At 36.6% G+C, this 72,089-nt stretch overlaps 1 protein-coding gene and 1 long non-coding RNA gene across 3 annotated transcripts; both read left to right on the forward strand.

Annotated features, from left to right (window-relative positions):
* Nucleotides 1–7,845: 7,845 nt before the first annotated feature.
* On the forward strand, nt 7,846–10,477 carry LOC140343373 (brain-specific homeobox/POU domain protein 3). Its single transcript, XM_072430027.1, has 2 exons — nt 7,846–8,034; nt 8,469–10,477. Exons 1-2 carry the CDS (start codon nt 7,915–7,917, stop codon nt 9,381–9,383), a joined length of 1,035 nt encoding a protein of 344 aa, XP_072286128.1. The 5' UTR covers nt 7,846–7,914; the 3' UTR covers nt 9,384–10,477.
* A 5,236-nt stretch (nt 10,478–15,713) lies between these two features.
* On the forward strand, nt 15,714–44,877 carry LOC140343422 (uncharacterized). Of its 2 annotated transcripts, XR_011923327.1 has the most exons (4): nt 15,714–16,065; nt 38,968–39,117; nt 40,176–40,271; nt 42,187–44,877. It is a non-coding gene; the product is annotated as an uncharacterized lncRNA (long non-coding RNA). The 2 variants fall into 2 exon arrangements; XR_011923328.1 differs by lacking the exon at nt 38,968–39,117 and having other exon boundaries at nt 15,741–16,065.
* The last annotated feature ends 27,212 nt before the right edge of the window (nt 44,878–72,089 follow it).

Consider the following 72,089-nt stretch of genomic DNA (forward strand, 5'->3'; position numbering starts at 1 on the left):
CTATTGTAAAGCCAAATTATATCTTATAACATTAGAAGTGGTATCATTACTATGCTATGCATAGTCCATGCAATGATCAGAGCTGTGGATGGGACCCTAGTAGGTCCATGTATTACAGGCAATCTACAAGGGAGGCTGATACAAGACTGGTCAAATTGTAAAAGGCAAGAGAGGAGTAGCGATTGAAAAACAGCAAACATATCAAGTATAGTAAGCAATTTTTCCATATCTCTATATTTATTTAGTTCATAACCCTCATTTAATAATGCAGAAAAACCAAAAAAATATATATTCTCCAATATTTCCAATGCCAAGTTGTTTTTTAAAGTCAACCAGCACTTAGCCCATGTAAGGCACAGCAACAAGTTCATTTGGCTCCAATAGCATCCTATACTTACGGTCCACTGTGAAGGAAGCAGAATACATGGTGCCTCCAGGTATGGGAAAGCGTGTGATTCTCTCCTTTCCTCTTATGTGACAATACTGGTTTTTGGTAATAGGACTAATCAGAGACTCAGCAATAACACACAATATTTGGGAAATAAGTCCTAGTACTTTCAGAAAACAGTGGGCCATGTGAGTCAGTATAAGGTATAGTAATGGGCCAATCAGCACTCTCATATTAGTAGAATATGGGCCGTTGCAACAAATACAGGCTTATACATGACTTTCCTTATAGATGAGCAAAGTAGAAATTAAGTAAAATGAAAATAAGTATATGATACTTGGTAGGGCTTTGTTAAAGTAAATCTGTTGCTTTGCCATGTGTCGTCTGCTTCTATATGTCCAATATGTACATCCCCAATGGCACACAGGGGCAATATATTCATATTGTTTGGGGCAGTTAATTTATCACAGATGTTCAATATTCTTTGTGCCGGAGAAATTCATTGAACAGTCTGGGGAGGCAGAAATAGTTAACATTACATAAGGATAGGATTCTTTTATCTGAATATGTAGTACTCAAAGGTAATGACATGATCCTAGAACAGCAATTCAGCAATAATACAGCAACCCACATAAGGGTGAATGAGTATTTCAATCAGATCTCTCCTTTAATATAAGTATTTGTTACTATATTGTAACATTAAATAGCATGTGGCCACACAGCATTACAATTTCATGAAGTTAGGAAAATTTACAGTAGAAGGTATTGGAAAACTCCCTTGTTAAAGAATAGGTTCTAGACTCAGTACAACACCAAATACTGTCAGAAACATTGTCTTTAGTAAATGATTTAATACCCAGGCTCCTTGTTTTACCCAACATCAAATAAGTAATAACTGAATCATTGTTCCCTGTCATCTTATTGAGCTGGTGTGCAGACCAGAAAATCAAGAATACAAGGCAAAGATCTCTAGCCCCACAATGGCCCTATGAAAGGCTTTGAACTACAAAATGTATTTTTGAAAAGTGTATTATTTATTGACAACTACCAGAAAAGATTAGGGATGCAGGAACCCCAAGTGTAATTAAATGAAGAGGTGTTCCATCTTTATAACATTTGGTTACACATCTCAATTTCATGGATTGATCTGCGGAGAATTAAAAAAATATAAAATTGCACTAAATAAAAAGTATCTTATTTGCAAAAATTTTTAAAGCTGAACCGTCTGTGTAAGACATTCCCTGATCAGATTCAAACTAAAGGTTCCAGCTGTCATTTTAATGCCAATTTGTTATATAGGACAGATTAACAATTGTTTTCTGATGTAAACACAGTTTATGTTAAAGGAAATATGTCTCCCACCTATTCAGAAGAAAGCGACAGGTCCTCTTGCAAGAAGAACACCTCTACCGAATACTTACCTTTCCTACACTCCTCTATTGCCCATTGCTCTTAGATTGTAAGCTCTTCTGGACAGGGACCACTCTTTCTTCTGTCATTGGGTCTGTCATTTGCACCCCTTTTTAATATACAGCGCTGTGTAATATTTTGGCCTTTTTTAAATACAGTTTAATAATAATAACCAATGCTTTATTGTTTCATCAGAACACTAAGTAAATCCCCAGTTGTTCCAGGTATGGCAATCAAAAACCCAGCCCGAACTCTCAAATTAGATGAAAGGAGTTACCCTTCATGAGCTCAGGCACTTTATGGCACAGAGCTTACACAGGGCTAGGAAAAAGAGTTCCAACAGTGTGGAGCAGCAACAGAGGAAAGTATCGATAGCTGTAGGTGGAGGAAAAGAGAACCTGTCATCGTGCCTTAAATGGACAAATCTCATTCAGGTAACAATAGCAATGAATAATAGTAATAAAAGTACTCTGTGTTCTGCAAATTTTATTTTTTTTTAAATCAAAGGATTCAAATAAATGCGACACTGCAGTCATTCTCAAATGTATTCTGAAAGCTGTGCGAGAACCTTAATTTGACATAGTATGCCCTGCAGTTCTTGTATACGGGGCTCAGAGAGGAGAAGGAGAAGCAACACAAGGAGCCAAATAATTGTGCTGGAATGATACTGATAGATGGAAAAAGTGGCAGCTCGGGGAGCTTATCAATGTGCAGCTTCTCCTTTTACTGTCCATTCACAGTGTAGAAATAAGGAAAAGGCATGAAAGGGAATTCCAGCAGACAAAGATAATGCCACTTTCTATGCCAGACAGGATTGTTTAAATCTCAGGACTGGCTGTATTTCACAATAAACAGAACTCTAGACTAAGGAGGACAGGGTTACATACTTTTACATTTTTTTGCTGTCTGTAGGTTTTCAACGTTGTCACTGTGAAAGGAAATGAGGTTCAAACGCCAATACATTTTAAGGCACAATATTAAATATAGAACGTTCCGTATGTATTATAGAGGTCTTACCAAATGAGTAACCTGGCCAAGATGGAAATGGCACTTCTCTCTATCATGTCAGGTGATGGTGGCACCCTGTTCTCTGGGTAAGGATTATTCTATACATATGTTCTAATAGAGGGTGGTGGGCTGAGACTCATATTTTAGGACTGTAAAAACCTGCATTGTGGATTTGCTGATCTCCCACTGCACATTTCGGAGCATTTAAGATCATTTAAGATGAAAATCCAATGTCAGAAGGGAGGTCCCACTATATCATTTAGCCACCCATCAGGCCAAATCACTTAAAGATCAGCCACAAGCATTTTTTACTGCTGGAAAAGATGCAGAAAGATGACTCCTGATCTTAACCTTTCCCCCCACCCCTCCACAAAACAAAATAGGATGCTCAGCAATATTGGAACAGCATTTACAACGCTTGTCCATTCCTACTGTCACCTGAAATAATGACTAACAATGATTTTGGTTGACAAATATTGAGCAACTATAACAGGTTTTAGTATATAGTGAATTGCTATTTATTTTTAATCAGTACCCTGCCTTTATTGTTTTACTTTAGATTGATAAAAGAGAAGATGAGAAGAAAAGTGGCTCTTTAGGGCATTAGTTTTAAAATTACTTAAAATCTTTTATTAAATTCTATAAAAATAAAATTAGTGTAATAACATACACACAAATATGAATCTAGATAGATTACATGGGGTTGGTTATATTGTACACGAATCCCATGAAAATGGGGGCCAATATAAATTATTTTCCTACTAACGGTCCCCCCCCGGATGCGTTTCGCCCTCGTGGGCTTCTTCAGGGGATTTGAGACCTTGGTATATTGATCAGGTAACGAGATCAAGTAATAGGATAGAAGACCAGTAAATAAACTTGTACTCTAATGCCAGAAAAGTAAAAAAGGGGGATAACGGTCTGAAATCACTTTGGACTAAATTCTAATTGAATGGATTAATTGTTGGAGTCATTGAAGGTGTTGCATGCACAGAAAAGCTACCTACCCTGTCAAAGAGGTTCTAATATAGGGACGTTCAATAGGGATATTTTGTGCTGATAATTAGAGCGTTTCCTTCCAACAATATAATAAAAGTATGACTGAGGGAAATTGATGTTTAATCCTTGTTTGAATTGTTAGCAGAAAAACAATCAAGGAGCGGGAGCTAGCGGCGGCTGTCCATTATACCCTGCCTATAATGTTTTACTTTATAAAGATATAAATCATAGTGAAGGAGGATAAGAAGCTGATAGCCTTTTGCAGGATAGATAACTACATGCGTAGGAGCACAGTGTCTGAATTTTATGTTCTCCATGAGGCTCTATGGAAAACGCCTTTTGACACCCTCTCCTGCTGTTGCTAAATTATCTCAGCCACAAGAATCCGATTACACAGTGTGGACAGCGGAGTGATGCTCAGTGCACAATGGAAGACAATCCCTTACTATGAATAGGAACTTTCTAACAAAACCTCAACTCATCAAGGACTTTATTATTTTATTATTTCTGCCAATTAGTTCACCACTTTGCTTACTGATGTGAGCTGCTTATTTCATGCCATAAAAACCAAAAGAACAATGGGCAAGGGTAACTTTTTGTAGATTTATGGAAATAGACCTAAATATAAGGGTATTGTTATTTGTCAAGACAACTACAAAATACTTCATATGTCTGTATTATATTAACAGTTATATAACATGGGCTTGATTAACTACAGGGTTTTAGGTTGTTTATGTAGCAAACTGAATTATCGCTCTGAATGAGATATTTCACTTAGCTTAGTGAATTAGATGAAATTTGCTTACTCCAGCCATCTAATTCAAGCAGAACTATCGTTCCACATTCCAAAACTGCAAGCAGACAGAATTTTTATTGCAGAAGGGACATGCTATGTCCCTCCTGCAATAAAACATGCATACCTGTCGGTTTGCAATCTTCTAGTAGTATGCTGGGATATGACCGAATTATAATGCATACATATGCAGGGGAATTTTCTTCATTCGGGCCTAGCCCATCAAGATGAGCAAAGATCCAACACCTGATGGAGGAATGGCTGAAGATGGAGGCACAAATATTGCAGTAAGGACCAGTAAGTGTAAATAAAAATTGTAATCATGCAGGTATGTTTATTTTAATGCATATGGGGCATTGCCGGTAACTTCTGCAATAAGGGACCTGCTCAATTTATCATTTAGCTTCACTTTTAGTTCAAGCAGGAACATGCCTTTTTAAACATTCATTCACGTGTATTCCTTTTCATTGTCAGTGTAGCTAATACTAGCCATACACAAGTGACACTAATTACAGTATTGAATTTTTGGATTCTCCTTTATGTCTGATAGGCAGGACAATATAATATTGAGGTTGTCTGATCACTTGCAATACCTTGCCCGGCTTCAGTGGTTCACAAACAAGATTGTTTGCATGCTATACACAGGGAGAGTGTTACATATACCTGATGCGGATTAGTTTAATGCAGCAATCCTGTATTATGTATGTGCAGTTTTACAGCTGCATTTTTGAAACTTTAAGGTCAGTAACATTGTACTGCAAGCAGAACTGATTTTTATTTTTTATTTTAACTAATAATTAACTAATAATTATTACCTTTATTTGTAAAGCACCAACATATTATGCAGTGATGCAGATTAAATAGGGGTCGCAGATGACAAACACTCAAATTAGGCAAGTACAAACTATCATACAGGAGAAGAGGAAGACCCTGCTCAACAGAGTTTGCAATCTAATAGCTAGTCCCAGATAAAGTTATTAAGGTAAATTATGTCATGTGTATACATCATGTGTGCCTGTGTTAATCCTAGGAACCTCTATACGTGTCCTTGTAAACAAGGAGGATTAGGAGAACCCAAGATTACAGCATGGGTTACTTGAAATCTCCTATGGGTAACAAGACCTTATGAATGATTTAGTAAAGAAGTGGAGAACTATAGTGAAAAGGTCAAAGAAAATTAACAAAACAGGATTTTGCTTGCATGTCATTGGGAGATAGAAGTCAAAACAGTTTCCTTTGATTCACTAAGCTAGATGAATCAAAGTAAATATTCCTTTTGTAAGAGGCAAGCAATGATTGCAGATTTGGATATAATTTGCCTTGTGTCATGTGTAAATACCAATCGAGGAGCACCCAACTTGCATAATAGTTTTTAGTAACAGATGAATGAAAGCGCATTCTACACACGCTTCCATTCTGTTCAGTGCAGAGGGGAAGGATAAGTGGAAGGCACCCTGCTGTATTCCCCTCCATGGGAAATTACAGCAGGTGACCCTGGTTGGTTGATTTGTGATTTGTGATGTCAGGATGCTGCTGTTTACACAATGGATTTTCTCCCAAGATGAACAGGATTGTATATATATATTTATTTGCCACTGGAATACATATACCCACAGGATAGATTACCCCCGCCATGACAGATAAAGAGGTTGCATACATGCACTTTAACATCAATGACACTTCAAAGTGAAATCTTCACCATTCTTCACCATAGTTCCTAATGAATATTTACTGCTTCTTTAGTAATGTAGCCATAATCAATGAATAATATAAACGTTACAATAACAGAATTATTTACAAAAGGTATAATGACGCATTATATAGAGATGATATAGTGATCACTTTGGCATAGGTTTCAGGATATATTTATCCTTGTGTTTAGGCATTTTCCATAGCAATGCCTAATAATACAACAGCAAAGAGAAAAGTCATTTCAAAGGGCAAATAAAAGAAGTTTTAAACACTTTTTTAGCAGATTATTTGTCTCTATGGCTGTTGTTGGGTGGCTGTTCTTACCCCCTCCTAATCCAAATCACAGACTGGTCTTGGTGCCACAATAGTGGACACTAATGATGCCATGGATGTCAATGCCATTACCATCTACCCTAATCAAATCTGTCCGTAAACCTCAGCAAAATTTAACACATGCAGTACTTAAAGTGCACCAAGCAAACCAGTGCTGCCAACATCTACCAACAGTCAGGATAGAAAATCAGTGCTGTGTACCTGAGATAAGATACATAGTTTGACCAGTGATTTTTTTTTTTTTATAAATATTGCAATAATAATAGCAATACATAAAATACATAAATTGTAATAAAGAAAACAAATACAAAAAATAAACTGGGATCATTCATTGCAATATGCAATCCATAAATCCTTGTAGTGCAAAAGCTTACTAAAAGTTGGGAGGGTTAGAGGGTTACTTCTATATATAAATATATATATATGTACACATATTTTATAGACTGTAATCTAATATAAATATTATATATTGTTTGAACATTCTCAACTCCTTTATAAAAATAGCACTGTTATCTGAGCATTGATATTTGTGTAATATATATATATATATATATATATATATATATAAATATATATACACACATAATAATAATTATTAAATTATAATAATATGGGGGAATATACACTTCAATTGCAAGTGCAAATTGAGTGCAGATATTTTTTATTATTTTTTTAACATGGATAATAAAACCATTTTTTTTTTTATCTTTAAATTTAACTGCTGCATTTTATTTTAAATTACAATGAATATATATATATATATATAATCGCGCCATAGAATAAAATAGTAAAATAGAATAAAAGTTAGCTCTGCATCTGCAAACAGGCTACTTTGTATCACTGAATAGAGTCACGCTTTGCCAGCTGTAATTCTTGTAGCTAGTAATTTCCTCTCTTTGATGCCTTCTCTTTCATTGTCTCACAAGCAGAGGCTTAGAAGATCCTCTTACTGTGAGCTGCATGCTGTGCAATGTAACAGTTCATGCACACAATGGTATCAGAATACATCCTTAGCCACCTGACTGCCTGCTGTTCATTAGGGCTCTAGGGAAGGCTAAAGGAGTGGTTGATGATGCTTGGAGTGATCTCACTGCCTCCAGCTCATCTTTCATTCGGGAGGAGTTCTTTGCTCTCAAGCTGCTCCAATCAAAAAATCAGGAGGAGGGGTCACTGCCACTGATACTGTGATAAGAACTCAGACAATAACAACACACCAAAAAGAGAGAAGCTAAACCAAATTCCAATCTGCTCATGCACTAGCTACAAGGCTTTCCCCAGGACCTTTTTCACAATGATGTCCATGAACAGCAAGCAGCCGTTCAGCATGCATCCCATGCTACATGAGCCTAAATATGCTCCACTCCATAGTAGCTCGGAAGCCATCCGCAGAGCTTGTCTTCCAGCCCCACAGGTAAGTGTTAATTTATTCAGATTTTTTTGGCTTGATAAATTGGAAAGACTGCATAAAAAGTCAGATCAATGTAGAGTTGTGTCAAGTGAAAAAGTTGTAATGTAGAATGCGTTTTGCATTGTATTAGATTATTTGCAGCTTCAATTTGTAATAACCAGATTTAAAAAAAAAAGAAATTATTGTGTATATTATTTGTAATATTATATTATTGTGTATATTATTTTACTTTTTAGTTTCTCATTCTAATTTTGCAAATTTTCACCGAGAGTGTGCTGTTGTAAATGCTTTTTTAGCTGCATGAATGTAATGGATGATGGGTTGGTGATGTACAGAATCTGCAGCAGCCAGCATGACACATGTCTGCATTAGGTTTGTTAAACACTGAGCCGAAAGGAAGTATTACTATTTTTACACCTCTTCTGTTTTGCTTTCAGCTTCAAAGCAATATCTTTGCTGGTTTTGATGAAACTTTACTTAGAGGAGCTGAAGCTTTGGCAGCCGTGGATATTGTTTCACAGAAAACACATCCGTTTAAACCAGATGCCACGTACCACACCATGAGCAGTGTCTCCTGCACTCCAACCTCCTCCACAGTGCATTTGCATCACCCTTCCGTCCTAACAACTCACCATTCACAGCATCATCATCATCATCATCACCAGCCCTCACAGGGTTTAGAAGGGGACCTTCTAGATCACCTAAATCCTGCCCTTGCTTTAGGAGGTGTCCCGGGACCAGATGTTGGAACGACACCCTCCCATCCACACACCCATATGTCTGCCATAAACCACATGGCCCACCACACTCAGCCTATGAACATCTCCCATAACCATGCACTGGCAGCTCACACAGCAATCTCCTGCTCTGAGAGTGAAACAGACCCAAGAGAACTCGAATCCTTTGCTGAAAGGTTCAAACAAAGGAGAATAAAACTTGGTGTGACACAGGCTGATGTTGGATCTGCTTTGGCCAACCTGAAGATCCCAGGTGTCGGTTGCCTCAGCCAAAGCACCATTTGCAGGTTTGAGTCCCTTACGTTATCCCATAACAATATGGTGGCCTTAAAGCCCATCTTGGAAGCTTGGCTAGAAGAGGCCGAAAGAGCACAGAGGGAGAAAATGACCAAACCTGAAATCTTTACTGGGGGAGACAAAAAACGTAAACGTACTTCCATTGCTGCTCCAGAAAAACGATCATTAGAAGCCTATTTTGCTGTCCAGCCAAGACCTTCTTCAGAAAAGATAGCAGCAATAGCTGAAAAACTAGACTTAAAAAAGAATGTAGTCCGTGTTTGGTTTTGTAATCAAAGGCAGAAACAGAAAAGAATGAAATTTTCTGCAACATACTGAAACATCAACGCACTGTTTAAAACTGACACACTAACTTATTCCAGTCTAAGGAAATGTAGATACACTCCAATCTGCAATTGTCTTCATACCTGGGCAAACAAATGAAAAGAATTTGGACATGCAGTATAAATAACCACCTGTAAAGTTGTAAGGGTGAGTGGAAAGCTTGGGATAGTATCTTTGGTTTGACTGTTTGAAAAAAAAAATTTCACGCAACTATGTCAAACTACAAAAAAAAACAAATTAAACAAAAATCAAAACACAAAAATCTAAAATGGAATGACAAACAAAGCTTACAAAACTTGAATTATCAATCTGCTTCTCTCAGTTTGAACTACCCTTTTATATATTTATTATTGTAAATATTAATCTGTGATGAAATTGCACCAATGGTTAAAGTTTTAAGTTATTACTTATTTAATTTGCTGTATAGCACATACACACCTTGAATATAATATAATTTAATTTAATAAACTTGACACCAATTGATGAAAAAAAGGCAGTCTGATCCATTGCATGGTTTGCTTTACCCTCCTCTCCTAAATGAAATCCCATTGCATCTGCAATAACTTTCTTTTTCTACCTCATCATCTGCTAGAAAGCACATGTTCAGATCCATAAACTCTGAGTTCAAATAGTCATGACCCTGCTATCTCACTACAAAGATGCTTTGACAATCAAATGAGTTTGTTCACATTTACCCCTAGGTTTCTCTCCCCCCCCCCCCCCCTCCTGAAATGGATATGACAGTGTATGTGAAAGTACATATCTTCTCTAGCATTTTAGCACAATCTCACCAGTTATGTGCGTTATTTTAATTTAATGCAAATTACTGATTACACAGGCGAGAGTTTTATTTTTAAAATTTACAAAAATTTTAACTTATATGTAATCAATTTCTCATCGGATTGGTAAAAGTTCATTATTTTGAAAATGTCTAATGTTGCACTTTTTTGGCAAGGCACACATTGCTTGGCGTATAAGAAATTTTCCACTTGTTTCATTTTTTTTTAATGGAGTATTTAATTTTCTATGTGTGTACCAAATGAATTTTTGTGTGTGTGTATGCTACAGAATTTCAAATAAACCATGCACGATTTACCTCATTCTTCCTTGTATTGTTATTTTGATGCTTTTTATTTCCTACCACAGAAAATCACATCATTTTGGGCTTTGTATTATAGCTATATTATTAAAACTGCTTTGCAAACTTTATATTTCATATGTTAAAAAGTAGTAAAAGAAATATGATACATTGGTTTGTTAACTAAGAAGGGGCACACTGCAAAAAACAAATTCAATTTTCAGGTTTAGGCTTCTCTTGGTAATAAGATAAACAAGAAACTTTTATATGGTTACTTTATAGTTAATAGGAATTTTTTATGCAAGACTTACCGATATGTCTAACAGTTTTTAATATGCTAATAATATGAAATAATATGGTAAGATATTGCTAAACATAAAGGGGCATACCAAATATCAAGACATAACTGGTGAAGAATTTGAAATGTTTCTATAGTATTGTTGCTATTTGTATTTGGGGTAATTTTCTCTTTATTGTTAATCTGTGAATTATAAAGTACCTATATATGACAAATATTCTGTTATATATGATATACCTACTATGTAGATCATTGACAATGCTACACAGTTTTCTTCTTTATCTATACAGAACTGTCGTTTTACTATATTTCTGAAACAGCTAAAGAAAATTATTTGGGAGCAATACTTCGGTTTAGCCTGGGAGCTTCCTTATTAAAAAATGTCTAAATGGCATAAATATAACTGTAGGGATATAAAGAAAAAAAAGTATGTTTTTATATAAAGCTTAAGTGTATAAAATGTCACTCTTTAATACTTTGTAAATTGAAACATGTATAGTTGAAGTTAATGTTAAAATTTGCCTTAGGCAAAAAGAGTATTTTGTACTGGAGTAGTGACAGCTTACATGCATACAGTATTTCTGTATTTATCAATAATTGATATATTACAATCAGTTTTCTGTGATAGGAAATTATTAGAATGTGTGCCTGTATGTAAATAATCATTTATTTTATAATAATTCTAAAGACTGTTTGTGTGTATGAGTGTATGTGTGTGCTTATACAGTGGTTGATGTACATACTAGCAAATCTGTAATATAGCTATGGTAGAATTTTTACACTTATTACGACTGCTTGGTATGTTTCATTAAAAAAAAAAATTCAGTTTCCTTCCACGTAAATAATACATAATACGTTAGCACTAATGATTTTTTTACAACGTGTAAAGAAAAAACATTTATTTGTACCTCGTAACCTTAATTGAGAAAAAAAGGAAACAATTAAATATGAGCGCTTGAAGTTCAGCCTAATATGTAATAAGTCTTTTTAATAAAAGTATAGTAATATATAAAATTTTAGTTATCAACGCAAACAAGACAATGTGACACAATAAAAGCCAGCTTTTTAGTATAATTCTAAACATATGGTAAATGTACAAAAGTTAAAAAAAAAAAAGCTGTCATCTGGCAAGACACCTGTCTACAGTTAAACTTTAAAAAAAATTATTAAAAAGAACACTTTTACCAAAAAGACAACATAAGCCTTAAAAAGCATGCAAGGAATAATAATTTTATGTACTCATTAGAATTGTGGAAATATAAATTTGCATCATGGTAAATTTTAAATGTACACATTTTGGAGATTCTGTATAATTTTTTTGAATAATATTTAAAGGCTGGCCGGTATATTTATTTGTCGGATGGTCGAACTCTCAGAGGCTATGTTAGTTTGTCTGTTTATATTAGACAAAAAATATACACCAATTCTTTGTAACTGTATCCTAGTTTGCCATTTTATGGATATCATCAGTCATATCCTGAATTAGTTTAGACAGCCTGTTGAGTTAGCTTTTACAATTGCAGTGATATCTTCATGAAGAGAAAGCAAGAAATGAACATATATATATATTTTTTGTTTTCTCAAATACATCTGTTAGGGTAAAAAAACTAAAAGTGTACCACAGATGTTCCCCTTTTAAATAATACTTTTGATCAATATTCCATTAGAAGTATTACATTAATCAAGAAAAACACATTTATTGCAAATAATACACCTATAATTCACTAAAGCAGTCATTTATATACTTCAATAGTAATTTCATGGTGTTGCATTGAACTTTTTCTGTTTTTAGATTGTTTGATAAATGTGGTTCAGTGCAATATTGTTTTAATTTCTTATTAAGCGGATAGATTGGCTTGACCATTGTTACTTTTTACTGTACATATCCCTCTTTTTTTTAATTTGTTTTTTTTTTTACCAGTCTTAATTTATTCGTTTAGATATTTATTGAAAGTAAGTTTACAAAACAAATACTATTTATTGTTCGCAGGATTGTTTGTAAAAGTAATAATTAATTATGGTTATCAGTATATTATATTATACTATCTATGTAGTAAGAATCTGGAAGACTGTTTTTCTTTTCTTCTGTATTTTAAACCGATATGAATTGCAGTAAGTAAAAGGAGCCTTATAAAATCAAAGAAATATTTCATTAACAGAAGAAATGTCAATAAAGACTAAAGCTAAGTGCACAACAAAGATGCTTTAGTAAAGGATCAAAACATAGATCAGAAGGTTATCCCTCATGTATTCTCATAGCCAAAATTGATTCAAAACACTTTGTAATTTAAATGTGAAGAGAAGACACAGCAAATACAAATGCACAAGAACACAATATTAATAGGATTGTGTTTAATTCTTCATTTCATAACTCAAGCTTGTACAGGTTCCCATAGCATGAGATGGTGATAAGAAGATCTGACAGCTGAATGATCACCTAACACATAAAAGGCATTGTAAGACTACAACTGTCTGGTTCTAAATTGTTCATAATCTCTAAAAAAAACATAATGAATATAAGCCCCATAAAAATGCAAATTAAAACAAAGGTGTTATATATAATTGAAGTCTAAATCACAATAATCTAATATTGTAAAGTCTATTTTTGTATATTTTCATATCTATTAAAAGATACTTCTAGCATTGTAACTTCTTTTTAAAATATTTTAGGCTGTAACAAAAGACCGAAAATATAAAAAGACAGAGAACCAGAGAGAGAAAAACAAAGATAGATAAATAGAAAAAGACTAATATTAGAAAAAGAAACCTTTATTAATGATCTAAAAATGGTTTATGTATGCACTCATAACTTATATGTTTATCAAATGTAAAATAATGGCTATATAAAATAGTTAAATACACATCAGTAACTGAATTAGTTAATATTAAGTATATTTTTTCAAATGTAGAGTTATTATTCTGTAATATTGCTTGAATAGAAATCATAGCATTTCATATCAAAGCAGAAATAAAATAAAGTATTTGATGTATAAAATAAACCACAAATATAAAATTAAATACCTAATAATTAAATGATTCTCCGCTTCTATATTCTATTTGTGGATTTCTAAAGTTACTGTGGCAATTTTCCAGCATAAGATCCCAAATATAATAAATAATAAATGCCAGATACAAACATATTGATTGCTTTATATACTGGGGAACAGAAGAAATTATCGGATATGCAATTTATTACACATATCACAGGTTTTGCTTCAGAAATGGGAACAATATAAAAACATTTACATACAGAATTGTAGCTAGTCCTTGAAGACATGCATTTTAACCTATAAAATAAATATTAATTTGCTAAAAGTCAATATCTTGGTAAAACACAATAAAAAAATGCATTTACTTCCATAGTGTGATTATTTGAAAGACACTTCTATGCCAACAGTCGGATTTTAAATTTTAACAATCCCATATTTTAGATGTAAAGCATTAAATAAATTATAAAGATTTGAATTCATTATTTCGAATTATTATTTGTTTTATTATCAGAAAACATTTTGTGGATATTTTACATATATTCTAAATCATTATTACTATTGAAATATTATTAGTTTTAGGTTTAGAAATATATTAAGTTCATTTTTTATTTCTGGTCTTCTCAAAGCAACAAGTGTGCGGACAATCTAGGCCATGAAGCATGTAGGTGGGCAACAATTTAAGATATCATTTGGTGGTATTGTAGAATTAAGTGAAAATAGTAAATAAAAACATATTGATTGAAGGTTTATATTTCAGTGTTAAATCTTTATTAACAGTTTCAGATACATAAGGACTACAATATTAGTTTGCCACTGAAACAATTAGTTGAGTTTTGTCAAGTGAAAGAGACACTCAGAGATCAATGAAGTACTGTGAGAATGGTTTAAGTTTGCAGTAAACTTTGTAGAAATATATCCATCTCTCATTAATATGTCCATCTTTCAATCCACCAGAACCATCACTTAGTATGGTTTTAGACTCCCTCAAATTCACAATTTGGCATTTCGCCTGGGACCACATTAATCCTTTTCTGAGGGCATTAGTCAGGGAATATATTTTATTGTGTACACTTTTCCAATGAATGAGGGACTTGTTTTTAATCACGTTAGCATCTCTGAGGTCCTTGTGCTGGCTGCCCTTTTAAATTATGTAGTGTTGTTGTTGGAAGAGTGTGTTCTGCTGTGAGTGTGTGTGTGTTCACCCAAGACATAGAGAGAAACTTTTCTGAACAACTAGGACCAGATGTAATAACTACATACGTCTTTCACAATGACTCCTAGAACATAGAAGTGCTCTATTTTATAAATATATCTATATGAATATATCTCTCAGCAAACTCTAATCAGAAATAAAGTCAGATATAAATTGGTCTCTTTAAATATCATAGTTTGGCATAACAATTTTTAGCAAATTACCCCCCTAAAATTTGAACTTAGTAGTTCTGTATAAATAAATAAATTGATAAGCATATTAAAGATTTACATAAAAATATTATTTAAATTAAATTTGAAAAATATATGAGTGTTTACAGCTCATTAATTTGTAGGGTAGTGTATGCATATATGTAGATCAATAAAGTAATTGTATATATATATATATATATATTTTTTTTTATATATATATATATATATATATATATATATATATATATATATGCATACACACACACATACATACTTTGCATTAATGAATTCTTCTTTGTTCTCTTATTTAATTCCCGTGTTTTTTTTCCATGAAGCGGAAAGCACATTTTCATAAATAGACCTTGGCCAAGTGCTTGATATGAAAATTTAATGAAGTCTGGATGCTGAGTGCAGCCTGGGGGGCCTTTGAGAATCATTTCAGTGCAACATTAGCAGGGCCCTTTTTTCTCTCTCTCTTTCTCTCTCTCTCGTACTTTCCAGACATGCCAGACAATCAAGCGTTACCGGCCCCCTTATTTCCAAGAGAACTGATCCCCAAAAAGAATGGGGCAAACAGGGGTAACATCTCATTTCACAATTGCTCAGTAGAAAAGAGAAAAAAACGAGAACAGACTGACCTGAACATTAAAAAAACAGGTGCCACAACTCACACCCCTAGTATTAAAAGTTTTAAATGCAGGCAATGCAATATTTATCACCTGAGATAATAAAAAGGCGAGTCAGTATTTCCTCCTCACAAATTCAACAGCTTGACCAAATGCTAAGATGAAGAGTCCTTTTTGAATTCTTTTCTGAAGATATATATTATGAATTCTTTTTAACAATTATTTATTTTGCTTATGCTACTCGTACTTTTTTAGGAATTGATCTGATGGAAACATCCAGGTAAGCCCATTTATATAAACTCTTACTGACTAGCAGAGTTATCTGGTAACTTGTACTTTTTTAATCAGAATTTTTTTTATATGTCATTAAAAATAATACATCACCTTTTTTAAACTGTGGCTGAGCATACATAGACAATAGGTTCTTAATGATAAAAATTACATGATTATAACAAAAACTCTAGAGAGTAATAGAGACATAAGAGTAAAACTAACATAAGAAATCATGCAGTTGCCTGTAGATTATCATCATTAGCATCATCACTTATCAACCTTTGATCCTCGTCAAGTTTTAGACAAATAAGCCCTGTGGAGGAAAAGTACTTGGCAAGATAGCAACATGAGAATATTATGCTATAAAATGATTCACATAAAATCTTTCAATAAAGACTCCTGAAAAGGATTTGCATCTATGCTTAAATGTAAATGCAAGTAACTGCCAAAATGTTGTCAGGCATCACAGTTCAAAGACTAAATATCAAAATAAAAAATAGTGCAACCAAATCATGTCATATAATTGTTTGTATCACTACATGTAATAATATAAAATGTTTACTGGTATATTATGTTGTTAAATTAAAATAGTGTAAATTAAGGAACACATAGGCTAAAATATATAGTATAGACAAAATATATAGGCAAGTACATTTCTACATTGAGGGTATTGCTAAAATACTAATAACTGTGAAATTAGCAAAAAATAGACAGATAATTGGATGAATTGTAGTCATTTAACTTTATCTACCAAAGCAACAACCTTTATGGGGTTTATTTATTAAAACAGATGTAAATGTTCACATATACTTGTCAACAAAATTAAGCAAAACACAAACACATATATCATTCTAATTTTTTTATAATCATTTATTTTGTTTATAATCATTTGATATTTAAAGTCAACCAACACCCTTGTAAGTGAATTTAGTCCATGCTTTTATTACACAGATGCAGTGGTATTCCTTTTATACATATGGGAAAATGTTTAGTTTACAAACTACCCAAGTGTACTGAAGAATGAAATTTTCTAGCTTCAACTATTGTTTCTTTTGAGAAATGAATCATCTTGACCACATGAGAATATTAATAGAATTGCTTGGCACACACATAGCAGGATGATTTAATTGATGAGATAGGAAACACTGGTTGGTAAAAGTCATAATGTTATCATTACTATTTAATTATACCATAATTCCAAGGAAACCGGATTCTTTTTTGACAAGTGTTTATATACTTAAAGAGAAATCCTATTTGGATAAATACAAGTATGTTGTAGTATTACAGAGCAGACTTGTGTATCATTGTGGTCATTTGGTCTGGAACTGCAAGGCCAAGTAGGCTGGGATCACAGCTTCAACACAGATGGGGAGCTATTGGTTTTATGAACTTTATATAGTGGTAACTTTTATACTAACTTTTGTAACAATATTTTAACAAACATCAAACTAACTTACAAATATATATATATATATATATATATATATATATATATATAAACATACGCTTTTACTAAGACAAAAAAAGCACAATGCAACTTTAAACATCTTTGTTTAGATTTCATGTGAGTTTGCTTAGTTAACAGTAAGAGGTAGCAGTGGAGAACACACACACACGTATTATATATATATGTATATTTATACTAAAATATCCAGTGTCTAGGCTCATTTCACTTATCTAGTATACTATAAAAATTTTTACTAGGAAAATATGTCAGCTTCACATAAATGTGACTTCAAAGTAACATTTATACCAGTACTAAGAAAAGGCATTCAGCATTCAGTGATATTCCTATATTATATAATATATTTCTATATATTCAATTAAAGACCACTGTGATTCCTCTCAGACTGACTTTTTACTATTTCCCATAGGAGGACTGTAATTTCCTTTTTTTCATTTACTTCCTAAAATAAACTTTAGTACAGTGCAATATACATAGATATCTGTCTGCCAACAATATGGGTGTATTGTATTGCTTGCAGTTATTTTTTACTTTAGCATCTATGGAGTTGTATTACATATTTAAATGTATGTAAAGCCAAAACTTTTTTTTTTAGTTTTGGAAGGAACTGGGGAGAGTTAGAACCACTGTTGGGATTCCTGGCAGTATCCTGACGTCTTTTGTTATAGGGAATAAAAAATGTTCAAATTGTTGAAGGTATGGTGAAGGGAAATCTTCCAATTGGTAAAGCTGTTCTGGTGAAAATGTGTAAGACATGATATCAATGGAGATGAGGGAGATTGACTCTTAGTTCTTCCTCTTACTGCTAACAGTAAAGGAACTGAAAGAAAATCCCCACAGAAAAAAAACTGATAGCTGTTGTAACCATTCTCTGCTCTACCAAAAAAAAAAAAGACTTTGAATATATTTAATGGGATGGGGAGGACTGGCATGTTTTGGCAGGAGAAATTGCTCTTGCATAACCCATAGGACAGCAGTACCAACTTCATATTACCTGACAATTCTGTGTTTTATCCTTCTGTAGGATTATCAGATCCTACAATTCCTCCTGAAAAATCTGCTGAATAGTATATTACAATAATCCATTGAATGGACCAGCAAATTTAATAAATAAGCTCAATGCTATACAAATTCAGAGCTCTTCACTGCCATATTGCCCAGCTTACATACCTGCAGGTAGCCCTCCCAGTCAGTTTGATTCACTAACAGAGGAGAGAATGTTTACTTTGCAAAGTTAAGTTGTCACTGCAGTCATCCAATCATTTGAAGAATAAAACTTTCTTTTCTAGTCCCATAACATGATTTGTTATTCACAACCTTAAGTGAACATTTCCCTCTGCTTTGGTAAATCAACTTCAATATCTTCCTAGTGTCCCGCATTTGCCAAAACAAATATGTGGCAGATCAACTTCTGTCCCACCTTTGCATTAAAGAGCCTGCTGGGTTAGTTGTGAACCCTTTCTCCTGCCCTTTTTACATAATTTTATTTTAATATTCCGATATAAATTGGGACCCCCAAATCAATCGCCTAATGTTGGCTCCTTTTCACAGTCTGTAAGATAAAAATGCTCATTTTGTCTACATAACAGGAATAAATGAAATGTTTATGTCATATACAACTTTCCTACTGCCTTCCAGGTACTCTAAAACACGAGTGTTGTATACACAGTGCTCATCTGTTCTATAAAGAGGGAAGCATGGAGGATGAACATAGGGCACCCTGCTTCACTCTCCTCCATAGGAAAGTACAGTGACCGTCCCCACTTTATCATTCATTGATCTGCAGAGGCAGATTGATGAATGGCATTGGGGGACCTCAATAGACATGCTAATTTCCCCCCTAAGATGATCCCAACTGTTCATTTTAGAGACAAAAATCTAGCAAGCATATGTAGCTTTGTCCTATTGCTCGCTCTCAGGTATGCTCCTCTTCCTAAGAACAATTGTCTGACCAGGTGCAGCCCTCGGACATCATTACATACAATGCAGGACCAGTGGACCTGCATTGTATATATAGAGGCCAAGGGCCTGCCTATATGCCAGGAGCATCATAACGCTATGGAGAGCTCCAGCTGCCAGGGAAACAAGGAATATTATAAGTATTTCACATTAATAATTATCTCCTGCACAATAGGCCTGATTTATCAAAGCTTCCAATGACTGGAGAAGATGGATTATCATGAGTAAATGTGGATGATCCAGCAAACCTGGAATGGATCTGGTTCAGGATTTAAAACATTTGCCAGCTAAAAAAAAATGATTTTGAAAATACCTTTATCTGTCTGATCACAATTACTAAAATACACTCGCCTTTTCCCATTTCAATGTGGGAGCTACGTCTTTGCCTTTCCTTTTTTGGGTTTCAATCTTGGCCCACCTGGATGACATAACGTCTGCACATGCGCAGTAAATAATTTAAGGGCTGCCTGAACACCTGGCGAATCCTGGTATCATACGCCGAGCTGCTCATGTTAAGGTATGTGTGTTTTATTGCACCTGTCTATTCTGTAAGAACATTAGTCCAGAACTTTAGTCCCGCTTAAACTTCTTTCACACTTTTCTGGGTATTCTAAGTGATCTTTATACTAATATTTATTTTGAAATGTAGCCAGGTAATTGACAAATGCTTTCTTAGTAAAATAACATGAATGGCTGTTTCTTCACGAGATACATTATGGCTCCTTGAAAAAAAAGCTCAATACTATGATTGATACTAGTTTACTACAAACGCAAGCTTACCTTACAAAATGTAATACATCATCCCTGAAATTATAGCGTATGCAATGTAGGCATGTTAATGTATCAAAACAAACATTTAACAAGTGTTTGCTCTGCATGCATTGACGGGAGGGTCAATATAAATCAAAGGTTTATTGAACTTTAATTTAACCATCAATTCCTTAGTTTGGCTTTCATCTGTTGCTCTTTTTTTTTGAGCAAATTGTTGTCTGTACTAAGTCTGCATGATGCAAACCACAAACAATAGGTAACATTGGCTCATCAAGAACAAAAATAACTAATGGATAAAAATAAGTAATGGCCACCGAATTCATAACCTTCCATGCGTTGTCAACTTATCCGTACTTGGACTGGTCTTTCCCATGGATAAACCAAATTTCCTCTGTCACAATACTACATAGTGAAGATCAGACATTTTGGAAAATATGTCCCTATTGCAGGAAAAGCTAGAAAGATCGCCCCGAAAAAAAAAATAAGTGCAAGGGCTGCATAACAGGGGTGGTCAGGAAGCCAGGGAGGTATGGGTTAAATAATGTACTATAAGATATAAGAGGGGGGAGAGTTTGGTGTTGAGGGAAGGAGATAGGGTGGAAATCTTGAGGTGATAAAGGGGGCAGGGGTGATAAGGGGGGTGAGGAGGAAGGTCAATCTGAGTCAGGGCAGTTAAAGAAAAAGGTTGTTCCTCCCACCTGCCCCCATTGGGTTAACAGGGTTTGGCAGCTAGGTTTCCTGGAAGGCAGTGTTTTGTATTGTGCTATTGTCCCTATTTAATTTACAGCGCTACGTAATATGTTGGCGCTATATAAATCATGTTTATTATTAATAAAAATAACAATAATAGTTGTGGGAGAGGACCCGTGATAGGTATGGTGTCCTCTGAGTAGGAAAAGAATTGGTAAAGGAAAATTGTGTGGTAGGTCTAGCAAAGAACTGCGGATCGGTAATATCGGCACTTGAGCCAGAGTATGGCGGCTAGGGCCTAGAAAAAATATAACCAGGGTGTAAGGAACTTACCTATTCAGCGAGCCCGCCACGTCCCTGGGGATCTCAGCCGCAGAGGGAGAAGCTGCTGCAGCAGGCAGCATGGCCGAGGCTGCTGCCCTGCTCACAGTGTCTCTCCCTGCAGGCGGAGGGATCCGTTCTAGCCAAACTACTGTTTGGCCAGGCGGCATCCCCAGCATCTCTATGGACGAGATTACAGAAAGTCCTGTTCTCAGCACTCCTGTGAATGTGCAAAGTAGGGCACGTCCCAGGGGTGCTGTGCTACTACGCATGCTTATTGTCCCCCCCGAGGGGGTGGGACATAGTTAGTTTGATTGGCCACAGGGGATTCAGTTAACCTCCAATCAAATGGCGCCAGGTGGCGCAAGGTCATTGGTCACTCTGGCCATTTAAGGAGAACCTGTCCTGAACACCATTGCCCGCTATAAGCCTCTGTGAATACAGTGTGATTGGGTGCGTTCTTTGTGTTGGTTTATGTTATTCCAGTTTGTCATTACAATAGCGACCTGGTCTGAAACCTGATTCTGCCTGAACTCTGCCTGCCCTGACCTTGGATTGTTTGTGACCACCCTTGCCTGCTGCCTGCCCTGACCACGGATTGTTCCTGACCTGCCTTTGCCTTAGCCTCCTGTACTACGCTTATCGGACTTATCATCTGTAAATAACCCTTGTCTTGTTTTATGACGATAATAAAACTTGATAAAAGGATTCTTGGAGTTGGCTGTGGTTTGTGTCCCCAGGCGCATTACACAGGGCAGACTCAGGTGGCCTGCAGTTCCTGGTGTTTGGGTGTAAGGGCCTTCCAGGCAAATGCAGCTGGGAAGTTTTGATGTTTTTCCTGTTTTTTCATGTTGATTGGTTATCTATGTTATGGGGTTTATGCAATTTATGAAGATGTTAAAGCGTACCTAAACTCAGAATTTTTACTTTACATAAAGGGGTAGACCCTTAAAACAAGTAAAAATACTGTTTGTCAGTGTTTTTTTTTTAAAAAAAAGGGTGCAGCACCGCCCCATTAATTCTTGATAGCCTAGACCAGGGGACCAAACTTGATAGCCTAGACCAAACTTTTATGGCCACTAGGCCATTTAGGGGTGGATGGGAGCACACGAGTCCCGCCCTAATGACTCAGCCCACCACCAGGGAACACCCCCTGAAGTCATATCCATCTCCTCCATATGCATTGTGGAGGAGAGGGATTTCCCTTTAGGGAGCATTCCCTATTTACCGTGGCGGCAAAAGTATCAACTTCGGCGGCAGTAAATAGGGGAGCCACAGCAAGGAGGCGGCACCGGAGCTCCAGCAGCTCTAGAGCTCTGGCTCTGGTAGTTCCTAACGTCCCCTGGCAGATGCAGCCAGCCGGCATTAGGCAGGATGGGCCAGGGGGCGTTAGGCTGGAACCAACTACTGGCTAAAGGCCTGAGTTTGCTGACCTCTGGCCTAGACGATCAAGAATGAATCTGATCGCAGAGCTCCCCGGGATGCCTCCTCTTGGCTGCTCCTTCTGTGCCTGCAGAAGTGTTTTGGGCATGCACGTAAAGGGGCCCTTTTATCAATAAGGAGAAAAATTGTGCATAGCGCAATGAGATCGTCAGGTTTTTACTCCATCTACATCACCCGATCTCGTTCCTACGCAGTGCGAGATTGGGAGACGAAGGAAGAACACGGAAGAAGAGAGAAGAACATGGTGGCGCCTGGTGCTTCCTCTGCGCCGGGCCGAAGATGGATACTGGGATGACGCGGCACCTGATGGAAGAAACCTTCTGACAGTTAGACTGATCTGCGGGTTTGAAGTAAGTGTGATTTTATTATTTTGGGTTAGTTTTGGGTTTACTTATGCTATCTGTAACTAAAGTTTTTTTTTTATATTATTTATTTTCTTAATAAAAAAAATTGTTCCCTAACACTGTGTCTATGAGGTTATTTGAGAGGGAAGGTCAAATGGAAGGGGTCTAAACAGTTTTTGGATGGGGAATATGGGGCATCTAGTCAACATAGTCATGTTCTCAGCAGAATGCGTGAAAATCTTAAAAAATTATTGGAGACCCTCTATAGTTTTCATAGTTATTCACATGAATAACTTCTCTTCTTGTGGTTATTTGAGGTAAATTGAAAATCCTTTAGGGTTTGGGAGACTTTGAAAGTCTGACAGATCTCCCAATTCATTAGAACATTTGCCTGATTTAGCTGAAGCATGTGTAAGGCTTGTAAGGCTTGTATGCAGTAAAGGAATATTTCCATTACCCTGTAAAAAAGGGAATAGTTTCAGAGCAATTAGAAATATTTTCTTTGATATTGTGTTGCATAACACAAAAAACAGTTCTGACTTTTACATGTACTAGTTATTATTGTCTTGTTAAGCTAAGCACGGGTTTTTCCAAGGGAAAGTCATTAAATTTATCTTCTAATAATGGGCTTTGTTGAGCAGACTTAATGAGTGTTTGTTGTTTACTGGCTGTTTGTGTTGGAAGTCTGTATGGAGCAGAACAAACTTTAGCAGAGACCTTCAGCAAACAAATCTTGAAAAACTCTGTTGGTGTGAATTGTGCATTACAGCCTATTGTATTCTAAAGACAAAGCTGGCATTGACTTGAGTAAACACAAGAATAAATGTGAATGTGAATGTCCTGCTGGGAAGAAAGTAGATGTTTTGGTAACCACTGGGCAATTAGTGACTTTGCACATTAATGTCTAGGGTGTGTAAAATAAGCATGCACATTAAGACAGCCTTTCTAAATCTTTTTAACAATAGGGAAACCCTTAAAAATAACATTCAGGTCTTTGGAAACCCCTGATATAATTGCTATATCCATAGCTCACAGCACATTAGCATGGTGGTCAGTAGGAAGAATTCCTCTAATATTGCTGGCAAATAGGAAGAATGCTACCCTTATGGATGGCCAAAAATGTGATTGTTGGTTAAACTTGCCTAAAGTTGCGTACACACAGCAAGTGCAATTTTTTACACTTGCAATTTTTGTCGTTGGAAAGGATCTTTCACGATCCTTTCCAACGACAAGGGACTGCACGATGCATGAACGGTGCTGTACATACAGCACCGTTCATGCTCTATGGAGAGGGGAGGGGGAGAGCGACGGAGCGGCACCCTGCTGCACGCTCTCCCCCTTCCCTTTCATTAGGATCGGTTGTCGTCCATCGTCCGTGGATCCGGCAGGACGGTCGTTCGGACGATGGACGACACCGACTGTACCGCTGCAGATTTTCGCCTGATATTTGGCCGATGCCGATTATCGGGCGATAAAAATCTGCCGTGTGTACGTAGCTTTAGAGGCACAAATTGTTCATTGCCCAAGGAAACCAATGGAACCTCATGGAACCCTGGTTGAGAAACATTGATCTAGGTTGTGTAAAGTAGATTTAACACTACTATTCTAAGCTACAATATAGGGCAAAACGACTCTAAGTGTGCCTATTCTGTAATACCTTTTATTATTAATAAACAGTATTTATATAGCGCCAACATATTACACAGCACTGTTCATTAAATAGGGGGACAGACAGATACAAACAGTGACACAGGAGGAGGAAAGGACCCTGCCCATGAGAGCTTACAATCTAGAAGGTGGGGAAAGTATCACACAGTAGGGGGCGTAGTGAGGGTTTTACGAGGCAAATTTGAACAATTGCTCTTTTAATTTAGCAGAGTAGGATAGGATAAAGCCGATTAGGACGAGGAAGACCATTCCAGAGAGTCGGGGCAGCTCTAGAAAAGTCATGGAGCTGTGTGTGTTGAGGTTATTAGTGAGGAAGTGATTAGTGTGTCATTGAAGGAGCAAAGAGAGTGGCTAGGGACTAATAAAAAGTTTAATTTGGATTCATGGAATTATGTAGAATTTTCTCCTTTGTGCCTGGACAGAGGGAGGTGATAGCACTCATAGTCAATCCTGCACTACTTGCTGGTTTCAGAGCTGTCTTCTGCAGAGGGTGACTCATTAGTGCTACATAGCAACAATTAAAATGACAAGCCTTTAAAACATGTAAGCAATGTGTTTATATAGTGACCGGTTCTCTTTCTTCCTACTTTTGTGTGATTTTTTTCAATGTTTTTCTAATCCTATTTGCTGACTGCCTTTTCTTTGAGGCCCCTTAAGGCAAGAAGAGAGTGTATGTTTTCTGGGGATAATGTGCCGCATTCAGGAGAAAAACTTCTGCAACATCTGAATTAGTGCAAATGGTTTCTACTTTGCTGATGCATTAGTTCAAAAATCAATGTTCCAAAGAGTGCATTTATCAGGCCGTCTCTATTAATAACAAGACTCATTTAAGTAATTAACTATTGTGAGATCAGTGTGGTAGGTATAAAATATTTGCAGTCACATTTACTGCTCACTACTAGGCAATAAGGGTTTGTCAACCATATGGAAAGTTTAGAGTGTTTGGATTTAAGGTGATAAAGGGATCCATTACTATAGGTTACTATAGGTTTGCAGGTCACCATTTTGGATGATGATGATGAATGTATGATTTGATCAATGTCTTTACTCTAAACCAGTGTTCCTCAACAGGGGTTCTGTGCAACCCTACGTTTTCTCCAGAGGTTGGTAGGGGTTCCATGAGCATTTAGCAATTTGTGCCTCTCAGGTCAGAGTAACTGAGTAACAGAGTAACAGAGTAACATTTTTCCCACTGGCCAGCAATGCAGGAGCCATTCTTCCTATGGACCAACACACTTATGTATTGTGAGCTGTGAAAAAAGTAATTATAGCAGGGGTTCCCTGAAAACTAAAAGTTATTTTAACACTTTCTCTATAAAGGAAGGGTAAAGCTGTTCTAGATAATTAGTTGACATTCATAAAGGATGAAGCCAATACAAACCTAATAATCATGTTCTTCCAATAAGTGTGCATACCTTTACCTAAAAAGTGTGGCTTCCATATTTTTATATCTTTGTGGTAACCAAAGACATTTTCTTTTTTTAGTTTTTAGATAGAATGGAAAATAGTTAGAACCTCAGTCAAGTTTTTACTGCTCTCGATGACCCTGTTAGTTTCAAACCAGGTCATCTATGTGCATTTGAATGACACTCTAACACACTATGCCAACGTCGTACAACACATTGTACCGCACTACCGTGCAGTTCCATTCTAGCCCACATGCATTAATGCAATATACTCCAGCACCGAAGTGTAAATCCAGTTGTTACTTACTTCCCGTGGTGTCTCTGGACAAGAATTGAACTGACGTTTCTGTATTGGAACACAGACAGCTAAATAAAAATAATAAATCAGTAAATCTTAGATGAGTATGAGCAAATTGTGGAACCTGCATCAGGCTGGGATACTTTTGGGGTGTTATGGTAACACCTGCATTTCTGTTACTGCAATGTACCATAATGCACAATGAACCTGTAAATTTGAAGGTTGTAGCATGCCACATTATTATTATTATTATTATTATTATTATTAATATTATTAATAAACAGGATTTATATAGCGCCAACATATTATGCAGCGCTGTATATTAAATAGGGATTGCAAATGACAGACTAATACAGACAGTGATACAGGAGGAGAGAACCCTGCCCCGAAGAGCTTACAATCTAGTAGGTTATATGGTAATGCACTGCCATGCATTGGGTAAGAAAAAAATAATTTGCTGTGGGTATGTCCACTCTGGGGTGTTTTGGAAGCCCATTGAAAATTCCCTCTTTAAACACTTGTCCCCGTTATCTCCATTATTAGATTTTCCAAACTTTCTTTTCTGGGGACAACTTTATGTATTACATTTTCCGTTTTAATAACATGGGTCACTAGGACAAATAGCAGAAGGGTGAATCTCCCCAAGGGGAACAGCAAAACTTAAAAGAGGATCCTATAAGCTTTTTTATTTCTAATAACCAATAACTAATATCCTGCTCTTACTGGTATATACTGGGATAAATGTGGAATGCTAAAAAACAGGTTTCCAAGATTTGATTCTTACTATTACCTTTGTTGATTTTACAACAACATTTGTCAGACACAAAATCTAGACCTGCATCGAGGGTAAAACTTTCAATTTTACACAGATGCAATAAGCAGTTTTATCTCGATGGCTGAGAATATAGAAAAAGGAAATCTTTGGACTAGATTAACACTGACAAGCATTTGGGACTTGAAATTCCTCCAAGTCAGGGAAAATTCAGCCAGATCTCTTGACCTGATGAGCACAGCTCCCAACAGCATGTCAAGAACATTTGTCTCATTCAGCAAATAGTTATAACCACACAGGTATTTACTAGAGTCATAGTATATACAGCGTTGGAAGAGGAAATTGTTTTAGGAGTTTTTTTAAACTTTATTATATAACACCTGCACTAAAAAACACTAAATGTAATGCAGGCTATAAACATCTGTGAATAATGTGGCTTCTCAAAAAGTATATATAAATCCTAAATAAAATATGTATTATATAATATATATAGAAACTTCGCATCACATGTCTGCATGCAAATATTGCCTGCCTAGCCAACTCCTCCAGAATGACACCCACCGATCCAGGGTAACTTTTTCAAATTCTTTACTAGAGCCAGCTGAGTGCTTGTATTAGGGCTAAAGGATCTTAAAGTGAACATAAACTCAAAAATAAAAAGAATGCAATATCACAATCCCAATAACTGCAATTTATTAAATGCACTTACCTGTCCCCATTCCGATATTGCACCATCATCTTCTTCCTTGTTCTTTTTCTGTGTTCACTCTTCACCCATCTTAAATGGCCAGGTCAAGGTGATGTAACTTCTGTGCAGGTGAGTGGGGACTCATTGAGTCCCAGCAGATTTAGGGGAAACTGTGATGTGCCGGCTATCCCGACATCCTTTGCTGAACTGCGCATGCGATTTTGGGATAGCCTAGGACATCAATTAGGCAGTGATGAATGCTTTTTGCAGAATTGACATTACCTGTCCCTTTATGCAATAAAGTCCTGCCTGATCCTAAATTGTGAAAGCAGAACTTTAATTCCACTTTAAGAAAAGTATCAAGGCAGGATGTTGTAATTATGCCAGAAAGCTATGCACAGCACCCTTTAGCCCCTTACACTTGCTAAAACCTGGCTGCAGGTACAAACAGCTAGTAATAATGTAACTGGATGTAAAATAAAGAATGACACAAAAGGGTTTTATTGTAAAATATCATCTATATGAATTTCTTAGCAGAACGAACTAGGAACGTCAGACTATAGGCAGATTAAACTTCAACTTTAAAGTAGTCACACACATAGGGATCCGATTGTTCGAAACCAAACCCTTCTTACATCTGATCTGGACATAGGTCATCCATCTCATTGTTACTGCTAGGGAAACAATCATTTGATCCTCACAGCCTGTCATCCTTCTGGCTGGATCTGTTCCTGGTCTTTTGGCATCTTTGTCTTTACTTTCCATTTGTATGACTATGCAATCTACAATTGATGCATTCCTCTCAATTGCACAGACTCCATACTGTCCTTAGATATTGCAATGGCAATAAATTCTGAAATAATGAAATCTCGTAGGGCACTTTTTTAATTAGAATTAAAAAGTGAAATGACATTACAATTTTGAAACACATTTGTTAACTTTTTTTAAAGTAAAATATTCAGTTAAACGACATTACTGGGCAGATACACGTTATTTTACTTTTTGTTTGGATCATATTACTAAAATTTAAACAGCCCTCAAAACAGAATGGTCACATCAGACAACACTCATATAAATTTGGCCATGCCTCCAATAGGAGCACCAAAATTGCATCCAAAATATATTACACAGTGGTGTACATTAAATAGGGATTGCAAATTTGCAAATGATAGACACATAACAGATAGTGACCGATATATAGATGAGTAGATAAGAATTAGATACATAAGATTTGGAAAAATGAACAATTAGTTCCCATTAATTAATTGGGATGATTTATGAAAAAAAGAAAATGCTTACCTAGTATTTTAATTTGAAATTAGGAATATCGTGGTCAACTTCTTAGAATTATATATACACAAAATATTTCTTATATATGTCAACCCTGATGAATTGAAGTCAATCAGTTAATCATGTAGAAAAAACTTTTTTAAAACGAAATCCTTGTGCATTAATGGGTACAGAGTGTTTATCATACTTGAATATTATTTATTAAGCAAGGTGAATATTCACTTTGCAAAAATACATAGTAAATTATCATTAAATTGGATTGTGCTTCACAATCAGCACTCAACTCACACAAATTATTCCAAATATGAACTTTCCTTGCCATGTGGGGTTCTGGTTTCAATCTGCCTGATGAAGCGATGGAGATATACATGGACATCTAGGGAAAAACATTTAGGCTGTTCACCTATCACATTGCAGGGATGATTATCCAAAGGAATATAAACCATTCACTTGGCAAAGAAAATTATTCCTCGGCAAAAGATATTTCACTTAGCCCAGTAAATCTAATGAAGCTCTGTCGACTTCAACCATCCAATTGTACAAATTTCCTCACACTTCATTAGGTATTCTTTGCCAATTGAATCTTCACTGGAAGCACTAATCGTATTTAAATTTTCAAAAGATAAAGTAAACAGTATATAATGCTTTAATAAATAAATCACTGCAAGAGCTAATTCACTTAGTTTAGTGAATGTGGTGATAATTTACATTGCAAAGGATACCCAATCACGTGCAAGGAAATCTAAAATATGTTAAAGTTTTGTATAAAGTTAAAGTGTAAACTGTATAAAGTTTTGTTTGCACATAATTGGATGATTGAGGTGAGCAGAGCTTCATGTTTCACTCTGATATATGAAAAGCCTATATTTGTTTAGCGATCTAACCTATGATTTGCACTATATAGCATTTTAGCTTCTATTTACAAGGAAAAACAGATAATCAGCTATTTGTGATGATTCCAACAGCTTCTCCATTTCAAAGATCTGTTTTCCTAAATAGGCCGGAGTTTGTTCTTCGATGGAAATCTGCAAACATCTAAACATACAGGAGTTTTTTTTACATCACAAAGTCTAACAGCACAGAAACCTGCTTTGCATCTTATTCCGCTCACTCCAATAAATCCCAACATCTCCGCCTGATGAGATGGGTTGGGGAAAGTAATTGTTTACAAATTACAACAGAATGGAATAGCAGTGTGATCATGTAGGGCTGGCAAATGTTCTGTCTGGTGTCTCCAAGCGGGAGCTGCTGGTGAAAAGAGAGCACACTGCTCACTTTGCTGCTGCTCATTTGCATGACAAATCAAGAGCTTTCAAGGGGGGCGATAGCTTTAGAAGTGACTGAGGGGGCAGATTCATCCAAGCATGCCTTTTCAACAGTTTCACGCAACAATTCATCAACTCCTTAATAGGGCTGAGTCAATTTTAGAGGAATAAAATTCTTTCCCTGGGTGTTAGGCTTCCCTGAAGATTCCCTGGGTGTTAGGCAGAAAACTATTTGTTTTAGATCTGAGCTGTCAGATCAGAAATAAAACCAACAACCGCATAATATGGAAGTCCCGAACAGACGATTCTTCAATGGACTATTAGGTAGCTGCTCAGGTTATGAAGTTGTATTTAAAGTTTGTTGTGTTTGCCATACTATATACAATTTTTAAATATTGAAGTTTAATATTTATAACAACCTTTCTCAACATTTTAAATTGAGGAATCCTTGAAATAACTCTTAGGTCTTAGTAAACCCCTTCTATAATTACTATATCCATAGCTCACAGTACATTAGTGTGGTGGTCAATGGATAGAAATTCTCTAAAGCTAATCTCCAGGGAGAAAAAAAGAATTTATTCCAGAATTGTGTTCACAAATACATAAATGAAATCATGCTTTTCTCAATGATAACAGTGTAAGCACTTGAAATTGACTTGGTTTTAACCTTTTGTACAGCTGGGAAAAGACTAGGAAAGTTCAAGGCCGCACAATGATACATTCAGTAGAACTGCACTGTTCATGTGCTAGTAAAGAACATATAAACCTAGAGTATGGTTAGACTTAGGGATGAGCTTTCTCACGAAAACTTCTTTGAACTTCCAATGGTTCCCCTAAATTTCAGCAAACTTATTTTGCAAAACCATCGGTAGAGGAAATTAAAACAGGAGAATTCCCACAGCTGCATTGAGCCCTGGGAATCCTTCTGTTGGCAATCACCGGGACACTAGAGTTTAGTTAACCTCTATTGCCGGGGGATCGCAGAGGATTTGCATGATGCAGCCCTGGAAATCCTCCTGTTTGCATGATTTGTTACAGATACAAATGGATCATTTGTAAAAGATACTTATATTACAATGTCAGGAGCTTCTCTTGTGCTGGGCATCTTCTCAATGATTGCAGCTGTGGCTGCATTCATTGAGAAGAGTGTGCGATCCCCGGGGCACTAGAGGTTAATTAACCTCTAGTGCCCGGGGATCGCAGAGAATTTCCAGGTTGCATGATGCAACCCTGGAAAGTTTTCTGTTCGACAAGAGCTCGACCTCCCAGGGAATCAGAAGGCCGCAAGAAAGGCCCGATTCGCCGCAAGATCAAACTTAATATTCTCGCTCGCTTATCCCTAGTTAGACTCCACTCGTATTAAACCTTGTTGGTTAGCCACCCCTAAAAATTAGGAATTTTTAATTGTAGAGAAAAGAAGAGGGATTTTCTGTGGCTTAAATGTATTTTAACACTGTAACATGAAACCTATGTACAGTAATACATTAATATAGTTACCAACTCCCATTAGTAGTCATAGGGTTTGGTAATCCAACTAGACAGCAAATTGCTAATTCAGTATAAATTAGAGAGTGTTTTAGCTGTAGAGATTGTTTAACGTCTTGTATCCTGACACGTTTCGCCTATTGCCTTCTTCAGGGGTATATAGACATGTATCGATTGATTCCTGCTATTTACAAATTAGGATGATAGACTGTAGATAGCTTTAATTAAAGCTGAATGATCAACGAGACAAAACATATAATGATATGTGATAAATTGTCTCTTGAAACCACTAAAATAGGGATTGAGAGTAAAACCTTTGACAACAGGATAGTTTAGATGAATAATATTTGTTCCCTGGTTTGTAGAACAGCTGAGGTGTGCTGTGTAGGTTGAGAAGTGACAGCCAGGGCTTAGCAATTTGCTGTCAAGTTTGATTACCCAAACCCCATGACTACTAATGGGAGTTGGTAACTCTGACTATAATAGTGTATTACTGTATATAGGTTTCATATTACACTGTTAAATTACATTTGTATATTCAAGCCACAGAACCCCCCCTTCTTTTCTCTACAACTAAACAATTCTAGTAAGGAACATGCTGGAAGGAAGAAATAGCTCAGAAAAGGGAAATCTGTTCAGTATTTGACAGCAAAAGTGTTCACAGTGGCCACTAGGGTTGCGTGATAAGATGAAACCATCTAATTTTGGAAGGCATGTGGTATTGTACAAAATGGGTTTTGTACACACTGCTCATGGCAGTGCCTGACTTCTGTCTATTACATTTTGTCTAAAAATTTCCAAAATTAAACATTTATCTCAGACTTGGTACTATGTTTAGGTTTGGAAAACTGTAAAGAGATTTTGTTAAAGCCATTGTAAATCAAACCTGGGCAGATTCAACGATCCCTACTGATCAACAGTACCACCGTTACAGGGAACAAAAGCCCACACAATGAGCCCCTATATTGCTCTACCTTAAATTAACCCAACATAAACTCATCTTATGTCCCCCAATATACCCTCGCTGTAATATTGGTGAGTATAAAATTCAAAAACGCATGCCTTTCTCCTGCACTCCCATCACCAAAATATGCCCCTTCCTATTTTCAGGTGCCACCCAACTCCTGGTAGATGCTCCCATCTCTTACCTTGACTATTGTGACGGTCACTTATCTGGTATTCAAATAGCTGGACTGTTGCCTCTATAAACTAAATGAAAGTATTCCAAAGGAAAACGGAAAGAAATCTGGTTTTGTAGGCAATAATAACTTATAATATTATGTGCAAAGGGTCATCCACATTAAATGTCCAAGGGGTAAACGACCAATAAACAATACATATTAGAGCCCTGAATTCTTATAAGCAAGTATAGGTACAAATTAACATTCACAAATCCCGACACGTTTAGCCATACGACTTCCTCAGGGGATTGAGTTGAGAAAGTTTTTGTTCTATAAAGTGAGACAAGGTACTAAGTACTAAGTTTAGACAAAAAAAAGGTGCCAAAATATTCACAAAATAATGTTAAAGGTCTAAATCTACAATAGTAATAATCATTAATTTTCATGATTTATATGTGTTGATGAGTATTACTATTGTAATAATAATGGTTTTAGGTGGTTGCCAGAATAATTTGGTATAAACTTGGACTGAAAGTAAAAACCAAATAAAATCAGATACATAAAGTAATCATGTATTATCATTTATAGCAAAAAGCATTTCTTGTTTTGTTTAGGGGTCAAAAGCAGCAGATTTTGACTCTCAACTTGTAGAGCACAGCAGTCTGTTGCATATTGTAATTACATAAAAAGGCATCAGGAGCCTTAAAATCTACAAAAAAAAGATTAAACATCTGTGTTGACATGATCCCACAGCCCCTCTCCCCGTTTGGTGACAATACCATGTTTGGGGGATAATAACAAGCATTAGAAGTTAATGTGTTCTTTAGTTTTCCTTTTTTACAATAATACTTTTTTTTTTTTACCTTTGACTCTTGGGAATTATTTTGGTGGATATGTTCTGATTTTAGCTACCCCAGTACAGAGACTGATGTAAACGGTTATACACTTTAAACTACTGCATATGTTATCAGTGCTTTATAAATATAGATTAAAAAAGAAACTTTGAGTTGATTTAGTAAATGTTTCTGATTTTTTTAAATTATATCAGAGAAAATCATTAAACAAGTATGTATGTTTCAGAAGATCTCACTCAAAACATAGATAAATAAAAAAGAAACTTACATACCGAAAAAAGAGAAGCTCCATAGGAATCCATACTGAACACTGTGAACCACAAAAGGAGGTCAATCAGTAGAAACAAACACACAGCTCTGTATGGCGCTGCACACCAGGAAGTCGGAGAAATCCTTGAGCTTGCTATGAAAAGCAATGACTTTTCATGAAATGAAATGACTTTGGTCTCAACAGTTAACATCAAATGTCTGCTAATTCAACAAGAGCTCCAAGCAGTGTCAAAAGAAATAGCACTACTGCGAGAGGAGCTGTGTCCTTAAAATGCTGCTGGAAAATATCATAAAAATATACTAAATATATAAAACAGACAACCCAACTTTGGCACCATTTTTAACTCTTTGGAATCATGTTGCCCTGTCTGTAGCATGTTTGGATCTTTTAATGCAACTCTTACCCATTTCACACTCCCATGTTGCATGGAATAACCCATTTTTTCAAACTTGCCTACCCATCTTTTTCGGTCTTTTGAAACCGTCACTACTTCCCACCACTACATTTCTCCCTTCCTGTTGTGTGGTAATTTCCCCACCTTCTAGATTGTAAGCTCTTCAGGGCAGGGTCCTCTCCTCCTATGTCACAGTCTGTATTCGTCTGTCATTTGCAACCCCTATTTAATGTACAGCACTGCGTAATATGTTGGCGCTATATATAGTTATTAATAAAATAATAATAATAATTAACTTCTGCCCTACTTCCTAGCTGATTGACATCCAGAGTTAAAAAAGTCCTTTCTGTGAGCCTAGACAGCCATAAACCCAACCCCTGGTCTGTTGGAATACAAGCTGTGTTGTCACCAGAGTGCTTGAGATGACACAACTAAGTATATTATTGGTAGCAATGAGTAGCTTGATGAAAGTCACCCAACTTCATGCCAACACAGCAGCATGGAAGCCTTACTGATTGCCAAGAAATATAGTCTACTACTTATACCAACTACAAACATCATAGCAGTATGATGTGTGTACATTAAAAACACTCAAAGTCTAGCACTTCATAGAGGGAGGAAAAGACATCTGCAGTTACTTGACTATAAACCACGACCATTAAAACTTGCCAGAAGCACTTACAGTATGCAACCCTATTAAAACAAAAAAATTGGGCTGAAGTTGAGTTATTTTTTTGTAATTTTTTTATGGCCAGAACTGCCAATTCCAGTTGAACAGTTTAGTCCTGATGTATTAAAGTTCTTCAAGACTGGATAAGGTAGACAAGGTTTGCTGGATCACCCCATGATAGTGTATCTTCTCCAGTTTTGGAAAGAATTTTTAAATAAAACTCCATGTGTTTTGTTGACATGAAATGGAAAGGGTCGGAGCCTCTACTGGGCATTTATTGCTGACTGGGTCTCATTGGAGAAGTTTTAGATCACTTTACGTCAGGGCATGAAGCTATGGGACATTTCTCTAAGGAGCCCATAACCATAAAATAGTTAGAGTTTAAATTATCTAACAATGTATTTTTGTTGCTGTCTTCCTTTTGCATTGACAACTGCACCTTTTTTTTTTAGAACTTTTTGTAAAACTAAAAAAAGTCTTTTGCAAAACCTCATTTCGTCACAAAATAGTTGCATATACCCCCACCAATATATCCATGGGCTCTTTTGGTTGATTATGTTATTTGGAAATTTATGGCAATGTGGAGATTTGGAGCTATGAAAAGATTGTGCTGGAACAAGGATGGCACTAGGACATTGTTCAGTGCAGGTTAAGACATAAGGAGGTACAAAGTAAGCCACTGAAGGAGGGCCCTGGGCCCTCCTGAGCTAGCAGGTGCCCCAAGTCAGTTCTGCTCAGGACCCCATTATTTGCTATATCCACTATTAGTTAGGCACATTGCTTTTTTCCTATTTTAAAGGGAATCTTCTACAAGTAGATACGGTTGCGTACATAAGTAATCTAAATAAGGGCAAATCTATCCCATCCCATCTCTGCTAATAAGGTTTCTGCCTATCTACTGCCAAAAACACCTTTTCTTAAAAAGTAAAATATTATTAAAATGTCAATCTTATATTAGAATCAATAAATATGATGAACAAACAGAAACAAATTAACTAAAGTGACTTTGAAAAAAATAGGATCTCTCTTTTTTTAACCACTTGCATATTTAATTACCTTAAATTTCAGACTGACAAACGACCCTTTGATCAGAGATAATTTTATGGGATCTTAGAGAAGAATTTCTCTAGCTTGTAGCCAAGCTGAGAGCCCCTGGTGTTTAAGGGTACAGTGCATGAAAAACATTTTCAGTTAAGGCCATTTACATATTCTGAAAGAAAATGCAAGGGAAATAATGAAAGTCCAACATTTACATATGAAAACCCCGATGTGCCTTTCATTAGTTAATTTATCTACGCTAAGAGACATACAGCCCAAGTCATGTATATATGTAAATTATACATAAATAAATAGAACCTGTAATTTGTATATATCATGTTTTTTTCTCTTTTTTTTGGTTAACATGGTCATAACATGAAAATAGGAGATACAAAACATTCAACAGTAACGTGGATTTTTTTCACTTGGATTGTGAAACAATTATAATCACTGCAGTAGCTATGATTTGGAGTTCCATTGCGAAAACAAGTGGACTAGGACTAATCTTTATTATTAACTATTTGTGGACTGTAGACATACTACAGACACCTATTAATTAAGAAACTTGTAGTATATCCTGCCCTTTTCCCCGTTCCCCCCCTTCCCTAGCCAACACACACACTTGCAGGAAGTTCCCGGTTGTCAAAATGATAGCCAGGTGTAGCTATGTAAATGGACCACTTGACACAAGGGGCCTGATCTAATACAGCTCGCCAAGACTGGAAAGGATACACTTTCATCAGTGAAGCTGGGTGATCCAGAAAATCTGGAATGGGTCTGCTCCAGGATGGGAAACATTTGCTAGCAAATAGCAAATGACTTTGAAGAAATCCATTCCAGGTTTTCTGGATCACCCAGCTTAACTGATGAAAGTACCTTCTCCAGCCTTTAGGAGTTTTAATAAATCAAGCTCAGGGTTTATAATCTCTGTTTAGACACAAGATAGAGGATAGTTCCATTCATCTGCAGATCAATGGGATGAGGTCAATTGGCATGTGATGCTAGTTAAGAAACCTAAATCGAGAGATGTTTGTCTAATCCAAGTTTAAATAAGTATAACACACATGGTGCCACATATTCAACACAAATCCACAAATCTACAAATATTCCTCCACACACTGCTATCCCTTCACATATTTGTAGAAAACGTTTGCATAAAAACCAGGAATCTTAGCTTCTTTACTATATATACTTGAAAATAAACAATTTCAAATATAAACTAAGGCAATAATAATATGGCAAAATTGCTCAAAATGGGACTGTGGTTGCTAACATTCAAATGAGTACCAATCAATACGGTAATAAAATGAATGAATGCCAAACACAAAATGAAAACATGAATGGTACATTATGAATGGTGTTATTTAAAAAAAAAAAAAATTAAAAGTAGTAAAAAATTAAAGGCACATGGGCTCAGTCTGCATATCTTGATCACCCTACATATCGTATGTAGTAATTATGATAGGTCACTTGCTCCTAAATGATCTTGTCATTGCTCTTGGTCACCAATAGATGGCACTGTATTTTCATGTTAAGTGTGTAACTAATTACACAATTTACATGACCACACAGCACCCTCTTCTGGTATGACTCAATTCCAGACCAAGATTCTTTTGTTTACTGAAATTTTCAATAAAAAACATCTTCGTATAACTTTTAGGCTGGTCAAATGCTGCTTCAAAGTAATCCCATTGACTAACAAGGTAAACATTAAATGGAAGCTTCTAGTTAGGGTAAATAGCGAGTAGTGTTCCCATGGGCTGGTGGTTGTCGGGTGCCTATCAACCCCAGTACATCAGAACACAGAATATGAGGGAATAGGGTAGCCAATCAAAGAACTTATCAGAGCACTACTGCTCCTTCATTGTGCAATCAGGAGCTGGGATGGGTTCTGCAGGAGATTGTATTGCTTAACCCCCCTAGTGTGACTCGGGGTGAATTTTACATGCTAAAAGCGGTAATCCTGAGTCACATTCGGGGACGCTAAAAACATTAAAAAAAACACTTACCTTGTTCCATTGGCGTCCCTCGGCATCCTGCTGGTACCTGCAGGTCCTCGGGACACATCTCCTTTCTTCAAACTTCAGCTGGCAAATGCATAGACGTTCTCCGGGGCTTCCCGGTAATGTTGGTGCAAGTGTCGGTGCGGGCGTGAGGATCAGCGGGAAATTCAAATATTTTTGTATTGGATACAATAGAAATTTTTATATAATATATATATAATTATATTATATATATTATACATGCATCTGTACAGTTATATTACAGGTTTCTGTATTTTTTAATTAAGTTTATTAGGTTTATTATTAAATTTTTTAAATATTGCATATATTTCTGTGAGTTATGCCTAAGAATTATTAGCCTACAATGTAAAATACATTTTCATGAAAAAAAATGTAACGTTTTTTGCATAAAAATAGAGACAGAATTAGAAAGCTAGAAGGGTTAAGTAGAGGTTAACTGAAGTATGGCTGCCTGCTCTGGCTATGCTGTCTGACAGTATTTTCGCCCAAACCATGATGAAGTCATTGCTGCCTGACAAAGACGCTTGAACCACAAGACCATTTTAACAGAATTACACATTAGTGGGAGGTTAAACAGTTCACTTACATGTTTTAAAATGTGTATGTCTTGGAAATTATCTGTAAGCGTAACACAAGTGCTTCTGTTTTGTCTGATTTTCTTGTTTGTTCAAGAAGTTCAACTGTATTTGGCAGTATTTTTCTGTAAGAGGTGGACAAAGAGGGGAGGGGCAAAGATGATGGACCAGCACAGACAGTGATAGGACACTCCCAGAAGAGGGAGGGGCTATGCTCGTCAATGGAGTAATCAGATTTTCTAGCAAGGTACTTTTAAGTAAATACTAAATACTATTTTAAAAGGAAAATCAATGTTGGTAAAAAGAGCACTCAAAACCCATTTCTTCAAACTTGCCTACCCATCTTCTTCTGTCTTTTGAAACCATCACTACTTCCCACCACTACATATCTCCCCTCCTATTGTGTTACTTCCAACACTTCCTAAATTTTAAGCTCTCCTCTCGTCCCCTCCTGTGTCACTGTCTGTATTCGTCTGTCATTTGCAACCCCTATTTAATGTACAGCCCTGCGTAATATGTTGGTGCCATGTAAATCCTGTTTATTATTATTAATAATAATAATATGAAATACAAATTCTGATCTGTTTCAAGAGTCTTTGCCCATTGCTCTATTCTTCATTTAACAAAACTTCATGTATTACTACAGTAGGTAAACGCGCTTGGTAAACACATAAATTGGAATTTGACGGCCCTATAAGCAGTCTGTTGGATGACACATAAAAACCTATAAGATGTTAATGCTGGAATTTCTCACGCTAATAATTCCATCTACTCATTTCATGTTGTAATTGTTCCATCGATTGACTCCAGTCATCATCGCAGCAATAAATCATGTCTATCAGAGTCGGGGTTGAGTAGTAGAAGGAGCCGGAGGTACTGAGGTGTTTCTCAATTCACATCATTTTTTTCTCTATTATTTTTTTCTCTCCATCTTTTTTTCCGAGCAACTTCTGTTCTTCATATATTATTTAAGTCCCTGCGACGGTAACAGCACTATTCGCCTTGTATACCTTGTGTGGGGTTTAAAATATAGATAAAAGCAGAAGGTCTGTCTTGAAACATGGGTTCTGACTGCATCTGACATTGTCTAGAAGCTTCCTGTATATCCACTGTTTTCTAAATGTTATTTACTTAAATATTGTTGGTGACAACTTTACTCATTGAATTATTGAATTAAACTGGCCAGCTTGTGATAGACTAATTTATATAGTATAACAATACTTTGTTGGAAACCCTAAAGTGACTATAGAGAATAAATGGCAGCCAGTTGTTTTTACTGATAATGTTTTGCTTTATTGCCAGCAGAGACCACCAGCCATGGCTTGTTGGGAGGAAGAAGCCATCAGAGAGCTTGCAAATCCTTGCCCGATCGCTATTGTATTCTGTTAACCAGCCTCAGAGGTGTGTGTGCATGACCCCCCCAAAGCATGAATGGTTGCAGAAAATAACCCATCATTTTTGGAAAATCTGGAAAGATTTAGGAGCCTGAGGGTGGTTGGATCGCATACTCACATACTCACATACGATCAACCCTAAAATGTCTATGAAACTTTTTCAACACTAGAAATTATTTATGGTTTAAAATAAAAATACAACACTTAGTTCAATGTGGACTATATGTAATTTTGTGACTTGTTAACAGACCCGTGCAAATATTGTATTATCCATGGTAGAAAACCAGAAAAAAATTCTTGTGTAGTCTAATCCCCCCTATAAAAATACTGCATTCAGTGGGCTGATTTATTAAAGCTCTCCAAGACTAGAGAGCATACACTTTCATCAGTGAAGTTGGTTGATCCAGCAAACCTGGAATGGATCTGGTCCAGTACTGAAAAAATTTGCTAACAAATAGCAAATTACTTTTAAGAAATGTATTCCAGGTTTGCTGGATCACCCAGCTTCACTGAAGAAATTGTATTTTCTCTGACTTTGGAGAGCTTTAATAAATGAGGGCCAGTGTGTATAGCAAAGGGCACCTGCTCCAAGACCAACTAAGAAGCTCTTTGATTTGCCTTATTCAAGTGCCCTGCTAAAATGGTATTAAAAATGATTGGGTTTATAAAGGAATTAAAATGGAAAATGTATTCTTCTATTTGCTTCTTTGGACCTGTTTAATGGCCAATGTGCCAAAAGGACGCAAGAGCACATCAAACCCTACTGTGCAAGAACTTTAACATTTACCATTATGGTAGCCTTAAAAGGTTATTCTTTTGTTCTGTGTTTCTGTTTCATTATTATATATATATATAATAATATATAATATAATGAAACAGAAACACAGTCTACACACACACACACACACACACATATAGCACATATGTAAAGCTCATCCTCTACAATGGCCTACATAGCATTTTCTGGTGCCAATTCAATGGAAGTATGAAGAAGCTTAAAAATCTGGGGAAGAAAATAAAAAATATAGAAGACACCTCCATAAGAATTTGGAAGGATCTGAGTAGTGCCTTGACAATCTGACCTCAGATGCAATATACAGGTAGTCCCTGGGTTACATACGAGATAGGGACTGTAGGTTTGTTCATAGGAGATAGGGACTGTAGGTTTGTTCTTAAGTTGAATGTGTATGTAAGTCAGAACAGGTATATTATTTTATTAAATGCAATTAGGACATATGTTTGTCTCATCATATTATTAGGCAGTGTGGTGTCAGTTACTGTAAAAATCCTCACAGTGAGTTAATCACAAACAAAGAAAACTTTATGGAGCCTAGACATTAATTAACTTCTGGAGCAAGCTGTGCTTTGATATGCCAGAAGAAAAAACTGCAGAGTTTGTCTTGGTCATTAAAGAGTTACAAGAGGCTGAAAAAAGAGCTCATCCCCTAAGATCACCCACAATCTCAGCTGTGTTTAGCAAAAGATTTCTTCTGTAAGTAATGCAAACTGCCCCTCTCCCCTTCAAGCCTCTGTTCTGCACACAGCAAGCAGGGAAGCCTCGTTCCTATCTAGGAGGCGTCCATATGTCAGATGTTCTTTACCTCGGGAAAACATGGTATTTGTACCCAATGGCATGCTGCATTTGCCCCAAACCCTAATTAAGTCATTGTCCTGAGACTTTATACAGTATAGAGGAAAAAAAACAGGTATTGCTCCAGGTGGCTGTAATCCGCCATCATTCTTTTCATCAGAAATCAACAAGATTCCAGATTTTATTTCTGAAAATTGGCCATGTTGTAGGAAAAAGTATCACAGGTTAAATATAGCATTTGTTAATGTGAATTCATGTGAACTCTCTTGCTGTATACTATACTAAAAGTAATAATAAAATTGAAAATAGGACACTAATGTTTTTTCTCTAGCTTTACAGATGAATACTTGGATTCTAGTAATTCATGCAACTAGAGCCCTACAAATGAAGAACTTCCTGTATGTACTATTATAAAGTAACACAAGCTTGCTGTTTGAGTTCTGCAACCCTGGATTGGATTCCCTTGAACTTATGCAAGTAGACTTCAACAATAATATTAGGTGTACAATTAGTGGTACAAGGTTGATAGTATTCCTCATTCACTGTGCATCCACCACATCCATTCCAATGTATCCTGCTGGCTAAGTATTCGCTGAAGACTTTGGGTATAGATTATTGTTTTACCCCACCATTCCCCCTTCTTGCCTTCCTAATCATATTTGCATGTTTTGCATTTTTTAATAGATCATGTCCTATGAGCAGCCCTGCTGGGGAAGAAATAGCTGAAAAAAGCCAAGCTATGACAGGCCAGCAATTACTCTTTCATACCCATAACGTAAAAGCTGGCTATGGCTAGGCATATGTTAAAGTTGACTATGGCTAAGGTAAAGTCTGCTCAAAGCTTTAGGGGGTGTGGAGGATTGGAATGATCTTAAAGATCCTAAAGGTATGGCATCAAAGGAAGTGAAAGCATAGAAACAAATTAGGAAAAGTTCTTGTCTATCAAAAACAAAAAAAAACATAATTGTTCTTGACTTGCATTATATTTTCCTGTTGACAACAACTGGATTGTAAACTCTTACTATAGGAAATAGGAAAGTGTTACTGTATTTAAAAGAGTTCACCTTCCAGGGCAACTCCACTCATAAAGGTTTTTAACATTTTTTTGGCTTGTGGGAATACCAGTTGCCAGCTGCTATTGGAAAAGCAAGGGATGGCTTTACCCTTTCTTCTAGATTCTTCATAATGTATGTTAAATACATGTGAACTAGCTACAAAAAGATTATTTGTTTAATAAGGGGGAAAGACAGAAACTCCTATATACAAGGCTACAATAAATGGGTTGATGGATCCCAAAGTATTGGTAAGTATTTGGATGAGATGTATGGGAACAGAGACCCATCCCAATCCATGTTTTGCTCTGAGAGTGGCATATACAACAAACTTTAAACCCTTTGCACTTCCTTTAAAAGAGTAAAAAGTTGTGAACACACTCATCATGAAAAACAGCATGTTGCTAAAATTGCCCACTTGCAGTACAGAAATAAATCAATGGTCTAGCCCTAATCTCATAATTTGAGCCTACTAGAGGCTAAAGAACCCAAAGTTATTAACTATATGTGCTATATGTTTTTAATAGCGTTGGATTTGTCAGTTCATGCACATTAAGAAAGTTAAGAAGCAATATGTGGGTGAATAGTTAGACTCCAGTCTAAAGCAAGTTCTATGGGCAAAGGTTTGGCACCTAGTGAAAAACAAGGTTTTGGCAAATAATGAAAGATTTAGAAAAGAACTGGATTTAGTGAGAACTGAAAAAACTGGAATTTATTTGGAGCTCCTTTAAATTTCACTTTGTTGTATTCATAATTTTGTATGCCAAATAAAAGAGAAATGGTAACATCACAAATGTCTATTTACTCTTTCTTGCCACATGGATATCCCATGATGAAAACTGCAACGTCACGGAAGAGCTTAAGACTTAGGGGTTTATTTATCAATGTTTTCACCCAAGATTTGCCCAATGTGTACCCAAAATTTACACCTTTTGCACATTAGATTAAATTAGAAAATGTGAGAAACAACTTTTGGAAACAGAAGATGAAGTCACCAGCACTCCATAAGTACATGATAAAAATGCCATCACATCATGATGAAAGTAGTTGCAAGCATCATTCCTCTATTACAACGTCTGAATGCTGTAAGGAGTACATTTCTATTACAAACATTGCTTAAACTGTTTTATTATTCATAGTCCCATGAATGCATTGCTAAATTTCAAAAACAATATCAAAAACACTAGCTTTTATGTGACATTAAGATTACAACAATTTGGATAATCAATAAAAAATATAACTGTTATGAAAACCAGAGGGACTTGAAAAATATGTACTAGTAAGGAGTATTAAACTTTGTAATTAACTGATTGTAGCTTTAACTTCTTAAAACTCCAAGCCATGCTTGAAAATGTGCGAGGCTGAGGCAGTGATTGGCTGCTCAGGCAGAGGCAGGGATCTATTGTCACTGCTTCATTGAGATCCCAGTTCACACTACAGCTCAGTATCTCTGATTTAGTAGGTTTCTTATTAGGAAAATAATTTCTGGCCTGTGGATTAAGTAATGCTGTCCCAAGGCTTCGGATAGGGATGCCTTAAATTGCAGTCAACAGCTGGAGTCATCATGAACATGAGGAGCTGTCCCTCTATACCAGGTTTTTTTACTTTATACCATGGAAGAACCCCTTTTATATTCACAGCTCACAGTACATTAGTGTTGTTGTCATTGGGAACAACGGCACTCTTACAGATAGCCAAAAAGATAGTAGTGTCAGCTAAATTGACCTGAAAGGCACAAACTGCTCATTGCTCAAGGAACCTCTAGGAACCTCTGAAAGAACCCTGGTTTTAGAAACATAGCTCTATACTTTAGCAGAAGTTGTAATAGGATGCAGCTTCTGGTAACCTAAAAGTCAGCAAAGCCACTAGTAAAAGATAAACTTAATTAATAACACACACAGGAATTTTGGGGCAATAAAAGTAAGATAGTGGTTATGAGTTGTACTTTTTACATAAAAAAGATTCATTATTAAGAATGTTAACTAAATTGTAGACCCAACATTGTGTGATTGACAAAAGAGAATCCCTTAGACTGTAATATAATGAGTCTTTGCAATATTGTTTGAACAAAGCACCCTAAATAGTATTCCAGGTGTGGAAAATACATCATGTATTTGAAAGTCATATATTGCTTCAGCACCATGGACAGTGCACTTGTTCTGTTTTTTTATTTCCATGAAACCTAACATACCCATTTGTCAAAAAATAATTTTAGTTATAGGTGTAATTTTAATTGAACTAAGTGCTTAAAACTGCTAAATCATTTTCCCCTTCGATTACAGGCATAGGATGTCACATGGGAATTTAAAGTACAATCATACATTGTGTAAAATATCTCCCCGTTCCCACAATTATTGTATTCTAGAACCCCCCACCAGTGTATTTAATAATTCTCCATGGCAGTGGTAGCCTTCTGTGTTTACACTCCCTATGAAGAAATCCTATACACTGTTGGATGTGCTTGCACAGTAATTCCAGATAGATAAGACAAGAACTTTAACAAAACTGGACCCTGGATAAATATGAAGTGGGGGCTCCAAATGCACAGCATTGCAGCTCTATGAACTACTGCTATTATTTTATTTGAAGCCCTAGAGAAAGTAGAGCTAGTGCAATTGCTTATCTGGCCCTACACTAGCCCTATGTACTCCTTTATAAGTGAGACTAGGAGTTAGACTCCATTTTGCTATGATCTATGAAGAGTTTCTGTGCAAATGCAGCCATTGCCAGTGATTTATGCACTTAGGAAGCAATCACCATGGGAGTTGATGTCACAGATACTTAATTATGAACTGACAAGGAGGGGAGGGGATTCTACATTAGTTTGGTAAGGAAGTGAAGGCTTAGATGTTTTCTACAAAATGTGTAGTTGTACTGTGTTCATCCTAGATTTCAGGATTTTTGCATTTCCTGACATTCACAGAGCCAGTATTTGCATAGACACACCCAAACCTACCAGAGGTTTGGCCCTGTAAAAATAATGCCCATTGACTGTCGCCATGAGAGGATGGCAAGACCAACTGGAAATTGTGTACTATATGGTACCATTATATCAAAAAAGACTGAAGATGTTGGTCACTCATGGTTATTCTCTGACTTCAGTAACTAAGGGGTAAGAAGTAGTAATGTGAGAAACCTGTACATGTAAGTCTCCAGCAAAAACAAAAAATGGACAGACTCTTTGAAAAAAGCTTCAAATATCACCCAATTACACATAAGGTGTCCTCAGCCCACTCCATCAGTTCCATTCATGTATTGCATATTTAAAGAAAGAAAGGTACCACACTTTGAGCTCTTTGCCAGCATACACTTTATTGACTAGTGGATTAAAAATTACTTTTTCGCTCAGAAATGAGCTTGTTTGTAAGTACCAAGCAGCTCAGGGTGCGGCTTCCTTTCTTTCTTTAAATGTACTACACAGCATCTGGTATATTTGACCTACAGCAGGTGAGACCAGTACCATCCACCGGAAGGGGACAGCGTTCATCTGCATCTTGTGTAATGAAGCTGGATGTTCAATGGGGCAGACTTCATATCATACTATAAATTGAACATTTTATAAAATTTTTTTTTTTAACCTCGAAGGAGCAACTAAAACAAAACACAGAAAAGTATTAAAATGTTTCTAAAAAACAGTGCTTTATTTTAATATTGATGGAAGCCAGCTAATGTGCTGGAGAGGTGGTAAAATGGGCCCAAAGGTGGAGGAAGGAAAAACTGAAAAATTATAATACAAGAAATATGAGGGGATATATTTTGGGGCCAGGACAATATTGTTAAAGGGGTTGGAGATATTTGGGGTTGTGGGCAGAATGGCAGGATGTTGGTGGAGGTGGCGGGTGGTGGGTGCAATTTGTAGAGCCAGTGGGCAGAATACATTGGCTTCTCATCCTATTGACATTGCAAGAGATGAAGTTAAATACAAAAAACGTAATACAAGAAAGAATATAAAAGTAAATGTCCAATTATATATCACTGTAAAATACAAAGATGAGTGTCTTACATTCGCTATCCTTAGCATCTGCTGTTTTGAATCTGGTCAGCTCTAGCAGAGGGTTTCAGCACAGACACACAACATCTGCCTGGCACTCAGGAGAGGTGAAATGTGTGGAGGTGTAAAACACATTCTGGTAGCAAAAGCAAAATCACCTGGTCTTATGCACTGCCTGAGGCAAAACAACAACTATCTAGAAGTTAAGAGAAACACATGTACAGTCAACAAAAAAATAAACATACTCCACCGAGATATGAATGGTAAGACACACACAGTCTGCTCTGTCTATGGCAAATTGATGTGTGGAGAAACAGTAAAAAATAAAAAGAGCAAAATTATATGTAGCTGTGCCAATTTGTACTGCCGGGTCTTCTGGTTTGTGTATTGCTTAATATAGAGATTAGTGCAGTGTTGAGTGGGATGGTTTGTTTTGTTCAGAGTTTGTTGATTTGTTTCAAGTTAGATATACGCCTCTGGATGTGCTGGTTTCTGCTGTGTAGGGGGCACTGGGTATGGCCGTTTGTACTTTGTTTGGTGTATGCTGTGTTGGGTTTGCTAGTTTGTGCTTTTTGTGTATGTTGATTTATGCTGTCTTAAGTATGCTGTTTTTAGTGCATTTGGTGTGTTGGCTCGAATGATTTTGGGATGTACATATTAAGATGTGCTGCTAGCCCAGGTCTTGTGGGGTCCATTAATAAAAAGATGTAAATGAGCATATTCGCCAGCAAAGTGCCATGTTTTCTGTTGGACTAAATGAGGAATTTACTACGCATAATATGTCATGGTGGAGTGGCTCCAGAGTCCACACACCACAGATTATCTCTGTGGATCATTGACAGGTAAGTGGCAGATTTAGGAATGTTAATAGGGGTGAATGAGGGACACAAAATTTTACAGATAGATGTATTAAAGTACAGATATCCTTTAAGTCACAACCTGGAATTAATATACCGTTAATGACTTCTGTTTGTAATCTGACTCTCTTGGTCTGCATCATTACTTCCCAGATAATGTTCGTAACCACTGGTCACCATAATAGCCTATAAAATTAACAACTTCAGGAGGTGGTCAGTTCCCGTACTCCATATCTCCCTTAATAAAATCCTACTTTAATGTCATTGCAAGTTGAGCCATCTGTTTCCTCTTGCCAGTATTAGGATTCCAGGTACATAAATTAGCCTTTAACATAGGAGGTGTTGCTATATCTTGGGTTTATTAGTATAGCCATTTTCTTACCAGATTATGCTGGTGCCAACGTACAGTGTATAAATATGTAAACCTGCCTATGAGAAACACAAAAATGTATGCAATAATATTTTAAATAATTTTCAAAACCCTCCTCATGTTTATGCCCTTTACTTGGATTGGTAACCACATGTACACATCTGAACCTTTAAAAGTAACAAATTGTATTGACTAGACTTAAGCATTCTTTAAGGGAATAAATCTAAAGCTGAGTCTTCCACAAAGCCAAATTTTCATTCATATGAATGTTGAAAAGCCTTATGATATGCTGGTTCCTGCATTTCCTTCCTCTTGTGAAGTCAGAGGTGTCAGAAGAAGTTATTGATTGAGCCTGGGATCTGAGGACCATGGCAGTCCAGCTCTCTTACACACAACCACCCTCCTCTCGCTTGGTACACTAGATTCAGGATTTTATTCTCAGGCCTCATTATTCCATCCTCTGCATCGCTTTTTATTTCCTAAACCCATTTGGGGATTCCTGACAAAACTATTGCAAGTATGACTCAATTGATTGGCCTACAACTTGCTAACATCTTCTGAGAAGGAAAGAGTGGCTTCAATAGATAATTCACAAAGCAATTCGAAAGACGGTAAAAATCAATGTTAGAATTCATCAGGCAAATAAATCAGCCCAGAATAATAAATATGAAGCCTAAATATAAAAGACACATATGTACCACTCTCATAAGAAAATGTTTTGCAGTCCTGGATAACCTAACCTCTGCTAACCTCTTTTGTTGATATAGCTGCATGTTTTATTACCGGCAGTTCCTCTTCTGTGGTCCAGTAATACATAAAAAAGAGATTCTAGCTAAGTGGAGTTTTTTTTAATAAAATAAATTGACCATTAGTGAACAAGTAACTGTGTTTTGAATGTCTATGTATTACTTTGCACGGCTTTGGGTAAAACTAATTGTAGAATGTTGCTTATGTGCAGAATACTTGTTTTTGTCTTTCTTTACAATTTACTGTGTACATCTGGCTGCCCCACTTCTTAAATACTTTTACTTGTACCAGGTCAGTGACTCAGAGAACTTTGAAACCAATTCAGCAGAATGACCGCTTTACTTTCACAGCATTTATATTCAAACGTTTGTTTTTTTTATCACTTTTAGCCCTGATAACATAAGCCACAAAGCTACCAATCTTCTTAACCAGGCCATCATGTCTGAAAGCACAGCTCTAGGCTACGTACACACATCAGAGAAAAGTAATTGGGAACGAAGATAAACAACCGATCGTTTGTTAATCGTTGTCAAAAATAGGCAAACAGCACAGATGAATGAGGGATGTTGCTTGTAAGGAAAGACCATTCTGGTGGATCAGTTCATGCGACAACTGGTTGCTATTTATCATGTGTACACTTTACTGATTGTGCATTGCAGTTCACATACGCAATGTATATTCACTGCAAATGATTTATTCAAATATGAAAAGTATTACATTGCCCAAAACCTTTTATCTATAGTATAAAGTATTACAATTTTCTAAATTGTGTGTTTGCATGAAGCTGTAATAAAAAAAAAATCATTTAAAAAAAAATTTGGTTTAACCAAACAGCTTTTTATAAAACATGCCCCTATTTCTCATCCTAGAAAATGTGGAAGTATGCTAGGGCAGTAAAGCTCCCGGCAGTAAAGCTTCTGCAGAACACAACTGTCCACACCTCATGGTTAGTAATTGTCAATAATTTGTTCTTATAATGGACAGTGCAAGTAAAAGCCATCTGTGTCCTTGTTGTTGTATAATCTAACATTGATCTTCTCCAACCCTTTTTACGAAATTCATGGTCATCACAATCTAATTTCCCTATCATGCTCATATACACAGTCTAAGGCAAAACTGGGGAAAGCCAACAAACCTATTTGTAAGTTTTCTTTAGGAAAAGAAAACACAAAAAACAGGAAGAACATACAAACTCCATGCCGACAGTTCTCCAGTGAAGATTCAAACCTGGGACCCTGATGAGGCAAAGTTCAAATTTCCAGCCTCAATGTAAACTGGTATCATGGTATCACATGCAAAACCCCTAAAATATTGGTCAGGTTTTCAGGGATTTCGTGCTATAATTGTTATATGCACAACTTACAGTACATTAGTGTCACGGTCAGTGGGATAAATGCTTCTTACATAGATGGTCAGTGAAAAGAATTCCATCCTTACAAACTGAAACACCTAGCAACTTCTGCAAGGACCTTAAGCTTCCGCGGAACCCTGGTTGAGAAACATCGCACATTCATGATGATTCATCTAAAACTGAACAAGAGACAGCTTTTTTATCTTCTAAGTGGTGACTTTAGGTGTCACTAAGAAGGCAAAATATTCATCAGCTTCAGGTTGCCTTGTTTTTTTTTGAACCTATCATCTAAGTTCAAATGGCTAACGCCAAAAAGTTGGCCAATGGGACAGAAAGTGTAAACCCAGCCCTGGAACCATGATGATTTTATTATATATTCAATAAATTCATTAGATATATTTTAAAGCTGAACTTTAGCCAGACATTAGCACTCAATATGTGCATGAAATGCAGTCAGCATGAAATCAACCACTTGAAACCTACTTTGCAATAGCTCTAGGGGCCAATAAGGCATTCCTTGAAGGGTAGCTGGTGACAGGAGGAGAGAGCAGAGGGATGAGCTTTTCGGTGTTGCTTCACTAGGAGCTGTATTTCTTGATTCCTGTGGACAAAAATCAGGTCATCAACTTAGCTGTGTGGAAGCATTGTGGAAATCTTACAAATATATAATTTGGCAGATAAAACAGCCTCGTTATGTTTAGCGTATTTAGAACAGCAGTGAATGGTAATAGTTTGCCAGCAATCCACTTAGCTTCCCAGTTGTACAATATAGCCATCTAAGGTTAACAGGCACTAAAAGCTAAATGGTTGAGCACCAGGCTGGTGGAGTTTAAGTGTGAGGTTGGGTTAAAGTAGACAGGAGCACATGGGAGACCTAATAGTTCATCAACCTGGCAAGGTGACCCTCAAAGCTACAGCAGGTATAAGCTGTGACACCCTTCTGGCTATGCACAATTTATCAAACAATTAGCTAAACAGAATGACAAAACATTTAGCAAGATAGTACACATATAAATATTTCAACCACTTTTGGCAAGAGATCAGTCTTAATATTCAGTTTTGACTGAAGTTTAGCTTTAAGTCATGACAGTTTAGTTAATAGAGCTGTCCAGGCGTTAAACCAGCCGGGAAAATATATTCACCCACACAGCTAATGATAATGTGCATATGGCATGTTAAAATCCATTCCTCTGTTGTCTTTCTAAAGAGTGAGGAATATTGTTCGACAAGTCCAGGAAAAATACCGCTGAAAGAGAACCAAAGCTGAGAAAAGAACCAAATGTATATTTTTCTATCCCACCGAAAAAAAAACCTCCTTCACATTTTCTACTAATAAGGTCACGGAGGGAGAACAAAAACTGTTCAATTATTAATTGACAATATCATTATGTGTCATAGCAGTGTGTGTAAGAGCCAGGGTAGCTGGTCTGCACAGTGCAGCCTGCCTATGCACAATAGTGGAAGGTTTGATTAAATATTGATGTACCTTAATTGGCTACAGGGTCTGAGGATGGCGCAGGCTTTGTAGGGATCATTTGTATTCCTGCTTTGGAAAAAAGGAAAAACAAACCATCATTTTCACATTTCAATCACCTACCTGCTCATTTTCCTACCCTCATTCTTTCCCCCAGTTGCTTCATTCCCTTGTGTTTTCATATTAACATAGCGTTAACCTTGCTATACTTCCTAAAGCACTCAGAAAGTGCTGACATTTCGGTACTATTAGGCCGACCAAGGATAGCTTCCCTTAGCTTTGAAAAGGACCTACGCCTTTGTTAATTGTCTTGCATCCCCTTTAACCTGGCCTCCTGCCTTTCACATTTATGAGTGGAGCAAAGCAGGAGTAATCTTTCCATCCTCTATTAAACTGACAACATAAGTGAACAATTAATGATTAACAAACATTGGGATGGGGTGGAGAGTCAGTAAAGGCTTTGCTATAGGCTGTGCGGGGATTTAGGGATATTGCTGCATACACGATATTCCTGTTAGCTGAACATAGGCTGCTGCAGGCTTTCCAAAGAGAAAAACCTAAATGACTGTGAATGCAATTTCATTTTTCAACGTCATTGAGTCAGCAAAGACATTCAGGTGCTTATGCACACATGATTATCATGGTCCCTTGGGAGGTGCAGAGGCATAAAGAGCCAGCAAATTATTTCTGTGCACAGTTTTTGGCCACAATCCCCTTCCTGATCATTTACTGAGAATAGGGTATAATAAAGAATGCTTCCTGATTCACAATTACACCAGAACTGGGTATGTCCAATTCCTATCTACAATCGTCGTATAAAAATCAACCCATATGGCCTTGCAAAAATATTGCAGCCTCCCCTATGATGGTTTTAGAAGACTATTGTAATCACCCCAGATGAAGTATTCAATAACTGGTCCTTTGAAAAATCTCTACAAATTCTGGCTGCACGTGTTATTCCAACCATTTAAACTGAAAGCCAAATAATTGAATGCAATGGAAAAATGCATTACACCTGCATTACTAGGTGCTATGCACTATCATATTAAAGCTTTGTAAAACAAGCCAAGAGCCTAAAAGTAATTTGTCAGCCTTGGGACCCATTGGATCCCAATAGGGAATGGGGTATGTTGAACAATAAAGCACATTGAAGTATATGTGCAGTATGATGTAAATAGTCCTCACTATTCTGGTACTCAACCATGTGATCTTTGCCTAGCTTTTAGGGAATACAAGTGAGTTTGGAAGAAGTTTTTTTCATTAATGGCTAAAAAGTGCTCTTTACCTAATATAATAATGTAATTTGGTAAATCAACATATTTCCTGAAAGTCTGTGCAATGTGTTAGGATTGATGTCAAAAGTTTATGTCCAAAAACCATCAAATCATATATCTTTCTTTTGAATGTTCATATAATATGCAAGGACAGTCCAACTTTTCCTGGGTATAATCCTTCCTCTCAACCCTTTGCTCAGCCTTTATTTAGTAGGAAGTATTTATTTATATAACATTGATATCTTCTGCAACCCTTCACGGAATTCATGGACATTACAATCTCATGTCCCTATCATAGTAATTTTACACAGTCTAAGGCCAAACTGGAGAAAGACAACAAACCTATTGGTATGTTTTTCTTATGATATGATTATAAAACACAGGTTGAACATTCAAACTCAATGCCGATAGTTCCCTGGTAAAGATTGAAACCTCAGACCCTAATAAGACAAGTTCATAGTTCTAGAGCCCATGTCATCTTGTAACAGACTAAAGATGGTTAAATCCACTAAAACCAACCTTATTTGACCTTTTGAACATGGGAAACCCCTAATTCCATTCAGGTCTTTAGGGAACCCCTGCTATATTGTTGTATCCACAACTCACACTACATTAGTAGGATGGTTATTGAGACGAATGCTTCTTACAAAAAGCCAAAAAGATCATTGGTGTCTCCTAAATGAACATGGGAAGCACACATTTCTTATTGACCAGGAAACCCCTAGCAACCTCTACAGGAACCCTAGGCTTCCACGGAACCCTAATGGAGAAACACTGCACTAAACTAACTTTGCAAATGTCCCAACCAGTTTTTGACCCTTGAGTTGTAAAGAAGTGGACAGTTCTGCATTCCTCTGCATTATTAATAAGATGAACATAGGCTGCAACAACTTATTACTGCAGCATCATTTTAAGTGATTTTCCATCTCTTGTGATTGTGCTTTGATAGTTCCCTGCTTCCATGTTTTGCACTCCATTTTGAGATTAAGTTAAAAGTACTAGATGTTGGTGAACTGAAATAATTAGATGAATGATCTACTGATTTGTTAGTGAAAGTCAATGACAGTTGGTTAGACTTGATATCATACGATAAGTGAAGATGGGGAAAATGTTGCCTTGTTTGGTTCTAGGTGTATGGAGCCAGGGTGAATGAGCTGTAAGTATACAAAGACACAAAAGTTGCAGGACAGAAACCAAAAGGATCCATCCAGATGTGAATGGCATGTGGGTCAGCAGTGTGAAGCCATTGAAGCAACAGTTAACAACACAGAAACCTGACCATGCTGGATACAGAAGTGCTCTGGGTCATTGACTCACTAGAAGCAATTCCAGGGCATCAGCCCGACAAATGGGTTAGTATAGTATCTTTTCTCCTATTACATCTTTATGAAGTCTTTGCAGTCATTTTCAGTCTTATGCGTGGGTTTCCTCCGGGTACTCCAGTTTCCTCCCACATCCCAAAAACATGCAGTGAATCGGCTTCCCCCCAAAATTGGCCTTAGACTGTATAAATGACATATGACTATGGTTAGGACATTAGATTGTGAGCCTCTTTTAGGGACAGTTAGTGACACGACTATGGACTTTGTACAGCGCTGCGTAATATGATGGCGCTATATAAATACTGTATAGTAAAATGTAAAGTTTTAAAGAATAACCCAAAGAATTGGTGTTAAAAAAAGATCCAAAAATAACATGTGCATGTTGCAATTTGTCATTAACAGTAACCTAACATGTTTTCCCTGCAACATCCCTATTACCTATAGTGTAATATTATAAATATTATGTATAATGTATTATTATGTAATATGTAATAATATTATGTAATATTATTACCAATATGTAATAATATTATGTAATATTATTACCTATTACCTATAACCTATTATGTTGGTCGACAGTTGGTCGTTTCCTCATCTCATAAAAGAGGGGTAATGCAGTGAAATCAGGTAGTGTTGTCATCCTCTGGACTAGATAATTTCAGATGAACATTATATAAATAACAAACTCATGTTCAGCTAACAGTTTTTGATAGTGTTGAAGCAGTTATAGCATAAGTTTTGTTTTTTGAGAAAAAAAAAATGTCAAAACATATGAATAATATCTGACCATTATGTGTACACCCAAAAGTTTTGTATGGTTTGTCCCAACCCTGTAATTATCACATTTCCTTGACAGCTTGGCCTGAACGAAAAGTTTGAACAAATATAAAAAACATGTGTAATATATGATATAATTAATAGGATCATTACATTTGTTAACCCCATGCATTTATCAGAAAAAGTTTTACTAAAGCGGTCATTTAACACATAGCAAATACAGAATAAAGATGAGTGTGGAAGAATTTTGGTGAACAAAGTGTAAATAGACTAAACTGAGGTATGGTAAAAAATCACCTCCAATAGTATATTATTATTACACAGTATTTATATAGTGCCAACATATTATGCAGCGCTTTACAAAGTCAATAGTCAATAGTCATGTCATAACTAACCCTTAAGGGGGATCACAATCTAATGTCCCTACCTCAGTCATATGTTATTGTCGTAATGCATGTTAGGGCAATTTTAGGGAGAAGCCAATTAACCTAACGGCATGTTATTGAATTGTGGAAGGAAACCGGAGTACCCGGAGGAAACCCACGCAAACACCAGGAGAACCTGCAAACTGCATGCAGATAGTGTCCTTGCCGAGATCCAAACCTGGGACCCAGTGCTGCAAAGGCCAGAGTGCTAACCACTGAGCCACTGTGCATCAGGCTTTGATTATAGACCAAGGATAAAAGAACACTAGAACACCATAACTGCCAAGGGTCTATTGTAAGGCTGTCCAACTCCAGTCTTCCAAGACCAGGATCAGCGCACATTTTCAGTATTTCGTATTAAGTAAGGTGGGGTTCACAAAAAGTCAGAAAATAGCTGTTTATATAAAAATCCTTGATTGTATGTGACCCTCAAAGATTGGAATTGGACATCCCTGATCTAGTTAGTCATCCTACTACTATTCCCATGACTCATGGAATTGGCCAATTGATAAGAGGTTTTGTGATAGGACGGGTGATACGGCTACAAATACGCTGAATCAGTGCTAATTAAAAGGAGAGTCATTTTATTATTGTTATATTGGATTTTTCTTCATCAGCACAAAGAACAAGCATTTTCTACCAATAGCTCATTTACCTCGTGCCTCTGATTCATAATTCATTCAAAAGTCCCTTGGAGAGTGATGACCTCTCTCTTTTGATTAGACAAATAAAGATTACAGTCAGATCTTCAATTAATTATTTTCTCTTTCAGAGATTTTATTTTGTTCTGTTAACATTTGTGCAAATTTTATAATTAAATATTCCGGCAAGCCTGCGAGCTTCTACATTACCAATGTAACATTTCTAAAGCTGTGCGGATTTGTCTACTCAGTCCAATGCAAATACACAGAAGCAAAAATATGTACGCGGTCTGCCAAATCAAAGATGGGATTATGGTTGGATAATATGTAAGTAAATAAGAATGTTATGTAAGCAATATGATTAAAAAATAGAAGGTCTTTGAAAAAAACATAAAAAAAAGAGAAGAATGCCAACTTTAGACCCACAAATAAAAATGTAATATATTACTTAATTAGTTCTTAGCTGTGGTCCTACATTAGTTTTTATTTTTAAGTCCCTTTTTTGTTTGTTACCTGGTGTTCCTAGTCGTAACATTCTTCCTATCTTAGGGTGACAGTACGAACTCTACTATATCTGTGAAAGAACAAACTTGTCGCCCAATACTGCTTTCCTGATTTGGACTAGTACCACATCCCCCACCATTCCACAATGAGCATTATACTGGGTGATCCATGTTGGGTGTGCTTCTTCTCCACTTTTTGGATGTAGGGGTCATTCCCTGCATTCTACTTACAGATCATAAAGGTATGTGCTAAAAGCTTATTCAGCCATGTGTGAAGCACATAGTTTAGGAGTGCAGCTCAATGTAGGATGCTAGGATATGCCAGGTATCCTGGCATCCCCGGGGCCACTGGGACTGAATGATTTCCCACATGCATGCAGGGGTGTTAAATCATCCTGGCCTGGCTAGTCAAGATGGCCGATTTCTGTATGAAAAGTGGAGGAAGATGGTGCTCCAAAAACAGTACATGGACAGGTGAGTTTAAATAAAATATTGTGATCAGGTAGGTAAGCTGACGATGTTTTATTATAAATGTTAATGGAAATAGTATTTATTAGTGGAAATTTACAATAATAATAATATTAATAACGATGGGGTTGGAGTATTTGGGTCTATCTCATGCTCATCATAATACAGGCGCACATATTAGCTGCCTAGATCTATACAATTCTAGTACAAAATGTGGCAGGCATTATAAGCACATTTCTGTAACATACAATATGTATGATGGTGACAATGACCTCAGTATTTCACACAGAACAATGATGTAAAACATAAAAGCTGAAAGGCTGGATAGTGCAAAGGTAAGAAGTTGAGTGAAACCACAGCCCGTTTTCCTGATATAACCCAAAACTTCTTATCTCCTAACACAACCCAATTTTCAAAGTCTGAATTAAATTTTATTTTTTTATTTTTAGTGAGCATGTTAAACATTCCTTCACTTACATTTGAGTTTAATATATTATTACTAACTAAAGTAATGAGGATGTGCAAAGTATAATAACCCACAGCATCCAATCAAGTTACCAATCACTACGGTCACGAGTTCACCGAGATCACCGCATATCCATGACAAGGCAATGCATTTTTAACATAACAGAATATTTTGTTTGAAATGGGAATGTATTTTTAGAAGAATTACAGTGTGACTGTGTTCAATAAAATACTGTGAAACCAAAGTATTTATTGAACTCAAATATGCCTGGATTAGATGGACAGACAGACAGGCATGAAGACAAAGCCATAGATAGATGGACAGATACATAAAAAACGCATTTTAATGAAGTATTCCCTACATTTTATTCCCAATTTATTATATAGATGTGCTCAGGAACAAAATATTGTTGTGGTAGTGAGCTTTGGCCAAAATCAGCAAGCATGCAAGACATACTTGCCAATTATGCCACACACTTACCTTTTTCTAACCACAGATCCACCATTGGGCAGCCATTGGTGGTGTACTGTCCTGTGTCCTGTGAATACACGGGAGCTACATTGTCCACACCTCTGGGTCTATTCTATGCAGTGCCTCCTATGGAGCTAGGCTCTACACTGCATGGCGCATGTACCATCCAGTGTAGGAAAAAACAAAAAGTCACTAGGAGCAGAGAAAAAAGTTTTTAATGGCGAAAGAAACTTTGGCAATGGTAATGTTAGATATGTGTTGTAAGACACCTTTTTAAATAAGAACATGTAAATGTCCGCAGTCAGCTTCAAACCATTGGTTGGTTTGAAGCTGACTGCTGGCATCCCCTTCTTCTTACCTTCTAAGCTTACCAACAAAGCACCATTTTTACCCCAAAGTCAGAAAACATTAATGGTTTCTGATATAAGACACTTCGCAAGCTACCTTAACTGTGGACACTTACCAGTTATCTGATGCCTCATCATATAACCACCCAAACCAACAACCATTTTTATTTCCATCCCAACCAGCAATTATTTACTACCAACTTAAACTCAAGTCTCTCAAAGTCCCCTGAGGAAGCCAAAGGGCGAAATCATGCTTTACATGATTTATTGAGATATTACTGTATGCTTCACTAATTTACCTTTTCACAAAATAGTTGAACTCTATTTAGAAGAAATCTTTTTTGTTGGAATACAATCACTTGAGTTGAGCTCTGTATATACGTGCCTCAAAGAGCCATTCTTTTTTCTTCCAATTTACAAGTTCTAATTACATATTATATCCAATTTAAAAAATATTCAAACTACAGGTAGTCCCCGAGTTAAGGACACCCGACATACGGACGACTACTATATACGAACGGAGCTTCCCAGTCTGCTCGTGTGCAGGACGGAGGCTTGATAGGGGGGGGGGTTCGCACGACTTTTGGTTGTAACTCTTTAATGACCAATACAAACTCTGGAGTTGTTTCTTTTTGCATATCAAAGCACAGCTTGCTCCAAAAGTTTATAAATGTCCAGGCTCCATAATTTTTTTTTTTTTGTTTTTTGTTTGCTTTGTGATTACCTCTAAGTGAGGATTTTATACAGTAACTGACATCACGCTGCCTAATAATATGTTGAGACAAACATCTGTCCTAATTGCATTTATTAAAATATTATATTTGTTCCAACTTACATACAAATTCAACTTAAGTACAAACCTACAGTCCCTATCTCGTATGTAACCCGGGGACTACCTGTACTGCTTGCAGTACTTGCAGTTGCAGTTCTCCAAGAGCTGTGGGAAGGTATGTGGTATGCCTACAAAGTATCACCAGTTCTATTGTCAACAATAGGCTTCGGGTTGGATGCATTTAAAGCATATATTTGCACAGGTAAGATTCGGATATCTATGCGAGCCTTTTATGTAGCTTACTGGTAACTTTAAACAATTATTGTGATGCAATTTCATGCATTTACATGTTTATGAGCACATTGACATGGGTTGACTCTTCTGCACGAGCTGCATCTTCTGGTGCCATAGTTTGGCAGAGAATAAAAGAAGGCTTGATCATCACCACTGCTTCCTCCCATGGGCTGGCAATTAATTAACAAAATGCACTAAACATAGTTTGTATGCATTGTCATGGACTTCTAAGAGCCTTCCAAAGTATTAGAATGCAAGGTAAAAATGCACATAAGTTACTGTACTACTCTGAAAGCAGTGAAGCATAGCACACAAATGTGATTAGACTCTGTGTCCATTATTTATCATACATGCACTATATTATGTGAGCTATACCATGTCAGTGTGAATGTGCTGTTAGTGTTCAAGTGGAAGCTGCTAGCACTAGCTGCACAACTCATCCTATTAAACAATTCTGAATACATACAGAAAGTACCTATGTGCAGTTATATTTTACTTTTTCTAGGAAACTGCTTAAAGAATGGAAACATTTATTACATTTTTAATGTGTGTGTTGTAAAATAAATGTAATACAAATGAAAAAAGTAATAAATACATTCTAATAAAAAAAAAAACTCAATATATTTTTTCTCACAACAAAAGCAAACACATGGATGGCACCTTTGGTGGTTGTACCCCCCCTTAATGATTTATCATATCATTATTATCAGCCGACGCAGCAGAAGTGGAAAAAAAAATCTTGTTAAGGAAGCAAAGAGCAGATTGCGTCTCCTAATCCCCAGCGAACAATACGAATAAGTGCAAATTCAGAAAAAGGGAGGATTTTCTTCTCCTTATTGCTGTAGGAGAATATCATTCTCATAATCAAAGTGACAGGTGTGCAACGAGTGAAAAGTTAGCAAGGAGGACAGGGGGAATCGGGGGCATGCGTGTGGAGGGAGAGTGTGAGAGCCTGTTCCTCGGCTGAGCTGTCAAATACACCCAAATCTCTGATTAGACATGACAAGCACACCTGCTGTCTCCAAAGCTCTGCAATTAAAGCTTCTTTGAGGTCCCAGGAAGTGACCGCATTAGAAAGGCCCCTCGCAGGCAGCTCCTTAGCATATTTCCCGTGTCATTAGCGGATCAGCTGAGGGCCTTGACATGACCCTGCTCTCTTCTCACTTAGGGAGGGGATGCTATATGGTTTTTTAAAGAAATTTCCCTGCTCTTGGAAGATGTCTGTCTTCTGTCGGGCACAAGCAGGGCCCAAGAGCTTTAATATTCATTAAGATTCAAAAGGAACGTGGCAGTAATTGAGTGACTGGCTACTGAGAATTGCATATTCCGTCCATAGCTTCACATAGTTAAGGCCTTCATCATATTAAACACTTAAACTGTTCTGTTGCTGATCATTTCCATACCAAATATAGATCTTCACTTAATAAGGCAAAGTTAGGTTGCAAAGTGCAGTAACCAGTAGCAACTAGAGAACAGCAAACATTTTATTATTCCCCCCCTCGTAATTCACTCAATCCAATTTCCAAGTTTTTTAAAAGCTCAAGGCCAAAGGCATAGTGCTTCGTCCTGGTCATGAAAGCCAATGTGATTTCCAAAATTTCTTACACTTCATTGTGTTATGTTATTACTTATAACACATCACAATTCAAATTTAAATATATTGTCAAATAAACAGTGGCAGACTGAAGATGGAAAAGTATTCAAAGGACAAATTATTAAGGTGATACGGTGCAAATGATTGTCATTAAGTGTCAGTTGGGAGCCAGTTGGGAGCCATCACTTTCCATGAGTAAAAGAATCTCCCTTCTTCAGGACTGGCATGTGTCATTATATATATATCATATTCCTGGTATGGGAGCAGTCTAACACCATTAAACCTGCAATTCTACACATCATCAAGACCAAAGAAGTTTATATGATCCAGTGTTGACTATGATTATTAGACACAGACTGATAGATATTGATAAACACATAAAGTTGGCTAAATTTTACTTTGCAATGTGACTATTGGCTGCCCCGAGATCTTGGCATCATGGCAAACATGAAACTCCTAGACAAAGGCAATTTATAATCTAAAAATGAGTATTTCTCTAGTACAATAGGTTTAACATAGGGTGAACATGAATAAGTTGTAATGTTTGGCTAAGGTTATACAGTTAAGGAAAAAGGATACATTTCTGTATTTATTGGTGATTTTTAAGACGTGCATCTTCAAAAAAAGTAAAAAGTCCAATTTTAAAACAAAATATAAATATTTTAGATCTGAGATCTTATTGAAAACATATCTAATGTTATGTTACATAGGTCATTTGTAACAGGGCTGTAGGGAGTACAAATGTAGAAGCTTTGCTATACACTTTATTAGTTGTGTTCTCTAGCAGTCTCCATACATGATCTTGTAGTAAGTATGCAGTCTCTGATTGTAGCAATACATTTACTGATTATTATGTGTTTGATGATATAAGCGATTGCACTTGAAATCGCCTTTTTGGAGAAAGGTTGACCAACACTGATATAATTTATAGGGTGAGACACCACCAATCAAAGCTGATAGTCAAAGTGAGCCCACATTTAAAAAGTTATAATTTGCTCTCTTATAGGAAACATGTGGGGTGTTAACGGTGCCAAAGTAGTTATATAATAATCTAGCTTTTATCTTAAATTCCTCCTTAAAATATGTCTAAGCCTAGGCAGTCCTGTTATGTATCCTATTAGACGTATTAGTGTATTGTGAGATCATCTAAGGCAGTGTTTTCTGACATTTTTAACATGGGAGAACGTTTGAAATAGTTTTCAAAAGTTCAGGGAACCCCTTCTATAATTATTTTAACCACAGCCAATAGTATATTAGTGTAGTGATCAGTGGGAAGAATGCCCCCTACATTGCTGGTTAGTTGGGTATATTGTCACCTTTACAGATAGCCAAAAAGGTCATTGGTGTCAGTAAACTGACCTGAGAGCCACAAACTGCCTATTGCTCAAGGAACCCCCTCTGGAGGAACCCTAGTTGAAAAATTCTGATTGATGTTGCCCCTTCCCTAACATAAACCAAGCCTGTTAACTGGCTATCCAGACCTGACAAGCATAAGTTAGTAGGAGGATGTGCTAGTTTATCCCAAGTTTACATATTTTTGCGTGAATGAACACTTAGTTAAAACTTGTTCATGAAATCATTGTATATTGTACATTGAACATAGTTGAATCCAATGTAAAAAAATAAAGACATTGTTGGGTATATGTGGGTGAATTTAGGTGAGAATAGACAGGCAGATCCTGGGTGAAAAAGCATCATTAAATCTGTGAACCACAAGGAATCAATATCTAAAGCATCTAGTATACATTAAAAACATATCATTTAATAAATACTATGATACATTGGTATAAGCCATATGTCTCTGGTATACAAAAACAACTCTGCAGCAGTAAAGTTGTTTTTAGAATTGTTGCTATTATAGAGAGACCTGGGAAAATGAATGCTGAGCCAGCATTGCTTCATACAGCAGGCTCATCTTGCCTGCCAGAAAACACCTCAAGTACATCAAACTATATCCTGCTCTATAGAGACCACATCTGTCAAGTGTCAACTAAAGATAGGCAAGGCATGTCCATCACATTATGAGCAGATGTGTATCTCTCTTATGACGTTATGATTCTTGAATATGCAATGCCTTATTTTATTTGTGCCAAAAGAGGAGGAAATACAAACAGAGGTGCTTCGCTTTTAAAATGAAACTTGACCAGTTCTGTAGTCATTAAACTAATTTAATGTATATTAATGCAGCTGGCATAAATATTTGTATATAGTCTTTTGCAACACACGTACTAGGAGAGAAAGGAAAGGTTCAGACTTTCACACTTCATCAATATGCTGCTGCTTATGCACTGCCCAATCATTAGGGAGGGAGAAGGAGAGGTGGCAGTCGTCATTCATTTTTCTAAAATCCCATATTATTGTGGTATAACTTTCTATTTTCCATAGGTAAAAATTCATTGCTTGAGGTTTATCATTTTTATTTTTTTGCTAGATTATTATAACTTTTCAATTTCCAAAATGTAAAATATATTAGTTATTTCTTTTACATCAATAGGGAGGAGTTACAACTGGCATGTATTTATTTCTGGCTCCATTGGGCTAAGGTTACTTAACTTCTTGCTCCATGGCACCAACAACAAGATTTTTAAGGTACAGGCAAAAATATTTATTGGCTAATACAATGGAATAATTCAATGCAGAGGTTTGAACATTAAGGTTACAATGCTCCATACTAGTATCACCAAAAAATCTACACTTAAAAATCCGCCTTGCCATAGTCTGATTGGACAAGGTGAAGGTTGGTACATGGCAGGCTGTGTAATAAGGATGGATAGGCACAATCGAGCATGGGAAGGCATACAAGGCACCATAGCCAACTAAAGAAATTAGAATTGTGCAAACTCTTTAAATAAACTGCTGAAAGTTCATTGGTATCCGCTATAAGCAAATTGGTGCAAAGTGGCTGGAATTGATTCACTCACCTCAATGAGCCCCATTTCTTTTTTTAGGGGTCCAAAAGTATACATGCTCAAACGATTTTACTTTTGACAGTTTATTTTTAGGTCTTTAAAACTTTTACAAATCTGTTCTGCTCCATTATGATACTCTAGGATTAAAAGAAATCATCAATTCTTAGTTCTTGTCGTACGTGCAGAGAGCGTAGCTGGCGTAAGATAGTGGATGTTCTATGTTCATAAAAAAGTACATTTTGCTCAAACTTTTCTGTCCTCAAGTACTCAAGTCACCCAATCCCCCCTACCGTTATATAGGGCTTTACTGAAAAGCCCTGCTGCGAAACTACCAATTCAACTTGTATAGCCCAAAGCTACGTTCAGCAGGTGACCTGAGCAAACAAGAGCTAGCACAGCTGACACCAGGCAATGCATTCCATTTTCTTCCTAGATTCTAAACCAGAAGGCTGTACAGAGCAGGACTGTGACTTTGTTGGGCCTAGAAGTAAAAAATAAGAAAAGACATTTTCACCATAATAAAAAAATTACAAAGCAAGATAAATGTGTCAGGTATTGCGTTAAAGCTGAACTCTGGGATAATCAAATAATCTCTAAAGAGAAGAAATGTTTATTTATAATTGAATCTCGGTGTGGTTCAAGTATTTTAGAGCTGTGCAGTAAAATGGTATGAAACTTCCATTGTGCAGGAGATTCATGAAATTAGGACCAGTCACTGATGTGTTCTTTCCTTGTGCTGGGTGACTGGTCTTGTATCCACCCCCTGTAGTTTTTCACAGATAGACTGTAGTGGGAGAATCTGTTGGGTCCCTGTAAGAGAAGAATGAGACAGTTTGCTCAAACATGTGTGTACATACTTCTGTGCATAGAGCACCTGTATGTGCAAAAGGTGCACATGTTCCTGTATGTTCTCCATGGCACACACACAGACATTTATTAGGCACACATATGACCAGTGTGCTTGCTTCTGACCTGGCTTTTTCAAGGTCACAGAGTTCTGGACCTTTCCAGGCATGTACTATGAACTGATTCCTTGCCTGTTCAGTTGAAGGAGTCCTGCAAACTTTTTTTAAACCACACTACAGCTTGCAGCACTAATGCCCCTCTGGAGTGCTTGTACCACTTCTCACCACCTTTAGGTTCACCTGGTCTGGAAACGCAAGAAATCCTACCCCCCCCCCCCCCCCACCCCCCAACTTAGGCATTTACTAGGTATAATACCATGTGATGGTTCATCTCACAGCCATGCTCTTTACAGATTCGGTGCCACACTGTAAGTATGTCGCTGCTACTTTTACAAGGTAATCTAAAGTTTGGCAAAGGTGGTGAACTGGTATCATTTATGGCCATTTTGTGCTTGGAGTTCAGATTTAATTTTGTACGCTGACTCTAAATTGATCATCTGACTGAGACCGCTATATAAACAGAGGGTCCAATCTATGCAGCTATTGTTGGAGTGCATATTTGTAAATTGAAAGAGCCAACAAAGAGCTATAGGAGATCAGCAGAACCAAGACATATTTAATGTACATATTTACTCTATTTTAATCTTTTCTGCACTGTAAGCTGTCTGTGGCCACTGGCTGCTTTATGTTCAAAACACATTGACTTTTTTTTTTTTAACAATTACTTTTTCCAATCAAAATCCATTAACTCAGCTGTTTTCATTGTGCATACTGTGCAACAATAAAAAGCGCAAATACTGTTAAAGAGTCCACATTAGCGGTTTGGTTTTTCACAAGCAAAGCATCATGTTCAGGATCTACAGATTTCATAATATAAATCTCATTGCCTTTGGGAGCCAATAATGTGTTATATATGAGGAGGATGAAATTACCTTTGGCACTATCTGTAATGCCTACAGGAGTGTTTGCAGGTTGCTTCGGCATGCTGGAAGCTATGGAATCTATACAAATATCGCTTCCGACTTACCAAATAAAGAATAATAACCAGCGTGTTATAAATGACTTTATACAATATGCAACTCGCTTCTACATACCATATCAATTATTAAAGGAAATATCACAAACGATGCAATTATCATTTAAATATATCTAAAGACATTTTTTCAGGTTTTGGGTTGGGATGGAAGAATTTTATTGCTGACTTCAGGGTTGGACTGGTGGCTTGGAGTACACCAGGCGTGGTGAGAAGAAGGGACCACTGGAACGAACGGCTCTTTTTTGCAAGATCCAGGAGCACCCCAGAGAGCGGTACATAATTGGGGCCCACCAGTCCTCCTGTGGGACTGCCTGTGTCATTTATAGGAAATCCAACATTTTTAACCCAAGGAAAAATTGAGAGGAAATCTCCCAATGAGGAAAACTGTTGTAAGCCTCATACATACGTCTGATGGATGGCAGAAGTGGTCTTTTGTGATCGTGTCCATTGACATACAAATGTTGTACACCCAGCGCTGTCCTATTCGTTGAAGAGGGGAGGAGAATTGAGCAATACAACTCTCTGTTCCCTCCTCCCAAGGAAATGCACAATGGTTGTTACTGATCAGTTTTTCTATTAATCCACTGTGGCAGACTATTAAAGAATACAGGGATCAATGTACACAGATTTTCACCCAAAACAAGCACGACCGTTGGTCTCAGGCAACTATTATCTGACATGTGGACAAAGTGTAAGAGATAGCCACACTGGAGAAATTTCCCCTTCCTTCCTGTGACAGTCCCCTTGGACAGATATACTCTTCGTTCATGAGACTGTCCCCTTGGAGAGATTTCCTCTTCCTTCATGAGACTGTCCCCTTGGAGAGATTTCCTTTTCCTTCATGAGACTGTTCCCTTGGAGAGATTTCCTCTTCCTTTATAAGACTTTCCCCTTGGAGAGATTTCCTTTTTCTTCATGAGACTGTTCCCTTGGAGAGATTTCCTCTTCCTTCTTGTGACAGTCCTCTTAGAGAGATTTCCTCTTTCTTCCTGTGGCATTCTCATTGAGTGATTTTCTCTTTCTTCCTGTGACAGTCCCCTTGAAGGGATATCCGCACCCTTCATGAGACAATCCCATTGGACAAAAAGTCCTCTTCCCTTCTTTGACAGTCCCCGTGGAGATATTTCCTCTTCCTTTTGTATTGTCGTAATGTGTTACTAATTTTTATTAATATTGTTTTTTTTCAATGAAAATGCTACTTTTCATCTTTCTTCTTCAATGCTCTCTTTTGGCATAGCTGAGTAACATGTCAACCCCCTGATATAGACATGGGGGGGGGCTGGGGGGGGGTTCTAGCTGCACAAAAAGGAGGTAAGACCATGAAAATAGAGATTGTCAATATTTATCTAAACTATTATCTATCATCATCTATTTATAATTTATTTTTGAGAATTGAAGTGGAACTTATTTAGTCTGTAAAGTTATGGCCATTTAACTAGCTAGGAAAATGTGTGTATCTAACTATTGAACCACCATAATGAGTAGTGACTGCTGGGGGCATCTGAGAGGACCTGTCCGTTGACATTCCAGTGGTAATGTTCAGGATTAAACTTTTTTATGTTCTGTATGTCCTGAAGGGGCAGCTGGATATAAACCTAGGCTGAGTCTCTGCATTAAAACTGGCAATAAGTGATGGCATGGAAACATTCTCCAACGAACAAGCTGCAAAAGCGGCAGTAACACTGACTAAGCTTTCCATTAGGCACTGATTTTACACTGGTAATGGAAGAACACCCACTGCGCTGGATATATTATGTATATAAAAGATTTTATATAGTGCTGCTAATGTACCCAGCACTATCACATGGTCTGAACTTTTTCATCAAGCTTGGAAAACAGGGTTTTTTTGTTTTTTTTTTTTATTTGAGGTTTGGATTTTTTTTGAGGTTTATTCCACAATAAGTAGCATCCTGTTTTCTGTCTTTTGTTTTTGCCATTGAAAGCGGAAATCGCAAAATTTAAAAGTGATTTAAATAAAATATAAGACATTACGAGTTCCAATAAAAACATCCATTAAGTTTTTGTACAAATAGGAGCAACCAATGTGTGTATTAAAAAGCAACTCCGGTATAACTAAGGTAAGGTCATAGATAGAAAAAACACCATGCAAAGAAAATGTTTGACCTGAATTACCATGGCTGGATAAGTGTAAAAGTTATGTTCATGTTCTTATTAAAATACTGCTTTTACCATTTTTTTTAAATCATTTTCTGAATTTTAACAATGCTGATTTTCCATAGTCACTTTAAGCCACTTTTGCCTTCCTACATACACTTCAATCTCACTTGAAAACAGTTTCTCAGCATGGCCATTTTATGTCTTGGACATAATGTCTTGTTTCCGTATTACAGGGTGACAATTCAGAAGTGAAGGCACAATCTCTTCCTAATAATGACACTGGAAATTTTTTACTATCAAAAATTGGGATTGATTGACATCCCTAGTTGGATAGTGGTGGCCATATTCTTGCAGCCAGGGTATTCAGAGAATAAACTACTATTAAATTAAACCTTCAAAGTTCTTGACATTTTTTGTGGGCTACAACCTGGGCCTGATTTACTAAAGCAAATTTACAAACGTAACAATATATCTCTATGATATGATTGCATCATGAACCAACCAGTATGACCTTTAGCAGCTAATGAAGGCCCTTTTAAGGTAACTGGGAATAGGTATTTTTATTAGAATTTCCATTTTTAAATCCCGGCACATCTTTGAGCTCATAAAGATACACACATGTATGGTGTAATCTTTGGATTACTAATCCTTCCTAAAGGTTACCTAAACTCAGAATTTTTACTTTACATACAAGGGTAGATAACTTTTTTTTTTTAGGTGCAACACCCTTTTTTTTAAAAAAAAAAAAGAAAAAAGGGCACAGCACCGTCCCCTTAATTCTTGATCGCCTTGGAATCAAATTAACAGAAGTGCAGAGCCTCCTGGGATACCTACAACACACATCCCGGGAGGCTCTTGGCTGGTCCTTCTGGGCATGCCTAAGCATCTTGGGAATGTGCAGAAAGAGGCCTTTCATCAATAGGAAAAAAATTGCAGATCTCACACATGCGTAGTTTTGTCCCAGCTTGCACAGTGCGGGATCAGGTGATGTAGGAAGAAGAAAGTGGAAGAGGAGAGGAGAAGATGTTGGTGCCCGGCGCTCCGTCTGCACGGACCTAAGGATAACGTGAGCCCCGATGGAAGAAACCTCCTGACAGATAGACTGATCTGCAGGATTTAAGTGTGATTTTTTTGTTTTGGGTTTACTTCCACTTTAAATGTTCAGAGTCTCCTTAATGACACCACATATTTATTATTACTACATGACATTCCCTTTAAGAAATGTCAGCAATGGTTAGATAGACCAAAGCACATTTTTATTTTAGGTATGGCACAGCTTAGTCTGCATACATTCAGACACTGGAGTGTACACTACAAAGCAAACACTTGCAGCTTATGTCAGGGTATATGCACTAAGTATGTGGCACATAGCAGTAGATACCTCAAGGATACAATTTAATGTCAGGGCACAACTGATATGTCAAGATAACTGTAAATCAGTTACAGTATGTATAAGTAATAACACTAGAAGTAGCATTTTCTTAATAATATCTCATAATAAGATAATACAAATAAGTGTTAGTAAGAACAGAGATAGAAAAATGGTCTACTTGTATAATATTAAACATAATAATATACATTTATTATATATAACATACTTCAGCATAACACCCATAACTAATAGAACAAATGGCATAAAACCATGTTGGTTTGGCCTTGCCAAAGCAAACCCGGGGTATTCCTTAGAAACTATTCTATCAAATGTACAAATGTGCCAATATGGATACAGCTTAGGGAATCACACTGCAGTACATCACAATGCAAATATTGGTACACAGAAAAAAATATTCATGTTCTATTTCATCTATGGACAGTCCATTCAAAAATAAATTCATCAGCATATTGAGCTTTAGTGCATTTATGGTAACAGTATAGATGTAAAATGGTCCTACAGGTCAATATGAGTGGCACCCAACTTACATGCCACTATATTTTTGGATTGGGGGCAGAAATCCTCAAATTTAAAAGAAAAAAGGAACAAATTCCCAATAAACACCTGGAAGGAATTGAATTTAGAACACCAGCACTGCAAGGTAAAATTGCTCACCTGCTAGCTGCCTGGAATCAAACACAACAGGCTTTAAAAAAACAAATCTAAAATTCTAGATTCTCTTTGAATAAGGGAGAAATAATAAGCCATCCTGACAGCAAAATGATATCAACACAGCTATAAAGCCATTCATATTTCAAGCATCACTTATCCAAACAACAAAATAATTAAACATTCCACTAGTGGAGACTTAGTCGTATCAAAAGGTTTTCCTTGCTCTTTTTATTTCAGCCGTCTGTCTTCTTTAGAGGGGTACCTGGGAGAGGGTCAAACATAGAGGGGGAGCGATCTGCCCCAGCTGGAGAACGTCTTTGTGTAATTAACCTCTAAGCCAATGCCCCAGTGGGTTCTGCCAGGCAGATCAAAGCACTCACATCTTTGTCTGAAGAGAAGCCGGGGGAATGCCAAGCGGATAGAAAAGTGAGCAGACCAAGAAGTATACATTTAATTAAAAAAAATACTTATATACTACACATTTCAACATTTCAAAGATATAACAGATCAGTAGATGGCTAGCATGTTCTTTGTCTCCCGTGATGTGCATAAATTGGAACATTCTCCAAAGATATATGAAGCAAAGAAACTCTTTAAAATTACACTATACATGCCTTACTCTATATGGCTAAGGACAAAACCCATGTATTCAGAACTCTGTGATTTATATTTCATACATTACACAAAAAGTTTCTTTTATTTCTGAACTTTTTAATGGAAAGTGTGCTGGATTCACAAGGAATTGGACTGTATCTGTTGTAGTAATGATAGGGCAGTAAATGAATGGGGTGCTGGAACTGTCCTGCATACAGAGGGGCAAACAAACTGCAAATTAGATCAATTGGGAATTTTTTTTCTGTAGCATGCAAATTTAATTTGTTTTGTTTTACCTAAATATTATATAGATGATTATTTCCTACATCTATATGGGTAGGGTAATTGGTTTCCACTAAATGGATTTAGCCTCCATGCTTTTTCTTAGTGTGTTTGTTTAAGCATACCAGAGTATGTGCAATACACAGACATACTCCTGTTTGTTTTTTAATGTATGTATTGCACTAAAGACTATATTTTACCATCCCAAACTATAGATATATATATCTACAGTGGGCTCCTTACTGTTGATTGGAGAAATTTCCGTTTTTGAACATGTTCAAAAAAATCTCCCAATTTTTCATCTTTGTGCGTTCCCCAAGACCTTTTGTTGGTGTCAGGTTGCCATCTGCCCTGTCATAGCAGCCTTCCATGCTTCTTGTACTGTTTCCAGGCCAGGTTTAGGTTGCATTATTTCTGCTTGGTGGTATATGTATTAGAAAATCTTTGTGATTATGAAATATATCATATTGTACATCAAAACATTAATCATTTATTTTTGTATTTTATTTTGGTATATCATACTCTTCTGTTCTGTATACAATTATTCCCTGATGAAGCAGATTTATTTTGTGAAACGCGTCAGAATTTGCAAGTTTATTACCACAATTTGTTGCTTTATGTTATACTAACCCATTTTGCTCAGCCAAAGTTGTATACATAAATTTAACACTGAAACAAGGAGGCTTTTTTAGTCTGTGTTGAGCCTTGTTCATTTTTAAAAAGAATATGTTGTTAATAAAATGTTTTTATATGTTTACTGTTCTATGTGTACTGCCTTAAAAGTCCCACTAAACCCTTGCAAAGTTTGACAGTTAGTGACATACAGACTATTATTATTATTACAAAGTATTTATATAGCACCAACATATTATGCAGCACTTTACAAAGTTCTTAGTCATATCACTAAGTGTCCCTCTAACGAGCTCGCAATCTAATGTCCCGACCATATATCATATATCATTAACCTCCCTGGCTGTATGGTTATTTTGTATTTTTAAATGTCAAATCGGTACATTTGACATTTAAAAATACTTATAATTTTAAATTTGACGCACGCCACCCGCACACACGCCGCATACTTGGCTGTCACCTGCATCCCCTTGCCTCGCGTCTCCAATGTCCACATGCCAGGATGCGAGGCCAGGGGATG

The sequence above is a fragment of the Pyxicephalus adspersus genome, chromosome Z, assembly GCF_032062135.1.
Source record: "Pyxicephalus adspersus chromosome Z, UCB_Pads_2.0, whole genome shotgun sequence".
Lineage (NCBI taxonomy): Eukaryota > Metazoa > Chordata > Amphibia > Anura > Pyxicephalidae > Pyxicephalus > Pyxicephalus adspersus.

Bases quoted from the DNA above. Each gene is read 5' to 3' on its own strand.
- LOC140343373 (XM_072430027.1), top strand. From the start codon at position 7,915: ATGATGTCCATGAACAGCAAGCAGCCGTTCAGCATGCATCCCATGCTA. The intron at 8,035-8,468 runs GTAAGTGTTAAT...TTTTGCTTTCAG, and splicing joins CTTGTCTTCCAGCCCCACAG to CTTCAAAGCAATATCTTTGC.